This window comes from Podarcis liolepis, assembly GCF_965112155.1.
Source record: "Podarcis liolepis genome assembly, chromosome: 9".
NCBI classification, from domain to species: domain Eukaryota; kingdom Metazoa; phylum Chordata; class Lepidosauria; order Squamata; family Lacertidae; genus Podarcis; species Podarcis liolepis.
Window position 1 is genome coordinate 3887582 of NC_139564.1, and position 70557 is coordinate 3958138.

At 47.7% G+C, this 70557-nt stretch overlaps 2 protein-coding genes and 2 long non-coding RNA genes across 5 annotated transcripts in view; 1 reads left to right on the plus strand and 3 right to left on the minus strand.

Moving 5' to 3' along the window:
• Nucleotides 1-2125: 2125 nt before the first annotated feature.
• LOC310686006 lies at nt 2126-3803 on the minus strand. The gene is made up of 3 exons (XR_014515631.1): nt 3542-3803; nt 3340-3431; nt 2126-2237 (listed from the first exon to the last, which is right to left on the minus strand). It is a non-coding gene; the product is annotated as an uncharacterized lncRNA (long non-coding RNA).
• Nucleotides 3804-7471: 3668 nt separating this feature from the next.
• LOC310685975 (uncharacterized protein) lies at nt 7472-12379 on the minus strand. Its single transcript, XM_083459134.1, has 3 exons — nt 12258-12379; nt 9921-10140; nt 7472-7751 (listed from the first exon to the last, which is right to left on the minus strand). The coding sequence occupies exons 2-3, from the start codon at nt 10127-10129 to the stop codon at nt 7511-7513; spliced, it is 450 nt and encodes a 149-aa protein (XP_083315260.1). The 5' UTR covers nt 10130-10140; nt 12258-12379; the 3' UTR covers nt 7472-7510.
• Nucleotides 12380-16979: 4600 nt separating this feature from the next.
• LOC310686004 lies at nt 16980-23633 on the minus strand. The gene is made up of 2 exons (XR_014515629.1): nt 23271-23633; nt 16980-17232 (listed from the first exon to the last, which is right to left on the minus strand). It is a non-coding gene; the product is annotated as an uncharacterized lncRNA (long non-coding RNA).
• Nucleotides 23634-38925: 15292 nt separating this feature from the next.
• CPXM1 (carboxypeptidase X, M14 family member 1) overlaps nt 38926-70557 on the plus strand; it is a 33876-nt gene continuing 2244 nt past the window's right edge. For both annotated transcript variants that reach the window (XR_014515542.1, XM_083458705.1), the window contains exons 1-14: nt 38926-39383; nt 46154-46237; nt 51442-51551; nt 54328-54467; nt 54606-54690; nt 57160-57310; nt 58502-58590; nt 59704-59827; nt 61828-62024; nt 62932-63111; nt 65422-65719; nt 66734-66873; nt 67028-67130; nt 69966-70557. The exon at nt 69966-70557 is cut by the window's right edge. Coding sequence is in view for 1 of the 2 variants with exons in the window: in XM_083458705.1 (XP_083314831.1) it covers nt 39032-39383; nt 46154-46237; nt 51442-51551; nt 54328-54467; nt 54606-54690; nt 57160-57310; nt 58502-58590; nt 59704-59827; nt 61828-62024; nt 62932-63111; nt 65422-65719; nt 66734-66873; nt 67028-67130; nt 69966-70228 (2316 nt within the window). In the remaining variant the exon portion in view is untranslated. The remainder of the gene's footprint in view (nt 39384-46153; nt 46238-51441; nt 51552-54327; nt 54468-54605; nt 54691-57159; nt 57311-58501; nt 58591-59703; nt 59828-61827; nt 62025-62931; nt 63112-65421; nt 65720-66733; nt 66874-67027; nt 67131-69965) is intronic.

A 70557-nucleotide genomic window follows, 5' to 3' on the forward strand; every position in this document is an offset into this window, starting at 1 on the left:
GCCATCTAGTCCAACTCCTGCAACGCAGGAAAGTTTTAGACTACAACTTCCATGAGTCCTGGCTAGCACAGCCATGTTTTAGACTACAACTCCCACAAGCCCCCTGCCAGCATAGCTCTTCTCAGGCTGAAAGCCTCAGGCTGATTGATTTAGTCAATCAAAGTGTGCACCCATAGTTTGGTTTTTTTGGGGGGGGGGTTGCTTTTAATTTTTTATTGAATTTACTTGATAAGATAACATACAGTCATACCTCGGGTTGAAGTAGCTTTGGGAAGAATATTTTTGGGTTGCGCTCCGTGGCGACCCGGAAGTAACGGACATGTTACTTCTGGGTTTCGCCGCTCACGCATGCACAGACGCTCAAAATGACATCATGTGCATGTGCGGAAGCAGCTAAACATGACCCGCACACACGCAGACGTGCAGTCGCATTGTTACATTTGCATCAGGATGCGAACAGGGCTCCGGAATGGATCCCGTTCGCATCCAGAGGTACCACTATAATTATATATGGTCTTTTGGGGGGATTACAAAACAGTGTCAATTCAAAATACAATTCACCATACACTCCTACTGTTATGTACTGAGTTGAATAGGATCCAAACTGCAGCAGTCTGATTGGTCCTAGAACAATAGGATCCAAAATGCAGCAGTCTGATTGGTCCTAGAACAATAGGATTCAGAATGCAGCAGTCTGATTGGTCCTAGAACAATGCAGCAGTATGACTGATTGGCAGGAGCCACCCAATCATGCTCCAGATAGAAGTGAATCCACAACCTGATTGGCTTACAGTAGAATTCCGGAATTAGCCAATCATGTGCAGCCCATTGTGTAAATAATGTATATAAAGCAGATACTTTGAGGGGACTTTCATTCATTCCTCCTCACCACTATGAGCTGAATAAAGAGCATGAAATCACTTTGCGACTCTGAGTATATTTCACCTACATATATACACATGAGACTTCCCACCCCCAATGCTTTTACCTTTTCTACTTTCCTGTTGTACAAAACTTAACATTATACTAATTATACTATCTTAAAGTTCCTTACTAAATTTTAGAACCTTTTCATTCATGTAAACAGAAATCATTCATGTGCTGTCAAAGAAGCCACACGACTGTTACCGTATTTTCCGCTCTACGCACCGGACCATAGGAAGGGGAGAACAGGGAAAAAATTCTCCCCTCTCTGCTCAGCGCCCCTTCAGCGAAGCGGCAGGAGAAACGGAGCCCCTTCAATTTCTCCTCCCGCTTTGCTGAAGGGGCGCTGTGCACCTCTCCCTCTCTGCTGAAGCCGGGAGAGTCTTGCTCTCCCGGCTTCAGCAAAAGGAACCCGAAGCCTTCGGAGCGCAGTGCGAGTTCCCACTGCACTCCAAAGGCTTCAGGCGGCTATCCCTGAAGCCTGGAAAACCCCTCTCACACTCCAGGCTTCAGTGAAAGCAACGCAAAGCCTCCGGAGCACAGAGGGAGCGCTCCCTCTGCGCTTCGGAGGCTTCGTGTTGCTATCGCTGAAGCCAAGGAGCCTGCATTTGCTCCATAGGACGCACACACATTTCCCCTTAATTTTTGGAGGGGGGAAAGTGCGTCCTATGGAGTGAAAAATATGGTATATTTTTTTTAAAGTAGTTCTTGAACATGTCCCATTTTTGAATAAATTTTTGGTTAACATTACCTCTCAGCCTGTTTGTCATTTGAGCCAATTCAGCAAATTCTACCAATTTGTTCAGCCATTCTGTTTTTGAAGGAACCCCCTCACCCTTCCAGTTTTGTTGCACCCCTAGTTTGGACTTGGAGGTCCAACTTGCAATTGCACAAGATTTTCAAAAGAATGAATGGCAGGCATAGCATAGGGAGGCAAAGAGATGGTTTTCTATAGGACTACGTCTTGGGATGGGGTGGTTTTCATCAAAGTTGTAGTAGAAAGAAATGCATAAGATTCTCTCCTCTCTCACCCACCAGTCCTGATGAAAATCACCCCTCCCCACATTGGCATGTTAGTCGACATGATTGCAGGTGGAAATCCCATTTCATCTCCCATTCCTCCCAGAGCTCATTCGCAGCCAAGTCGCGTAAGTATTTCTTCCACAAGGGTGGGCTTTTCCTTCACACACACCCCCTCACTTAGCTGCTGCCAGGTAGGAGAAGAATAGCCAGGTGTGGTGTGTGACAGCTGAGCTGGTTGGAAGCTGGATACACAGAGACCTCCTTGCTCTGTGCTGGATCCACAGCTGTGACTAATGGAGAAGCAAGATCTGTGTTTAATAATAATAATAATAATAATTTATTTATACCCTGCCAATCTGGTTGGGTTTCCCCAGCCACTCTGGGCGGCTTCCAACTGAATATTAAAAAGCAATGCAGCACCAGACATTAAAAACTTCCCTAAACAGGGCTGCCTTCAGATGTCATCTAAAAGCCTGGTAGTTGTTGTTCTCTTTGACATCTGGTGAGAGGGCGGGTGCCACCACCGAGAAGGCTCTCCCACCAGATGTGCTCAGAAACGTACTGGGAGCCAATGTAGGTCTTTCAAGACCGGTGTTATGTGGTCTCGGCGGCCGCTCCTAGTCACGAGTCTAGCTGCCGCATTCTGGATTAGTTGTAGTTTCTGGGTCACCTTCAAAGGTAGCCCCACACAGAGCGCATTGCAGTAGTCCAAGCGGGAGATAACCAGAGCATGCACCACTCTGGCGAGGCAGTCCGCAGGCAGATAGGATATCAGCCTGCGTACCAGATGGAGCTGGTAAACAGCTGCCCTGGACACAGAATTGACCTGCGCCTCCATGGGCTGCTGTGAGTCCAAAATGGCTCCCAGGCTGCGCACCTGGTCCTTCAGGGGCACAGTTGCCCCATTCAGGACCAGAGAGTCCTCCACACCTGCCCACCTCCTGTTCCCCAAAAACAGTACTTCTGTCTTGTCAGGATTCAACCTCAATCTGTTAGCCACCATCCATCCTCCAACCGCCTCCAGACACTCACACAGGACCTTCACCAGCTTCACTGGTTCTGATTTGAAAGAGAGGTAGAGCTGGGTATCATCCGCATATTGATGGACACCCAGCCCAAAGCCCCTGATGATCTCTCCCAGCAGCTGCATGTAGATATTAAAAATCATGGGGGAGAGGACGGAACCCTGAGGCACCCCATAAGTGAGAGCCCAGGGGTCTGAACACTCATCCCCCACCACCACTTTCTGAACACGGTCCAGGAGGAAGGAGCAGAACCACTGTATGACAGTGCCTCCAGCTCCCAGCCCCTCAAGACGGTCCAGAAGGATGTTATGGTCAATGGTATCAAACACCGTTGAGAGATCCAGCAGAACTAGGAAACAGCTCTCACCTTTGTCCCTAGCCCGCCGGAGATCATCGACCAGCGCGACCAAGGCAGTTTCAGTCCCATGTTAGAGCCTCTCCATCTTACGCCCAGGTTGTCTGTACGTGAAAATAAAACCATGTATCCTAAATCTACCACTGTCTCCGCTGACCTTCATTCCAAGGAAACAGAACCCTGAGTAACTGCTGGAACCCCGGAAGTTGCTCACCTTTCAGAGATTAGGTAGGCATGCAACAATCCACATCCTTGGGCGGAAGCCGCAGTGTGCTACTTGGCAGCTCTGCTGACTTTCCCGGTGCCAGATTCCCACCCAGAAGGCTGTCCTCTGACCTCCAGGCTCCAAACCTCTTAGCCTGCAGTCTGCAGCTAACCTGTGGCCCCGAGAGAGCTCCAGGAGTCCAGCGGCTGCAGCATCTTGGTCAAGGCACCATTGCTTGGCGGGAGACCCTGGACCGCACCTGCCCCGGGAGCTCCCATTGTGAAGCAGAGGACAAAGCCGCCACCCACCTGTGAGGTCATCAAACAGGCAACCAATTGGAAGCTAAGAGTCACTCTAAGCAGAGAGCCTGGGTCCTGCAGGTGCCTCTGGGAAGCTCAGAACATGAGCGCAAATGCTTCTGTGCTGCTAGGAGCAGGTGCAATAGGAACAGACCTTAGTGGCACATACACAGCAGAAGGAGGACATTCGGTCTTGAGAACACGACAAGAGCCTGCAGGATCAGGCCAATGGCCCATCTAGTCCAGCATCCTGTTCTCACAATGGACAATTCTTTTTTTAAAAAAAAGCTTTTTATTTGTGTTTCATTTAATACAAACAAACAAAATACAGTAAAATTCAACAATTGTTTACCCACATTCTTTCCCCACACTCTGCTGAGCATTGACTTCCTTCCCTCCCTTCAACAGGTTTTCTTATGTCAGTTACTTTTCCACCGTTTCTTGTTGTATCCAGTCCTATCTACATCGTAAGATTTATTTCAGTCCTGCCAGAGTCTTCAAATTTCTACAGTTATTATTTATGTACTCCATAAATTTACTCCGGTCTTTTTGGAATTTTGCTTCCTCCTGATTTTGGATTCTACAGGTCAGTTTTGCTAGTTCCGCATAATCAACCATCTTCATCTGCCACTCCTCTATTGTTGGTAACTCTGGTACTTTCCATTTTTGAGCTAACAAAGTTCCTCACAGTGGACAATTCAATGCTTCTTCATGGAGGAGAGGGCTATTGATGGCTACCTACAAATGCAACCCAAAAGAACCCACAAGCAAACAAAGAGCAGGCAATATCCCCACCCCCAAAAAGGTGACTAGTGCTATAGTTCTAGAAAAAGAGGCGCCAGAACTCACCAGCAACACCTCTCTTGTTCTCTTATAATGGCAATGGCGCCCACCTGAGAGGCGCCAGAACTGAGTTCCGGCTGAGAAGAAGGCCTGCCCTCAGTCAATAAAACAAACCGAAGAACACCATTTTTAAAAATTAGAAGCAGGCCTTGCAGGTGCCTGAGGGCACTGTGTTGCTCATAGGCACCACATTAGGGGTCAGGTATGGGACGCGGGTGGAGCTGTGGGTTAAACCACAGAGCCTAGGACTTCCAATCAGAAGGTTGGTGGTTCAAATCCCTGCAACGGGGTGAGCTCCCGTTGCTCGGTCCCTGCTCCTGCCCACCTAGCAGTTCGAAAGCACAGCAAAGTGCAAGTACATAAATAGGTACCACTCCGGCGGGAAGATAAACGGCGTTTCTGTGCGCTGCTCTGGTTTGCCAGAAGCGGCTTAGTCATGCTGGCCACATGACCCGGAAGCTGTACGCCGGCTCCCTTGGCCAGTAAAGCGAGATAAGCACTGCAACCCCAGAGTCGGTCATGACTGGACCTAATGGTCAGGGGTCCCTTTACCTTTATCTTACTGGGCAAGATGAACAGAGGAATATAGAAACTGTCATGGACTGGCTGAATGCAGAGGAGCAGTGGGAGGCACCAGCTGAGGAACCCCCGAGGGAAGAAGGCTCAGAACCTGGAGGTTGGTGGTGGGACGATCAGAGGTCAGAGGGAGAAGATTGGGGTGAGGAGGCATCGGAAGCTGAGGAGGTAACAGGGCTTAGTGAGCTGGGAGAGTCTGTGGCAGAGAGCAGCCCAGACTCAGAGGCAGAAAATAAAGCAGGCCAGGAGAGGAGGGGGCCAAGAGGCAGAGATGGTGCAGAGTCACGGGTGTCACCCCCTCCTGCCGAGAAAAGCTCCCCTCTCCGCTTGTCCCCCAGGACCAGAAGAGGGCTGAAACAGGAAGAGCAGGGGTAGGGTGCACACAGGCGCAGTCTCTGAATGCTTGGGGAAAGCTCTGGAGAAGAGGAGACCTAGGCGGCTGTTGGCAGGCGAGGACTTTCAGGTTCGTGGGACAAGACCTGCTGGGGATGAACGGCTGCGCTCATTAGGCCTGACACTCAACCAAGTCTGCAGAGATCCTGTTTTTTGCTAATGGTACCTTGGGTTAAGAACTTAATTCATTCTGGAGGTCCGTTCTTAACCTGAAACTGTTCTTAAACTGAAGCACCACTTTAGCTAATGGGGCCTCCTGCTGCTGCCGCCACGTGATTTCTGTTCTCATCCTGAAGCAAAGTTCTTAACCCAAGGTATTATTTCTGGGTTAGCGGAGTCTGTAACCTGAAGCGTCTGTAACCTGAAGCATCTGTAACCCGAGGTACCCCTGTAAAGAGTTAACTTAGGGTTACCAGATGTCCCCAGATTTGCAAATCTGTCCCCAGGAAACATGGCAGTGGCAGCCTCAGCAGCCCGGAGCCAGCCTGGTAGCCCAATTGGCTCTGGCTGGCTTCAGGAGCTGCTCACTCCCGCCGCCACTGCCAAAGGGGAACCAGGGACATCCGGTGGTACAGATCTCCTGCCCCCTTCCCTTTTTGTTTTGACAGATTGGGGAAGGCTCGGGAGTCACTGGCAGGCAGGTGCTGCCCAGGGGGGGGTGCAAGGCACATGGTTTCTCTGCCAGGCAAGGTGCAAAGCCTTTCTTTCACACCCTGTGAAACATAAATGCGCAGAGTTTTTTAAAAACTGGGCAATAGCCACCCACCCATGACTCCTGAGCCTCCACTGATCAGTTAAAACAAAGGAGGAAGGGGGCAGGAGATTGGGGGAGGCTCAGGCGTCACAGACGGGCAGTGCCCAGTTTTTTATAAACTCTGCGCATTTCTGTTTCACAGGGTGTGAAAGAAGGGCTTTGCACCTTTATACAAAATGCATGTGTGCTTGGGCCCAGGGTCTTTTGCCTCACCATCCGCACTACAGTGGTACCTCAGGTTACAGGTGCTTCAGGTTACCGACTCCGCTAACCCAGAAATAATACCTCGGGTTAAGAACTTTAGGATGAGAACAGAAATTGTGCAGCAGCGGCACAGCAGCAGCAGGAGGCCCCATTAGCTAAAGCGGTGCTTTAGATTAAGAACAGTTTCAGGTTAAGAACGGACCTCCGGAACGAATTAAGTTCTTAACCCAAGGTACCACTATACTGACTCCCTGTTGCTACTCAGTTAAAAAAAAAAAAGGTGTCCCTAGATTCATTGGAAAAAATCTGGTAACTGTAAGTTAACGCCAACTTTGAACAGTGTGATTTACTGCCAGAGGGCTCTTAGACAGTTCCAGACAGGAAAATTCACTCAAGGGGGGCATGGTGAAGGACTGGCAAGAGGGTGTGACCTTTGGAGAGTCCCATGGGCCAGGTGCAAAGGTTTTGGGGGGGGGCTCATCTGTCCCATCCCCTCCATGGATCACTGCCTTGCTGTGGCGAAGGGGCTTGAATAACTCAGAGAAGCTATGAGCTATGCCATGCAGGGCCACCCAAGATGGACAGGTCATAGTGGAGAGTTTAGACCAAGCGTGATCCACCTGGAGCAGGAACCGGCAAGCCACTCCAGTATCCCTGCCAAGAAAACTCCATGGACAAAGACAACAGTTTGACCAAACTGCAGGAGGCAGTGGAAGACAGGAGTGCCTGGCGTGCTCTGGTCCAGGGGGTCATGAAGAGTCGGACACGACTAAAAGCCTAAACAACAGCATCTGGCCCATGGACCTGAGCCTCTAAATTCCCAGCACAACAGCCCGGCCCACCTGCCAAAGAGCGGCTCTACACAGGACCAATGTTTCCAAGCTCTCCCTTTATTCGTGGTTGCTCCTCTCAAGAGCAGCTCCTTTCACTGAGGAAGAAGATCAAGGGCAGGATGAAGACGAGGTTGCAGAAGATCAGCCCAACACGGACCAGGAAGTAAGCGACCGCCAAGGACATCACCAGATCCTCGATCCCCTGGACGTAAAGGTGGAAGGACGTCTGCTCGGCTCTCTCCCCTGCGGCCCCCTGGCACAAGGCATGCCCCGTCCTCAGGTTCTCGGAAGATGCAGCGCCCATTATGGTGTTTGCCCTGAGGACAGAAGGGAGAAGCAAGCGGGACTATTTGCAAAGTGGCTGGAAGCAAAAGAGACCCACTCTGAAATAAGGGAGTGGTTCAAGGTGTGGGCAGGGCGTGGGTGGCGCTGCGGGTTAAACCACAGAGCTTAGGGCTTGCCGATCAGAAGGTCGGCGTTTCGAATCCCCGTGACGGAGTGAGCTCCCGTTGCTCGGTCCCTGCTCCTGCCAACCTAGCAGTTCAAAAGCACATCAAAGTGCAAGTAGATAAGTAGGTACCGCTCCGGTGGGAAGGTAAATGGCGTTTCCGTGTGCTGCTCTGGTTCGCCAGAAGCGGCTTAGTCATGCTAGCCACATGACCCGGAAGCCCTACACTGGCTCCCTCGGACAGTAAAGCGAGATGAGCGCCGCAACCCCAGAGTCAGCCATAACTGGACCTACTGGTCAGGGGTCCCTTTACCTTTACCTTTAAGCATGTCTTTGTAACTGAATTACCATTTTAAGCCTGCCAGAACAAAGCTGCTGTATCTGTTATTCTGCAGCAGAAACTTTGAGTGAATGTTATTGTTTTACCTTTTACAAGACTGTTTGTGTGGTTGTTGTTTTAAGAGGAGGAAAAGGGAGGAAACACCAGGAGAATCCAATCTGCCTTAAAGAATCCTGGATTACTTAAACTAAAAGGCTAGGACTAGCCTATCTGAGCTTCCTTTTAAGCTGCAAAGGAATGGCACTCTGCTGAACTCACAAACGAGAAGAAGGAAGGATAAGAGCTAATAAATAAATCTTCTCCCAGCATCTGTTCACATCCCTACACAAGGCAGGTCTCTAAGGAATATCGAAGAGTGCAAGTTTGTAAATGAAAATTAAAATACAACAAAAATGGAATAAACTGGCAGGGGCATGCGAGCTTCCAGGTTGTGCCTAATGTGGATGTACCAGCTAACAGGGGAAGAGGGAGCAGAAAGGAAACTAGAGGTGGTCTAATGCAGTCCACTCATCAGTTAAGCTCTGGGGAATGGACTTTGCTCTAAGTCTGCTTTCTACTGGGTCAAGTTCTGGGCACCACAATTTAACAAGGATGTTGACAGGCTGGAAGGTGTGCAGAGGAGGGAGACCAAGATGATCAAAGGTCTAGAAACCAAGCCTTTGGAGGAAGGATCACAGGAGTTGGGTATGTTTAGCCTGGAGAAGAGGATGTGGGATGTGATACATAGATAGCAGTCAAGTACAACACTCCTTGTTTTCCTAGAGTGGACTTGCAGAGGGATGCTTGCTCCAGTCAGTAGAAAACTTCCTGTTTCCTCCTGACTGGGACATACTTCCTCTTGCATGTGACTAGAGGTGGGCGTGACCTTACCTGTCCAGGTAACGAAAAGGACAAGCAACAGCTCTTTTTAGCTAGAGATGCTCTGTTGGCTTTCAGCTTTCAGCCAACAAAGAAACTATCTCCATATGGGATTGACTCACATGTATGTCTATATCTGTAACTAAGTCTGCCTTCAGGGGTCCATCTGTGAACTAAATGTGTGAGTAAACTTATTTTATAATACTTTACACAATATTGTGTCGTGTCTATTCTTTAAAGGGAGAGAAAAGGGGATTACCAGGAGTGCTATATTGAGAAGCTTAAACAAGCTTGCAACAAGCGAACCGCTGTGTGTTTAAAAGGGGAATGCACTCTGCTAAGTAAAGGGACTTGCTAACGCAAGTTATGAAGGATATTATTAAACAATATATCCTCTCCTGCCTCCCTGAACATTCCCACAGAGAGTGAGAGAAGATCTGAGAGCAGTCTTCAAATATCAGAAGGGCTGCCACATGAAGGATGGAGCAAGCTAGTTTTCTGCTGCTCCAGAGGGGAGGCCCCAAAACACTTGATTCAAATTACAAGATTGCAGATTCCGACTGAACATTAGGAAGAACTTTCTGGTGGCAAGAGTTGTTGGGCAGTGGGACAGACGAGCACAGAAGATGGTGGACTCTCCTTCCTTGGAGGTTGAATGACCATCTGTCTGGGGCTCTCTAGCTAAGAATCCTGTATAGCTGGGGTTGGACTAGATGACCCTGGGCGTCCCTTCCAACTCGTCTGTCCCACTGCCCAACAACTCTTGCCACCAGAAAGTTCTTAAAAGAATCTCCTTGCATTTGGCAAGACGCTCCCCTCCCTCTTCCCCTTCCAACTTACCCAGAGATGACGTTGGAGACGACAAACCCCATGGGCAGGATCAGGAAGAGGCAGGAGAAATAAATGGCCGTCTGGATGAGGAAGTGGAGAGCCGCCAGGAGCAGGAGAACGTTCAGGAGCCGCTCAAGTTTGGGGAAGGAGCCTGCTTGGAGGACGGCATCGCCCGCTCCCTGGGCGTGGGGAGGGTTGGAAAGAGGCTGCAGAAGCATCGTGGTGTTACCTGCATGGAAGCAGAAGCAGGAACGAGAGAGGGAGCCAATGACGGGCCTTCAGGTCAGGACTTCTCATCGAACTGTAAAGTGGGAAGGGACCCAACTCCCTGCAAGGCAAAAATCCCACCAGTGGTGCTCTGAAGGTTAAGCGCAAGTGATGTGGCAGGGGGCACATTCAACTGTGTTTGCATTTAAAGGCTGATCAATCAAATTTGCACTTTCTGAAACAAGGTTGGGAAGCAGAACACAGCCATCCGCTCAAGTTCGCATTTATCTGAATTTTGCAAGGCAGTTATCCAACATTTGGAAAAAAACACACACCACGCATTGGGTAAAAGTGTGCATGAAAATGAATATATTCAGGAAAGTAAGTGGTACCTCGGGTTAAGTACTTAATTCGTTCCGGAGGTCCGTTCTTAACCTGAAACTGTTCTTAACCTGAAGCACCACTTCAGCTAATGGGGCCTCCTGCTGCTGCCGCGCCGCCGGAGCACGATTTCTGTTCTCATCCTGAAGCAAAGTTCTTAACCCGAGGTACTATTTCTGGGTTAGCGGAGTCTGTAAGCTGACGCGTATGTAACCTGAAGCATATGTAACCCGAGGTACCACAGTACTGTACAAAATTGCATTCCGCTGGGAGAAATTGCTTGGGGAAGTATGTACCGTAGCCAAAATTGCATACAAATATGTTTATCTGGAAAAACTGGCAATAGAATGCTGAAGAATTTTCAAGAGGATTAAAAAAAGATCTCAGGAAACATTTCCTGGAGTTTTATGAAGAAAAATCTTCAGGGGATGGGGGATGGACAAAACTTTGAAAATGGTATAGGTGCGATATATTCTGAACAAAAAGCTAAATTGATAGTAAACAATATGGTTACAGAAGAGTTTAAAATAGAGAAAGGGACACGACAAGGTTGCCCAATTTCCCCATTGCTTTTTATTTCAGTCCTGGAGGTTTTGCTAAATATGATTAGAAGGGACCATTTGATTCAAGGTATTCAGGTCAGAGTTAAACAATATAAACTTAAAGCTTTTGCAGATGATCTCGTTATGACATTACAGGAGCCGATATCCAGCACTAAGAGGGCCCTAGAAGTAATCCAGGATTTTGGTCAAGTGGCAGGCTTTAAATTGAACAAATTGAAAACTAAGGTTTTGGAGAAAAATTTGACTCCGATAGAGAAAGAGAGGTTTCAGAAAGAGACAGACTTAACATTAGTAAAGAAGGTAAAAAAAAAAAAAGAAGGTAAAATACCTGGGGGTGAATATGACATCCAAGAATGTGAACCTATTTAAAGACAACTATGAGAAATGCTGGTCAGAGGTGAAAAAAGATCTAGAAATTTGGATGAATCTGAAGCTTTCCTTGCTGGGTCGAATTGCTGTTATTAAGATGAATGTATTGCTGAGAATGTTATTCTTATTTCAATCATTGCAAATTATTGATAAGATGGACTGTTTCAAGAAGTGGCAAAGAGATATATCTAGATTTGTCTGGCAGGGCAAAAAGCACGAAATGCCATTTACCTTCCCGCTGGAGCGGTACCTATTTATCTACTTGCACTTTGACGTGCTTTCGAACTGCTAGGTAGGCAGGAGCAGGGACCGAGCAACGGGAGCTCACCCTGTCGTGGGGATTCGAACCGCCGACCTTCTGATCGGCAAGTTCTAGGCTCTGTGGTTTAACCCACAGCACCACCCACGTCCTTGGGAGATATGATAGCCATCTTCAAATATCTAAAGGGCCATCACATGGAAGATGGAGCAAGCTTGTTTTGCTCTGCTCCAGAGGGCAGGATCTGAACCAATTCAAGTTATAAGAAAGGCGATTCTAACTAAACACCAGGAATAACTTTCTGACGGTAAGAGCTGCTCAGCAGTGGAATAGACTCCCTTTGGGGGATTATGGACTCTCCTTCCTTGGAGGTTTCTAAGCAGAGGTTGAGTGGCCATCTGTCAGGGGTGCTTTAGCTGAGATTCCTGAGATTGCAGCGGGTTGGACTAGATGACCCTCAAGGTCCCTTCCAACTCTACAATGATTCTATGATCCTGCCCACCTGTAGGCTCCGTGTTTCAAAGAAGGACTTCAGAAGGATGGCTCCTCATCACCTCCAAGGCTCACCTCCCAGTCCGTGCAGATTTTGGCCATTCAGCTGGACACTCACATTATTTCCGGCACTAAAGATGGTCCTGTGCCCCTGCTCTCTTTCCCCCACCCCACCAACCCCCAACCACGCTCCCCTTCTGACCGCTGGGCTGCTGCCTGGCTGCTCCCCTCAGCAATCCATCCCACTGAGGTCACAAACAGAACCAGCTTGGCTCATCTGCATAAAAGGCAAGTGTGGTCACTTTTTGGTCTGACCGCAGCTCCTCTGGCTTTCAGTGCGGCTTGCAGAAAATCAAGCAAACATACTTATTTATTTGTCTGTTCTATACCATCTATGTGCTGCTGGATTGTAAAAACTAAAATGAAACCTTGCAGCAGTTTACCCCCCCCCCAAAAAAAAAGAGGAGAAAATAATGTACAATTATCCATAGTAAGAAAAATCAACAATGGAAAACTTTTTAAAAATTAAAACACTGATAGACTGAAAACTGATTGAAATCCACAGCAAAGCTTTCTCTATCACATTTGCGCAAAACCCAGGAAGCTTGCACAAGCTAACACTGATATTAGACTACGTTTCGTCTTTATTTAGCCTTCTTCCTGATGTGTTTATGGAGGTGTTATATAACAACAAACATTCCTCCTTGTTGGCTTGCGATCTGTGGACACATTTCACGGATAACCATTCCTTCATCCCACACTTTTCAATTGTCAAGGTGGGGGTTGGAATCAGGGGTTGATCTACACACGGGGGACCCCACTATAAATAAGTCAGAAATTAGATCGTTATAACAAAAGAGGGGGGAACCTATCAGGAATTGTGTATAAAAATTTCCTGCTCACTTGTGCCATCTGGTGTTGCATGTTTATAGCGCATTCAGATCGTCATTTCTTTACTAATGTAGCTGAGTCCCCGGTCAACAATAATTCACAAGGTGTCAGTGAAGATGATGACTTTATTCAAAGAAACAAAACAGCTCAAGATTAGTTAGCGCAGCAACACTTCCCATCAGATCTTACCCCAGTCCCTTCCCAAACAATCTGAGGCTCCTTTATCTTGTCCATCTTTGCTCCGCCCTCTTCATACCTCTTTGGGTTCTGGGAGACCAGTGGGGAGTGGAACTGGTCACCGCAGGAGGGGGAAGACCCCCTGGCTTCTTCAGCTCATAGGGCTGCCATATTTTGAAGAGCAAAAAAGAGGACACATTTGCCAACTTCTACTTTTAACTATGGATGACGACTCTCATTTTAAATACCCCTGCTATATGTAGGCTATAGAAGCTGTGATGTATTGCTGGTAGCAATGTTCTTAACTTTCAACAAAATAATAATAATAATAATAATAATAATAATAATAATAATAATAATAATAATAATACATATTGCTCCTTCACTTGCCACATGAAAGTACCTTGGTGAAAATAAGTGTGCACAGAACAATGTATTAAACTGTTTAACATGTACATATGGGCTCTCTTTAAGGGCAGGGGGGTGTTAACTCTTGCCCTCCCAGACACCTCCTCGAAGATCTTGTAACTGAGCCAGCATCCTTTGACTTCAGCCACAAGAGAAGGGATTTTTACAGGATGGAGATGCTTTAAGATGTTGCTCTGTTGTGATTCTCTGCTGCAGACTAGCTTAGCCGGGTGCCTTAGATCTGAGTCTAATGCACTAGACAATTTTTCTTGGGTTACTGTAAACAAAACAAAACAACCTGGACATTTTGCCAAATTTTATAAATCCACCCGGAGAGAAATTTTAATCCTCTAAAAGAGGACGAGTCCTGGGAAAAGAGGACTTATTGCAACCCTCAGCAGCCTGCCTCCACTTTGCGTGTTGGCCCCCCTCCTCTTTAGCCTCTGCTTCTGCCCCTGGTTCTGGACTGCTCTCTGCCACAGCCTCTTCCTGCTCACTAAACCTTGTTGCCTCTTCAGCTTCTGACACCTCCACTTCCCATTCTGCTCCCTCTTCTCCCTCTGACCATTGTCATCCCACCACCAATCCCCTGGCTCTGAGCCTTCTTCCCTTGGGGGTTCCCTAGCTGGTGTCTATGCCCACGCCCACCCCCTGTGTCTAACCAGTCCATGACATCAATACATTGATCTATCACTTTCCAAACTACAAGTCTGCTTTTTCGAAGCAGGTAAATAAAAAGTGGATTTGCTTGAATCCACTTTAATTGCACAGATCTGAAGTTCATATATACAGTTCAATTCCTTCTGCAAAACACCAGCAATGTGTCTAGTGCCACCTTCAGATGGTTAAAAGGATACGTTGAACTGGGCTGAAATGTGGAAGACGCATGCAGCTCTGTTGCCATCTTGTGTCCATAAGGGGGGAAAGCACAAATAGCAAAAATAACCCCAAACCCCACAAATCCTTAATTAGAGCTGTCAAGCTTCTGTAAAAGTGGATTCACTCTGTCTTGGGCACCAGGTACATTTTCTTCCCCCCATGATCAGACTTGGGAGAAACCAGTTTTGCAAGGTTCAAGCAAAGGCAGGCTATTTTCCAGGGGTGTTTCATCTGTATCACTAGGCGAAAGGTCCTGAAATCCCACATTTTCCAAATCCGTTTGGTGCATTGGAATGGGAAACTAGCAAATGCCCCTCTTACATATGGAAAGTGGGTTGTCTGCTGGTCTCCCACTCCTTTGCACAGGGACCACACATTCTGCCTCTTTGCATTTTGGATCAGCAGATGCATTGCTCATTTTAAAAAAACCTGCCCATGGATCCTTCGCAAGCAGCTCACAAAACCCACAGACACTTCTCCTGCTATTATATATATTATATATTTATTCATACCCCACCTTTTGGTGACACTGTGGTCTAAACCAGAGAGCCTACGGCTTGCCGATCAGAAGGTTGGCAGTTCGAATCCCTGCGACGGGGTGAGCTCCCATTTCTCGGTCCCTGCTCTTGCCAACCTAGCAGTTCAAAAGCACGTCAAAGTGCAAGTAGATAAATAGGTACCGCTCCGTCAGGAAGGTAAACGGCGTTTCCGTGCACTGCTCTGGTTCGCCAGAAGCGGCTTAGTCCTGCTGGCCACATAACCCGGAAGCTGTACACCGGCTCCCTCGGCCAGTAAAGCAAGATGAGCGCCGCAACCCCAGAGTCGGCCACGACTGGACCTAATGGTCAGGGGTCCCTTTACCTTTACCTAATATAGTAGACAGATAATATAAGGATTTATACAATTTTACAGTATGCAGAGAACAAAATGTGTTGAGAAATCAGAGAGAGGAGCTGAGAGAAGTCTTGTGAGGCGAGGGTTCGTTGGGGAGGTGGGAAATAATGAAGATGATATGTTTTGAAATTTTGTTATGTTGAAATTGTTAATAATTTTTTTTTGTAATAATAATAAGCACTAAGGGGCCGAAGAGCTTCGTTTCCTTCCCCTTCAGTAACACAGACACAGGAGCCAATGATGGCTACGAACATAGATGGCTTTAAAAGAATCTTGGACAAATTCATGGAGGAGAAGTCTATCAATGTCTGCTAGCCAAGAGGGCTATCTTCTGCCTCCACAGCAGCAAATGCTTCCAGATACCAATTGCTGGAAACCACAGGAGAGAAGAAGCCTCTTGTTTTTGGACCCTGCTTACCTGTTTCCCACAGGCACCTGGGCAGCTGTTGTAAGAGGGAGGATGCGGGACTTAGATGGGCCCTTGGCCTGTTCCAACAGCCAGACTCTTTTAATGGAACCTCCAGGTCCAAATCAGTCTATCTGGATTCCTAGGTTCTTCGGGGTATTTGGCCACTGTGAAAACAGGATGCTGGCCTAGAAGGGTCCTTCGCTTGGTCCAGCAGGTTCTGCTTATATATTCCTAAGGACCTGAAAAATGAAGAACTTCTCTCTCGCCTCTGAAGAGGGCTCCATTACCAAATCCTGGAAAACTTTCAATCTCAGTCATCTGGACTGCTTGTACTTCAGCGTTTGCCAGATTTCGCTCCTTGAAAAGGTCTCTCATAAACTAAAAGTATCTAAAGTGAAGAGTTCAAATGAGTGCTATTTGGCTGCGTGGCACAATTTCGTTTCTTATACAAATATTGAGGCACACAGTCGCTCAGTCTCAACGGTATAAGCAAACGCCTGGTTCATTTAAGATTTTATAGAATGTATACTTGTAATTAGGGATGCGGGTGGTGCTGTGGGTTAAACCACTGAGCCTAGGGCTTGCCGATCAAAAGGTCCCCACGATGGGGTGAGCTCCTGTTGCTCGGTCCCTTCTCCTGCCAACCTAGCAGTTTGAAAGTACCTCAAAGTGCAAGTAGATAAATAGGTACCACTCCAGCGGGAAGCTAAACGGCGTTTCCATGCTCTGCTCTGGTTCGCCAGAAGTGGCTTAGTCATGCTGGCCACATGATCCAGAAGCTGTACGCCGGCTCCCTTGGCCAATAAAGTGAAATGAGCGCCGCAACCCCAGAGTCGGCCACGACTGGACCTAATGCTCAGGGGTCCCTTTAATTTTAGCTTTTATACTTGTAATAATGATGGCGCTCACTGGTGGAGAAAACTTTTAGTTGTACATATATTTGCAATCAAGCATTTTTTTTAATGAAATGAATAATAAAGCAATAAGATAGATGGGACCAGGCTATTTCCCTGGCCCACCAAACTTAACCTGCCAGCCCCCAGACCCTTCCCCATTCACCCTCATGGAGCAGCCTCCGCTGGACGGCTTTAGACAGACAGCACTACAGACTCTGGCAACTCACATTTCGCAAAGCGCCGTGTATTCAAATTCACCCTTTATTGAGCTGGAGATTGCAGGAAGGAGGTTGCTGCTCTCAATGTCTCCTCTCCCTCAAAGATGAAGGCCAAAGGCGCGAGGAGGAAGAAGTAGAAGAGGAAGAGGGAGCTGTAGGAGAGGAAGTAGAGGAACCCCAAACACACCACGATGTCCAGGAACTCCTCAAAGCGGGCAAATAGGTCCATGGCAGGGAAGGCGGCAGGGGGCAGCTTCTCCCAAGGTGTCGTGGCGTCCCTGGAGGTGGAGAGATCAGAGAGGAGGCTGGAGTGAGAAGCCTGCGATAGCGCCTCAGGCTCTGGGCATAACACCGCAGGAGGAGCAGGAAGACCAGGAGTCTGGGAAGAAAGACCCCTGGATCACAGCAGTCAGGGCTGGCTCAAGAAATCTTGGTGCCTGAGGCGAAGGAGAAAATGGTATGTCCCAACACACACACACTCCTGCTATTCAGGGGTAGACTGCCCCTGAACGTGGAAGCTCTATTTCTTCCCTTTTGGCTCACCAACCTCGCAGAGTGAGGCTCACGCCCTATTCATATCTTAAATGTGTCCTTAAGACAGGATTTGTGAGGAAAGAGACAATGGGGAGGTTTCCCACTTTGACCTTGCAGAGAAAACATTTGCTCAGTTTGGGAATCAAAATGGTTTCAGGTCGGCCTTCCTGTGCTTGGTTGGTACACTTATGAACATTTAACATATGTCTAAGACCTCAAAATTCCTATCACAATCACACTGCCCACCAGTCTGCCTCGGAGAGCTTTGGACCCTCACCCAGCCCTTGCAGGATGCATGCACAAGTTGCAGTTTTCAGCCCGTATCGGGGCAGAATTCTCATCATTTCCTTCCTGGCGTGCACATAGCCAGTGGCGTAGCGTGGGTTGTCAGCACCCGGGGCAAGGCAAGTAATTTGCGCCCCCTAACCCGTGGATTTGCGCCCCCTAACCCTAACCCCCAGATGTTGCGCCCGGTGCGGCCGGCCCCCCTGCACCCCCCACACTACACCGCAGCACATAGCATCCTGCCACCCGCTTACAAATCCCCACACTTCAAGCTGAATACAGCGGTACCTCGGGTTAAGAACTTAATTCATTCTGGAGGTCTGTTCTTAACCTGAAGCTGTTCTTAACCTGAGGTACCACTTTAGCTAATGGGGCTTCCTGCTGCTGCCACCGCGTGATTTCTGTTCTCATCCTGAAGCAAAGTTCTTTACCCGAGGTACTATTTCTGGGTTAGTGGAGTCTGTAACCTGAAGCGTCTGTAACCTGAAGCGTCTGTGATGCTGTATTGTTTTTAATATTCAGTTGGAAGCTGCCCAGAGTAGCCGGGGAAACCCAGCCAGAAGGGCGGGGTATAAATAAATTATTATTATTATTATTATTATTATTATTATTATTATTATTATTAACCCAAGGTGCCACTGTACAACCCAAAGCCTGACTTCAGGGATCATACTGTGAACTAAATATAAGGAAACTTCTTGTTACTTTCAAAGAAAGACTGCTGTGTCTTTATTCTTTTGAGAGGGATCATAGACTCACAGAATCATAGAATCATAGAGTTGGAAGAGACCACAAGGGCCATCGTGTCCAACCCCCTGCCAAGCAGGAAACACCATCAGAGCACTCCTGACATATGGTTGTCAAGCCTCTGCTTAAAGACCTCCAAAAAAGGAGACTCCACCACACTCCTTGGCAGCAAATTCCACTGTCAAACAGCTCTTACTGTCAGGAAGTTCTTCCTAATGTTTAGGTGGAATCTTCTTTCTTGTAGTTTGGATCCATTGCTCCGTGTCCGCTTCTCTGGAGCAGCAGAAAACAACCTTTCTCCCTCCTCTGTGTGACATCCTTTTATATATTTGAACATGGCTATCATATCACCCCTTAACCTCCTCTTCTCCAGGCTAAACATGCCCAGCTCCCTTAGCCATTTCTCATAAGGCATCGTTTCCAGGCCTTTGACCATTTTGGTTGCCCTCCTCTGGACACGTTCCAGTTTGTCAGTGTCCTTCTTGAACTGTGGTGCCCAGAACTGGACACAGTACTCCAGGTGAGGTCTGACCAGAGCAGAATACAGTGGCACTATTACTTCCCTTGATCTAGATGCTATACTCCTATTGATGCAGCCCAGAATTGCATTGGCTTTTTTAGCTGCCGCGTCACACTGTTGGCTCATGTCAAGTTTGTGGTCAACCAAGACTCCTAGATCCTTTTCACATGTACTGCTCTCAAGCCAGGTGTCCCCCATCTTGTATTTGTGCCTCTCATTTTTTTTGCCCAAGTGCAATACTTTACATTTCTCCCTGTTAAAGTTCATCTTGTTTGTTTTGGCCCAGTTCTCTAATCTGTCAAGGTCGTTTTGAAGTGTGATCCTGTCCTCTGGGATGTTAGCCACCCCTCCCAGTTTGGTGTCATCTGCAAATTTGATCAGGATGCCCTTGAGTCCATCATCCAAGTCGTTGATAAAGATGTTGAATAAGACCGGGCCCAAGACAGAACCCTGTGGCACCCCACTAGTCACTCTTCTCCAGGATGAAGAGGAACCATTGATGAGCACCCTTTGGGTTCGGTCAGTCAGCCAGTTACAAATTCACTGAGTGGTAGCATAGTCAAGACCGCATTTTACCAGCTTCTTTACAAGAATATAAGAGTCAAAAGGGGACTTACCAGGAATAATCCAACCTGGGCAAGCCAGACTGGATTGCTTAACTAAAGAGATTCAAACGAACCTGCAAGCTAGCTTCCTGCTATATTGAGGGGAATCTGCTCTGCTACATGACTCACTAGCGTGAGTGAGGAAAGATAACATTTAATCAATGTATCCTCTCCTACTTTACACAACATTCCCACAGGAACTCCCTGCCTATCGAAATCAGGCAGGTGCCTTGGCTGTACTCATTTCAGCACCTGCAAAAAGCCCTTTTGTTTAAGCCAGCCTACCCAGAAGTTAAGAGAGTTGGTGCTGTGAGTTGTGATCTATTTCTTGTCTGCTGATATTTCACCTTTTCGACTGTTTTAGATTATTGCTGTCGATTTTTCTTATTGATAGTTTTATTCATAGGGTTGTAGAGTTGGATGGGACCCCAAGAGTAATCTAGTCCAGCCCCCTGAAATGCAGAGCTGTCCCAAGTTGGGCTCTGAGAGGAATAATTCAAGTTGCTTTTTGATTGCCTTTTCAGAATAAATGTTGCTCTTATTTATTGCGCTTGGAGACAGGGAATAAATATTCATGTTTTGATTAAATTGGGTGTGCCTGCTTTTTCGGGCCACCCAATTGGAAGTGTATATTCTCAGTAACATATTGCTGTTTCACCAATTTTACCCAGAATTTATTTTAAAAGGTCCTGGGATTTTAAATCTTAGGAACCAGTGTTTTACTTCTCGTAGGCTTAAACCACCAACCTTCTGGTTAACAGCACTAACCCATCGGAACCAAACCTGTCTTATTCTTTTACCTTTTCTTTTTTTTGTAAACCGCTTTAAGGTTTTTATTTTATTTTTATTTACAACTAAGCGGCATATAAATTTTGCGAAATAAATTAGTAGGGGGGCATCTAAAGCTATGGTTTCCCCAGTAGTGGTATATGGAAGTGAGAGCTGGACCATAAAGAAGGCTGATCGCCGAAGAATTGATGCTTTTGAATTATGGTGCTGGAGGAGACTCTTGAGAGTCCCGTGGACTGCAAGAAGATCAAACCTCTCCATTCTTAAGGAAATCAGCCCTGAGTGCTCACTGGAAGGACAGATCCTGAAGCTGAGGCTCCAATACTTTGGCCACCTCATGAGAAGAGAAGACTCCCTGGAAACGACCCAGAGGGCTCCCCGTGCTTCGGGCGACAGGCTGCCGCCCCAAGCCTCCCGCACCCGGTGGGACCTCCTGCCGGGCGCGCGAGGCTTGCAGGCATTCGCCCCATAAGACGCACCCCGATTTCCCCTTCATTTTTGGAGGGGAAAAAGTGCGTCTTATGGGGCGAAAAATACGGTAAATATAAGGAAACTTCTTGTTACTTTCAAAGAAAGACTGCTGTGTCTTTATTCTTTTGAGGGGGATCATAGAATCATAGAATCCTAGAGTTGGAAGAGACCACAAGGGCCATCGAGTCCAACCCCCTGCCAAGCAGGAAACACCATCAGAGCACTCCTGACATATGGTTGTCAAGCCTCTGCTTAAAGACCTCCAAAGTAGGAGACTCCACCACACTCCTTGGCAGCAAATTCCACTGTCAAACAGCTCTTACTGTCAGGAAGTTCTTCCTAATGTTTAGGTGGAATCTTCTTTCTTGTAGTTTGAATCCATTGCTCCGTGCCCGCTTCTCTGGAGCAGCAGAAAACAACCTTTCTCCCTCCTCTATGTGACATCCTTTTATATATTTGAACATGGCTATCATATCACCCCTTAACCTCCTCTTCTCCAGGCTAAACATGCCCAGCTCCCTTAGCCGTTCCTCATAAGGCATCGTTTCCAGGCCTTTGACCATTTTGGTTGCCCTCCTCTGGACACGTTCCAGTTTGTCAGTGTCCTTCTTGAACTGTGGTGCCCAGAACTGGACACAGTACTCCAGGTGAGATCTGACCAGAGCAGAATACAGTGGCACTATTACTTCCCTTGATCTAGATGCTATACTCCTATTGATGCAGCCCAGAATTGCATTGGCTTTTTTAGCATCACACTGTTGGCTCATGTCAAGTTTGTGGTCAACCAAGACTCCTAGATCCTTTTCACATGTACTACTCTCAAGCCAGGTGCCCCCATCTTGTATTTTTGCCTCTCATTTTTTTTGCCCGAGTGCAATACTTTACATTTCTCCCTGTTAAAATTCATCTTGTTTGTTTTGGCCCAGTTCTCTAATCTGTCAAAGTCGTTTTGAAGTGTGATCCTGTCCTCTGGGGTGTTAGCCACCCCTCCCAGTTTGGTGTCATCTGCAAATTTGATCAGGATGCCCTTGAGTCCATCATCCAAGTCGTTGATAAAGATGTTGAATAAGACCGGGCCCAAGACAGAACCCTGTGGCATCCCACTAGTCACTCTTCTGCAGGATGAAGAGGAACCATTGATGAGCACCCTTTGGGTTCGGTCAGTCATCCAGTTACAAATCCACTGAGTGGTAGCATAGTCAAGACCGCATTTTACCAGCTTCTTTACAAGAATATAAGAGTCAAAAGGGGATTTACCAGGAATAATCCAACCTGGGCAAGCCAGACTGGATTGCTTAACTAAAGAGATTCAAACGAACCTGCAAGCTAGCTTCCTGCTATATTGAGGGGAATCTGCTCTGCTACATGACTCACTAGCGTGAGTGAGGAAAGATAACATTTAATCAATGTATCCTCTCCTACTTTACACAACATTCCCACAGGAACTCCCTGCCTATCGAAATCAGGCAGGTGCCTTGGCTGTACTCATTTCAGCACCTGCAAAAAGCCCTTTTGTTTAAGCCAGCCTACCCAGAAGTTAAGAAAGTTGGTGCTGTGAGTTGTGATCTATTTCTAGTCTGCTGATATTTCACCTTTGCGACTGTTTTAGATTATTGCTGTCGATTTTTCTTATTGATAGTTTTATTCATAGGGTTGTAGAGTTGGATGGGACCCCAAGAGTAATCTAGTCCAGCCCCTGAAATGCAGAGCTGTCCCAGGTTGGGCTCTGAGAGGAATAATTCAAATTGCTTTTTGATTGCCTTTTCAGAATAAATGTTGCTCTTATTTATTGCGCTTGGAGACAGGGAATAAATATTCATGTTTTGATTAAATTGGGTGTGCCTGCTTTTTCGGGTCACCCACTTGGAAGTGTATATTCTCAATAACATATTGCTGTTTCACCATTTTTACCCAGAATTTATTTTAAAAGGTCCTGGGAATTTAAATCTTAGGAACCAGTGCTTTACTTCTCATAGGCTTAGGACAGATCCTGAAGCTGAGGCTCCAATACTTTGGCTACCTCATGAGAAAAGAAGACTCCCTGGAAACGACCCTGATGCTGGGAAACACAGAGGGCACAAGGAGAAGGGGACGACAGAGGACTAGATGGTGGGACAGTGTTCTGGAAGCTACCAGCATGAGTTTGACCAAACTGCGGGTGGCAGTGGAAGACAGGAGTGCCTGGCGTGCTCTGGTCCATGGGGCCACGAAGAGTCGGACACGACTAAACAACTAAACAACAACAAATACAAAGAGGGCATCTAAACGCGTGCAGAGTGCTTTTGACTCTCCGCCTGCTAGCTGCAGCTTGCTCTAAAATATTTGCAGTTAGGATCTGTGGGCCTGCCTAGCACCCAGGGCTTACCTCCTTCAGAAACTGGGCATCTTCTCTGTGCCTTCCTTAACTCCTGCACCGCCAAGTTGGCCTCATGCCCACTCCTTCATCACCCCCTCCTTTCCTTAGGTTTTGTTGCCTTTATTTTAAGGGTGCCAGAGCAGGTTCTGGGTGGCTCCCACAGAGATGATGCACTGAGTTGCTTTGAGCAGAGGATAGTTCAGCATTTGCACCCCTCTCCACCTTCCGGGCTTCATAGAGCAGAAAAGACCCCGCAGTAAGACCAGATTTGGCATAAACAAGCCAAGCTGAGCATCAGCCGCACCCAGGATTCCCTGGCAGGGGCTGCCTGTTCTGTGAACCTTCCCCTTGAAACATGACTGCATTGGGTGGGGAGTCTGCCTCTGATGTCATAAACTGGAGGAATTGCATCATGGGCAACGCATCTCCACTTCTGTCCTTAAAAAGACAGGTTTGGTTTGGACTCAGGAAGAACGTCCCTGGCTCGGCCTGTGATGCAGGACAATCCCCCAAATCTTTTTTCTTTCTCTGAAAGTGTTCGTGTCAGGGGGTGTTTTGCTAGGAGAAGCAAAACTCTGATCCTAAACCTCCTTTGCTTTGCACAGGGCGGAAACGAAGCTTTATTTTACTCTGGTCAAAGACCCAGTTTGGCACACCCAGGCTGGGAGCCTCAATGGTGGCCCTCTGGAGGCTTCGCTCAGGGCAATTGTGGGAATGTTCAGGGATGCAGGAGAAGGATATATTGTCTGATTATAGCCTTTCCAACTCGTGTTAACATGGTCACAATTTATTTATTTTTTAAAAGTGATATTTATTGAAATTTTACAAACAATAAAAAGTTTCAAAGTTTAAACATAAAAAATAAGAACAAAGAAGAACCCTAATAAAAGAAAAAAGAGCTACAAAAATACAAACACAAAACACGTGAAAAATGCAAAATAGAAAACAGTTAAAAAGAAGGGGGGGAAAGAAAGAAATCAATATTTTCATATCTTATACTTCATTTACTAGTTTCCTGACCTCCTCACACCTCCCTTTTTGTATTCCAGTTCAGATATTTAATTCAGCAAGTCCTTACCCTCTATCATTTGTCCTTGCTCAGCATCTTAACCTATTATAAATATATATTTTCCACCATTATCAATCCATATTTACATATTCTTGTTAATCTTTTTACCAATACCACTTGTTTTCAATCCAACATCCCTTTAACATTCATTAATTTTACAGTATTTCTGCAAGTAGTCTTTAAATTTTTTCCATTCTTCTTCCACCGCCTCTTCTCCCTGATCTCGGATTCTGCCAGTCATTTCTGCCAATTCCATGTAGTCCATCAAACATGGTCACAATTTAGCAGAGTAACATTCCCCTTTTTCAAACTCACAGCGGATGCATTTGCTCAGGCTCGCTAAAGCCTTATAATAACTGTTCTGGTATTTTCCCCTTATTCCCTCATAAAAGATAAGACACAACACAGTCTTCTATAAAAGTATAAAATGAGTTTACTCACATTCTGTTCACAATCGGATCCCAGAAGGCAGACTTAGCTTAGAAAAGTAACATACACCTGGAAACTATCTCATAAGGAGACAGTCCCTTTGTCCCCTCTTGGCTGGAGGCCAAGAGAGCATCTTTGGCTAAGCAGATGTTGCTTCTTCAATGCATGTAGTCAAAAAGAGAGAGGTGACTGTCCTGCCCTGTGCTTTTGTTGTTACCTGCACAGGTGAGGCCATGCCCACCTCTAGTCCCATGCAGAGAAAGTCTGTCCCAGCCCAGAAGGAAACGAACATTCCTTCCATGGCTGGACAAACATTCCTCCCCATGTGTAAACATGTTCACTCTAGGAATGTTGTACTTGACTACTCTTGTGTTTCACATCCCACAGCAATCACCCAGGATATCTTCAGGAGAAGAAGAGTCTCAGGAGTAGTCACCACACAAATCCAGAGTCCCTGACTGGCGCCTTGTACGCCTCCTTCTGGCAACTCCTGCAGCCAAGCTGGTGCCCATCGTATTGTTCTGCTTTCCTTTGGACCCTGCCTTCTCCAGGATGTCCCCATTTTCATTGGAGGAATGTTGGTGGGTATGGGCTTCTGTTTGAAGACAGTTGTTTGGAGAGATTCGGAGAGGAACATGAGAGGCAGAGGAGACTGCAGAGAGAGGGAGATGGAGTAAAAACGATGCTCAAAATCTTATCAAAAACCACACAGTTCTAAGCTTAAAAAATGTTTAAGTATAACTTTATGAAAAATACAGAAGTTTTTCTACTAGGGATAACAGACATAGGTATAGCAAGAGAAGATAAGAAAATATTCCTCTATGCCACAGGAGCGGCAAGGATCCTAATTGCTAAAAACTGGGGGGGGAGGTGGAACTCTGCCAACAAAAAAGGAATGGCAAGACAAACTGTTAGAGTATATTGAACTGGCTAGATTAACAGAGGCAATTAGAGATCACACTAGACAAGAGTTTCAAAAAGCATGGGGGAAATGCAGAGAATACTTCACAAAACAGTACCCTAAAATACATACCTGGACTTGTTTCGACTAATGTCTGCAGGAGACATTGTGGATATTTAAGTTATAATTAGAAAAATCTTCATAATTATTCATAAAGGAAACAGCTTATAAGAAGTAAATAAGGAGGCCAGGTACAGGATAAAGGAAGTTTTTTATTTGGTTGTTTGTATTGTTGTATGTTATGTTTACTGTATTTCTGTACTGGGGGGTGGGGTTTTATGTTATGTTGTAAATAAAATTTCCAATTAAAATTAAAATTAAAAACCACACAGTTCTGTTGAATATGTTTCTGCATGGTGCAAAAGAACTTGGTGAGATCCGAAAGCTTGCCAGGGCATCCTTCGGCCATCAGAATCACACCCACTGCAAGATCCCCCCTTTTATCTCTTCCTCTCCAAACTTGCTATGGCAACAGCCGGTGGTCCCCTGGGTGCCTCTGAATGGAAGAGTCCATGCTGGCAAGTCTTCCCTGGGCAAGACGCCCTGCGGTCACCGAGCCTCCTGCCAACGTGTTTGTTTTGGAGAGGGCCCCGTGGCCTCGGATGCCACTCAACACACTTGTGGTGCTGTGATGGTTGCCAGGCTGGACGTCCTCCAAGGGGCACTCAGAAGATCTCTAATCGCTGGAACTGGCCAGAGGCCAAGGCGGTAAAAGAAGCCAACAGCCAACATCAATGGAGTGGTCAGAAAGTTAATGAGGAGCAAAGGGTCAAGAGTCAACTTGGAATCTGGGCTCTCTGGCTGCTGTTTTCCCCTAACCCTGGGACTAGGGAAGGGGGTGTCTCTGCCGATTCCATTTCCTCTTGGTTTCTCGCTTTTTCCAGGCTTGAGTTCAGTTCTCCCCATTTCTGCAAATTTTTTTTACATACAAAGAAATCCTCGTGACGATTTGCCAGATGTACACATTTTTGCAAGAGTTTCCCCAATATAATGCATTTTATACGTTGGTGTCGCTAATATGTGCATTTTTATGCACGCTTTCTCCTAATACAGAGAGATTTTTGTGTGTGCTTTATTTGGTGTGGGAGAACAGCTTCAACAAATTCAGAAACGGGTAGGTTTAACGGACAGCTGTGTTTCAGTTCACGCGTGGTTTGGAAACTGAATTGGGTAGCTTTGTGTAAAAATCAAATCAAACCAAATTTCTCCCTTGTTCCTCCTTATCGCAGGGTCTTAGAATCTGCACTTTGCACTTCCCCAGAAGCACCGCTTTATTGTTATTCCATGTCCTTCAGAATGATGCCTTAGTACCCCAAAGTAGATTCTAGGTCTATTATTACCACTCTCTGGCTAGTGGTTTCCCCCAGCCCTGAGAGAGACAGGCTTGTTGCTTAGCAGGCAAGGATTTGCACTCTGCACATGCTCAAAAGCACTGCTGTTCTATTATTATTCTGTGTGTTTCAGAGGTACATTCTCATACCCAGAAATAGATTCCAGGTCTTCACGTGTCTAAAATGGCCAGGACAGAACACGCAACTGTCAGGTGGCGCACGTTGGCTGTGGACAAGGGATCGTGACAGGTTGCCGGGTATTGAAGATGAAGGGGGGCACTCCCTGCACCCCAGTAAGACCCCTGTGCCATCTAAAGCAGCAGCAAAGCCCATCTATTATGCTTCAGAGTTTTATAATAAGAGAAGTCCAAACATCGAATGCCTATTGACTTGCGCCTATCCCCAAAGTTGAATTTCCTCCTGTCCTGCAGCTATCTAGGACAAACCACGAAACCCTTAGGAAATTTCCCAAGATCCAGAAAGTTAGTTTCAGGAGGGAAGTCCATCTGAAGCACTAAGAGGCTGTAGATGACTTTGCTAAAGGCTGGGAATCCTGGACAGGATCCAAGAGCAAGGAATTGACCTATTGTGCTTGAGGCTGAATAATCCCTGTGGGAAATCGCATCTGGTTCCTATTACGGAGGGTGAATAACTCAGATCAACTTTTGAGCAGCAGCTGCATTGAACATGGCTTCCTCTCCAGACCCAATTTTAAAGGGTTTAACCTCTAAAAGGAAGCTAGGGAGCCTGCTGGCCACCAGATATGGCTGACCTCAAGATCCCATGGTCCTTGACTATTTAGCAGAGCTGGCTAGGACTGATGGGAGTTGTAGTTCCACAACATCTGGACGGCACCAGGTTGGCAATGCCTGCCCCATGTGACAGGGTGCTTTATAATTGTGCAAACCTAAATTCCCAGTATGTCCTGAGTCATCTTAATTCTGCACAAGTTACTGAATATTATGTTTTGCAGCTGAGAACAAGCTTCCCAGATGTTGTGGCTTAATATTTGGGGCAAGAGGGGGAGCTGCAACAGAGGACGGAGGCCGACAAGGCTGTATATTGTCTTCCTGCTTATTTAACTTATATGCAGAATTCATCATGCAAAAGGCTGGGCTGGATGAATCCCAAGCCATAATTAAGATTGCTGGAAGAAATATCAACAACCTCAGATATGCAGATGACACAACCTTGATGGCAAAAATGTGGAGGAATTAAAGAACCTTTTAATGAGGGTGAAAGAGGAGAGCGCAAAATATGGTTTGAAGCTCAACATCAAAAAAACGAAGATCATGGCCACTGGGCCCATCACCTCCTGGCAAATAGAAGGGGAAGAAATGGAGGCAGTGAGAGATTTTACTGTCTTGGGCTCCATGATCATTGCAGATGGTGACAGCAGTCACAAAATTAAAAGACGCCTGCTTCTTGGGAGAAAAGCAATGACAAACATAGACAGCATCTTAAGAAGCAGAGACATCACCTAGCCAACAAAGGCCAGTATAGTTAAAGCTATGGTTTTCCCATTAGTGATGTATGGAAGTGAGAGCTGGACCATAAAGAAGGCTGATCGCCGAAGAATGGATGCTTTTGAATTCTGGTGCTGGAGGAGACTCTTGAGAGTCCCACGGACTGCAAGAAGATCAAACCTCTCCATTCTGAAGGAAATCAGCCCTGAGTGCTCACTGGAAGGACAGATCCTGAAGCTGAGGCTGCAAAACTTTGGCCACCTCATGAGAAGAGAAGACTCCCTGGAAAAGACCCTGATGTTGGGAAAGATGGAGGGCACAGGGAGAAGGGGATGACAAAGGACGAGATGGTGGGACAGTGTTCTCGAAGCTACCAGCATGATTTTGACCAAACTGCGGGAGGCAGTGGAAGACAGGAGGGCCTGGAGTGCTCTGGTCCAGGGGGTCACAAAGAGTCAGACACAACTAAATGACTAAACAACAAAGAAGTGACAAGTGGTGTACCGCAGGGTTCTGTCCAGGGACAGTGGTTGTTCAACGTCTTTATAAATAAACCTGGATGAAGGACAAATGGAGGGGGTGCTCATCAAATTTGCAGATGACACCAAACTGGGAGGGGTAGCTTATCCCGCAGAAGACAGAATCAGGATTCAAAATGACCTTAACAGATTGGAGAATGGGGGGGAAGCTAACAAAATGAATTTCAATAGGGACAAATGTCAGGTTCTGCACTTAGGCAGGGAGAACCAGATGCAGAAATACAAGGTGGCGGACACCTGGCTTCCTAGCAGTAACAGTGAAAAGGATCTAGGGGTCTTAGAATCATAGAATCATAGAATCATAGAATTGGAAGAGACCACAAGGGCCATCAAGTCCAACCCCCTGCCAAGCAGAAAACACCATCAGAGCACTCCTGACATATGGTTGTCAAGCCTCTGCTTAAAGACCTCCAAAGTAGGAGACTCCACCACACTCCTTGGCAGCAAATTCCACTTGTGGTGGACCACAAGTTTAACATGAGTCCATAGTGTGATGCAGTAACAAAAAAAGCTAATGCTATTCTAAGCTGCATCAACAGAAGTCTAGTGTCCAGATCAAGGGAAGGAATAGTCCCACTCTATTCTGTCTTGGTCAGACCACAACTGGAATGTTGTTGTTGTTTGTTGTTTAGTCGTTTAGTCATGTCCGACTCTTCGTGACCCCCTGGACCAGAGCACGCCAGGCACTCCTGTCTTCCACTGCCACCTGCAGTTTGGTCAAACTCATCTTGGTAGCTTTGAGAACACTGTCCCACCATCTCGTCCTCTGTCGTCCCCTTCTCCTTGTGCCCTCCATCTTTCCCAACATCAGGGTCTTTTCCAGGGAGTCTTCTCTTCTCATGAGGTGGCCAAAGTCTTGGAGCCTCAGCTTCAGGATCTGTCCTTCCAGTGAGCACTCAGGGCTGATTTCCTTCAGAATGGAGAGGTTTGATCTTCTTGCAGTCCATGGGACTCTCAAGAGTCTCCTCCAGCACCAGAATTCAAAAGCATCAATTCTTCGGTGATCAGCCTTCTTGATGGTCCAGCTCTCACATACTGTGTCCAATTTAAGAAGGATCTTGATAAGCTGGAACGTGTGCAGAGGAGGGCGACCAAGATGATCAAAGGTCTGGAAACCAAGCCTTATGAGGAGTGGCTGAAGGAGCTGGGTATGTTTAGCCTGGAGAGGAGATATGATAGCCATCTTCAAATATCTCAAGGGCTGACACGTGGAAGGTGGAACAAGCTTGTTTTCTCCTGCTCTGGAGGGTAGGACTCGAACTCATGGCTTCAAGTTACAAGAAATGGGATTCCAGCTGAACATGAGGAAGAACCTTCTGATGGTAATAGGTTTTTGACAGGGGAACGGATGCCCTCAGGAGGTTGTAGACTCTCCTTCTTTGGAAGTTTTAAAGCAGAGACCATCTGTCATAGATGCTTCTATTATTCTAAGACAAAGGGATTTTGAGATGTGCAAATAAAAATAAAAAGACAGTGGTCCAGGTCTAATCTCCTTTGGTTGTGGACTAGGAAGGAAGCAAAAGTGCATACGATTTACTGGGTGGGCTGATAGAATCTTGAGTAGGAACGCCGTGCCTCTCAAGCTAAAGCAGAATGACTAAACACTTTGGCAAATTCAGCAGTGAAATCGGCCACAAGGAGGAAGAGATGACCCATAAATTCTCAGAAGATCAAATCAGAGCTTCATAAAAACTGTCAGCTTCAAACTGGCTGAACTTTGCGGAGTTTTTGTTCTGCGTGTTGTTGTGGTTGTTTCTTCTGGCTTCAGTCTGGCGTTCTCAAGATGACTCAGTTTGGCACTTCAGCCAAGAGCTGAGCTTGTCAAATCTAAACAAAGCACTTTCCAAGAAACAGTTTGCAGCTCTCCTGCAAACTAATGGTCTTTGAGGCAGCTGTTCATTTGCCACTTAGGCAAACCCTCATAGAATGATAGAGTTGGAAGGGACTCCGAGGGTCATCTAGTTCATCTAGTTCAACTTGGCAGGGGGTTGGACTCGATGGCCCTTGTGGTCTATTCCAACTCTATGATTCTATGATTCTATGAACTCCCTGCAAAGGCAACACAACCAAAGCATCCATGACAGATGGCCATCCAACCTCTGCTTACAAACCTCCAAGGAGGAGAGCCCACCACCTCTTGTGGGAGTCTGCTCCACTGGCAAACAGCTCTTACTGTCCTAAAGCTCTTCCTGATGTTTAGTTTGAATCTCCTCTCTTGTAACTTGAAGCCATGGGTTCAAGTCCTACTCTCCAGAGCAGGAAAAAACAAGCTTGCTGCATCCTGCATGTGACAGCCCTTTAGATATTTGAAGATCTCCTCTCAGTCTCCTCCAGGCTTTTGTTGTTGTTGTTTAGTCGTTTAGTCGTGTCTGACTCTTCGTGACCCCATGGACCAGAGCACGCCAGGCACTCCTGTCTTCCACTGCTTCCCGCAGTTTGGTCAAACTCATGCTGGTAGCTTCAAGAACACTGTCCAACCTTCTCGCTCTCTGTCGTCCCCTTCTCCTTTTGCTTGTATTGGAGCCTCAGCTTCAGGATCTGTCCTTCCAGTGAGCACTCGGGGCTGATTTCCTTCAGAATGGATAGGTTTGATCTTCTTGCAGTCCATGGGACTCTCAAGAGTCTCCTCCAGCACCAGAATTCAAAAGCATCCATTCTTCAGCGATCAGCCTTCTTTATGGTCCAGCTCTCACTTCCATACATCACCACAGTGGCACCTCGGGTTACAGACACTTCAGATTACAGACTCCGCTAACCCAGAAATAGTACCTCGGGTTAAGAACTTTGATTTAGGATGAGAACAGAAATCAAGCTCTGGTGGCACGGCAGCAACGGGAGGCCCCATTAGCTAAAGTGGTGCTTCAGGTTAAGAACAGTTTCAGGTTAAGAACGGACCTCCAGAATTAAGTTCTTAACCCGAGGTACCACTGTACTGGGAAAACCATAGCTTCTCCAGGCTAAACATACCCAACTTCTTGAACCATTTCTCAGAAGGCTTGGTTCCCAGACCTTTGATCATCTTGGCCGCCTTCCTTTGTACCCCTTCCACCTTGTCAAACTCTGCTAAACCTGAGCAGCTAGATTTGATCATGGGTCAAATAAAGAGGATGGGGAGGTCAGGGTGGCAGTGTCAAAAATAGACGAGGAGGAGGAGGACCTTGCTGGAGCAACCAGGATGCTGGGTCTAAGCTTATGGGGAACGATCTGTAGCCCTGAAACCAGGAAGAATCAGATGCACAAAAATAACATGGGGACACCTGGCTTGCCAGTAGTACATGTAAAAAGGATCTAGGGGTCTTAGTCAGACCACAGGCTTAACATAAGTCCACAGTGTGTTGTTGTTGTTTAGTCGTTTAGTTGTGTCCGACTATTCGTGACCCCCTGGACCAGAGCACGCCAGGCACTTCTGTCTTCCTCTGCCTCCCGCAGTTTGGTCAAACTCATGTTGGTAGCTTCAAGAACACTGTCCAACCATCTCGTCCTCCATCGTCCCCTTCTCCTTGTGCCCTCCATCTTTCCCAACATCAGGGTCTTTTCCAGGGAGTCTTCTCTTCTCATGAGGTGGCCAAAGTCTTGGAGCCTCAGCTTCCCGATCTCTCCTTCCAGTGAGCACTCAGGGCTGATTTCCTTCAGAATGGATAGGTTTGATCTTCTTGCAGTCCATGGGACTCTCAAGAGTCTCCTCCAGCACCACAATTCAAAAGCATCAATTCTTCGGCGATCAGCCTTCTTTCTGGCCCAGCTCTCACTTCCATACATCACTACTGGGAAAACCATAGCTTTTACTATACGAACCTTTGTCGGCAAGGTGATGTAAAAAAGCTAATGTTATTCTAGGTTGCATCAACAGAAGTGTAGTGTCCAGATCAAGGGAAGGAATAGTCCCACTTTATTCTGCCTTGGTCAAACCATACCTGGAGTCCTGTGTCCAGTTCTGGGCGCCACAATTTAAGAAGGATATTGACAAGCTGGAAGGTGTGTAAAGGAGGGCAACCAAGATGATCAAGGAAACCAAGCCTTATGAGGAACAGGTGATGGAGCTGGGAATGTTTAGTCTGGAAAAGAGACTGAGTGGAGATACGAGAGGCGTCTTCAAATATCTGAAGGGCTGTCATATGGAAGATGGAGCAAGCTTGTTTTCTCCTGCTCTAGAGGGTAGGACTCGAACCCATGGCTTCAAGTTACAAGAGAGGAGATTCTAACTAAACATCAGGAAGAACCTTTTTACGGTAAGAGCTGTTCAGCAGGGGAATGGTCTCTCTTGGAAGGTTGTGGGCTCTCCTTCCTTGGAGGTTTTTAAGCAGAGGTTGGATGGCCATCTGTCAGGGATGCTTTAGTTGAGATTTCTGCATTGCAGGGGGTTGGAATGGATGACCCTCAGGGTCCCTTTCAACTCTACAATTCTATGATTCTGTGATTCCCTACCAGAAATTGCCAGGTTCAATGCCCAATGGATCTCCAGGTAGGACTTGGTGGGACTCATGCCTGGAACGTTGGAGAAGGGCTGCCAGTCAGTTTAGACAACATGGAGCTAAATGAACTGATTCTCTGCTTGTTTATAAGGGAGCTTCCTGAGTTCCTAACTTGTGAAGGATTCGCTGGGTGGTGAATGAATCTACATTGCTAAGCACCAAGGAGGACTCAGATTCTAGCTATCACAGAGTTGGGATATGGTTTCAGGGCAGATATGCAGCAAGGAGAGGGTTATTTCCGCTCTCCTCCAAGCAGATAACAAAAGAGGCATCTGGAAGTCATTTGGTGTTGAGCCTTCCTGTTTCCTTGCCCTCCCTTCGCCATGCAAAACAATATCCTTTTCTCTCCCCTTATGCAACGCAGAATATTTTAGCATTTCCCTCTCACCACACCGTCTTCCTTCCTGAATCTCAAAAAGTTCCAGAATTCCCCTACAATTTTCTTTTCTAGCAACTTGAGACAATCTTCCAGTTCTTAAGAACTGGCTCGATCCCTTTAACAGCTAAAACCGCAGAGCTAAAAGAAAACTCTTAATAAGAGCACAAAGAACCCAATAACCCAGATCTGTTCCTGGAGCCGAGACAGACCTAAGATGACCTCATTTTCCAAACGCCCCATAAGTCGCCAGAGGCATGGTCCTTATTTTACAGCTTGCTTTTTAAAGAGGCTTTCCATGTTCACATTGTCAGATAGGAAAGTCCTTCCCCAAAGAAGTGAGAATTCCTTGGAAGAACAAGAAGTGAGAATTCCTTGGAAGAAGAAGATGCTTCCTCTTTGTCACCATCTGCTGGTTTGAACAGGAAGTGAGATGGACAGGCTTGGAAGCTGTAGCTGTGTACTGTATATGCCTTACATTGCAAGCACATGACTTGCCCCCAATGAATCCTGGGAGTTGGTTGCAGTTTGTTGAGGGTGCTGGGAATTGTAGTACAGTGAGATGTAAACTACACAATCATAGGCAGTATTGTCTGCAGTGGACGCTCTGGTTGCGAACGTGATCTGTTGCGGGATGCACGCTTACAACCCGCAGCATTCGCAACCCGCGTCTCCCGCATGCGCGGGTTGTGATTCGGCACTTCTGCGCATGTGCAAAGTGCGATTTAGCGCTTCTGAGCATGCGCGACTGCCAAAACCCGGAAGTAACCCATTCCGGTACCTCTGGGTTTCGGCAGTCCGCAACCCAAAAAAACGCAACCTGAAGCGGACACAACATGAGGTATGACTGTGTTTGTTTGTTTGTTTGTTTGTTTGTTTTAATTGGTGTGCTGCCCTTCATCCAAAGTTCACAGGATAGCCTACGACGAGGGGAAAATGCAAAATTAGAACATAAAATGCATCATAAAACAAAAACAAACCGATAGTTCCCCTCTCCCACAAGCATATTTAAAAGGGCGTTGGATATCAACCAAACCTTTGGAACATTTTTGCCTGGTGCATTTTTGAAGGCCCCAGCTCAACCTCCCTGGAAAGAGCATCCACAGTGAGGAGCCACTGCAAAGAAGGCACCGTCTGAAGGAAAGCAAAACAATACAGTGGTGCCTCGCAAGACGAAATTAATTCGTTCCGCAAGTTTTTTCTTCTTGCGAGTTTTTCGTCTTGCGAAGCACGGTTTCCCATAGGAATGCATTGAAAATCAATTAAGGCGTTCCTAGGGAAACCGCTTGCCAGGCTGGCGGTGCGGAGAAGGGCTTTTCTCCGCACCGCAAGCCTTCAGTACAGGTACAGGAACAGAGGGGAAGGGGCGCAGCGCTTTCCCTCTGTTCCTGGGGCTTGCGTGGGAGGAGGGTTTTTCCTCCCCACCGCCAACATTCAGAACAGCATTCTGAATGTTGGCGGTGGGAAGGAAAACCCTCCTCCTAACCCAAGTCTTCAGGACAGCCATCCGATGCCTGGCGGCGGGAGGAGGCGTTCCCCCCCCCCCGCCCGGCATTGGAGCTTCGTTCCGATGCCCGGCGGCGGGAGGAGACGTCCCCCCCCGCCGGGCATCGGAGCTTCGTTCCAATGTCCGGCGGCGGGAGGAGACGTTCCCCCCCCACCGCCGGGCATCGGAGCTTCGTTCCGATGTCCGGCGGCGGGAGGAGACATCCCCCCCCCGCCGGGCATCGGAGCTTCTTTCTGATGCCCGGCGGCGGGAGGAGGTCCGAGGACAGTGGGGAAGACGCGCTGCGCTTCCCCGCTGTCCCGGATATTTCCCTATGGGCTGTCGTCTTGCGAAGCAAGCCCATAGGGAAATTCGTTTTGCGAAGCGCCTCCAAAACGGAAAACCCTTTCGTCTAGCGGGTTTTCCGTCTTGCGAGGCGTTCGTCTTGCGGGGCACCACTGTATGTTGGTCACCAGCTTGGCTGCAGGGGTAGCCAGAAGGAAGCATATGGCCTTGTGCCTAGAGGGAGGTCAACACAAGGTAAAGACTGTTGCCTGGGCGAGATTTCTTCTATGCTGGTTAAACATCTGCCTTACATCAGATAAAGATCCTCTCCTCAGCAAAGTCTTGCCAGACCCCTTTCTTTCCCCAGGGCTACAACAGTTTAACAAGGAGGTACAGCAACTCGGGCTGTCAGTGGAACTTTTGCGATCGATGTCCCTACCATCTGCCAAGGCTATGATAAAAACTAGGTTGTGGGACATTGAACACCAAGAACTAACAGTAGCAGCAGAGAAAACATGTTCCCCACTTTATTTTCAACTTTCTTGAGCACATGAAACTAACCACAATTACCTTGAACCTCTGCTTAACCCTCAAGAAAGAAGGGCATTTTCGCTGGCCAGGTTTAATTCAAATCCATCAAACCTCCTTTGGGAAAGCTTCTCAGGCAGGGTGGAAGGAGAAAGAACTTGCCCATGTGAAGACCACCTGGTGGAAACCCTTACAAATATGCTTCTCAATTGTAAACTATATGCTGATTTCTAGATCAAGTCTGTATCCCCAAATGGAAACCAGAGTCACAGGTCATACATTTTCTATTACTGGGGAATGATCAGGAGCTCACCAAGTTAGTGGCGACATATCTCTATTTGTTTTTTTGTGGTCGAAATACGCTGCAGACATCTGATCTCCCTGGAGACCAAGAGATGTGACAATAGACTGCTCTGCCTCCTTTCTTTTAGCAGATGTTTTGAGCCACTGGGGAAGTGGTAATTCTGTATTGATTTGTTTTGGATGTTGTATGTGATGCCAATAAAAGGTTTTACGATACAATACAAGGAGGCATACAAGGCACCATCCGAGCGTCTTAGGGACTCCGGATTTGTGTAGGGTTTAGCCTTTCCTTCTGCCGAAGATATGCCACAAGGCACTGGGTACAGATTGTTCCTTTGGGGTTTCCTCCCATGAAAGTTCAGCCACAAGGCAGTAGAGGTTTAGGGTCAGAGTTTTCCTTCTCCTAGATGGGCTCCCTTCCCAGATTGATGAGCTCCAACTGCCCCCTGACAGGTATCCCCGCAGAAACATGCTTGGAGGCGCATTGCTGCGCCCCCTCAGAATTTTGCGCCCGGGGCCATGTCCCCCCTGTCCCTCCCACTACGCCACTGTAACCAGATGCCTCTTCTGAGAAACCTGCAGGCACAAAAGCATCTCTCCCCTCCCGCTGTTTCCAGCAACTGCCACTCAGAAGCACTGCTGCCTCCAACATGGTAGAAGGATGGTATCCGCAATATACAAAATACTATTCCAAAATCCCACAAACTCCCTAGACGCAATCAAAAAAGAATGGGAGGATGACATAGGCTATGAGATTAACCCCACTCAATGGACCAGAATATGGTCTAAACCCCCCTTTAAATCCATATCAATGAAAAGAAAATAACTCACTCTGAAACTCACCTACAGGTGGTACCTAACACCAATAAAACTAGCACTAATACGCCCAGGAATCGCACCAAAATGCTGGAGAGGGTCACCTCTACAGGCACATACCTCCACATGTGGTGGGAGTGCCCCAAAATCCAACTATTCTGGACAACAACCATACGAGAAATAAGTAAAATAACCAAGCAAGTATTAGAAATCATCCCAGAATTGGCCTTATTAAACATCTTCCAAGACAATAACCCCCCTACTCTCAGCAGCCAGAAGCATCATAGCCAAACACTGGGGAGACCTGTCAGGAGGAAGCATGGACCAATGGTACCAAATAGTATGGGAAACAGCCCTACTAGAAAAATTAACCAATAAACTGAAACTGACACGGGGACAAACAGAAGAAGACGCCTTCACCCCGGTATGGCTCCCCTTTATCACATACACAGCCCAACAGGACAGTGACAATAATCCACCAACAGCATACAAATCATTATGGCTAACCTGATCCAAAACACACACCCATCCCACTCACACATGAAAACAAAGACCATCACAGCCAACCACAAATGAATAACCACACCCTAGGCCAGCCCCAACTTCTCTCACCACCAAAGGAACACAAGTGAATAGCAAAGAACCTGCACAAGCAACACTGACACCAAACCCCACATATAGTAAGTAAAATAGAAACATTGCCACCCGACCCATCTCCCCCCCCCCCCACTCCACCTCTTTCTAAAGCTATGGTTTTCCCAGTAGTGATATATGGAAGTGAGAGCTGGACCATAAAGAAGGCTGATCGCCGAAGAATGGATGCTTTTGAATTCTGGTGCTGGAGGAGACTCTGGAGAGTCCCATGGACTGCAAGAAGATCCAACCTCTCCATTCTGAAGGAAATCAGCCCTGAGTGCTCCCTGGAAGGACAGATCCTGAAGCTGAGGCTCCAAGACTTTGGCCACCTCATGAGAAGAGAAGACTACCTGGAAAAGACCCTGATGTTGGGAAAGATGGAGGGCACAAGGAGAAGGGGACGACAGAGGACGAGATGGTGGGACAGTGTTCTCGAAGCTACCAAGATGAGTTTGACCAAACTGCAGGAGGCAGTGGAAGACAGGAGTGCCTGGCGTGCTCTGGTCCATGGGGTCACGAAGAGTCGGACACAACTAAATGACTAAACCACCTCTTTCCCCCTTTTCTTACTAATGTCTCAACAAATGAAACTGACTTGTAAAAATGTTACATGGGGGGGAAATACGAGAGAGAGACTTTGCAGACACTTTTGTAAATCAAGATAATTTTTAATAATAACTGTGCAGGGCAGAGGAGAGTCATCCTGGATTGTCAGTCTTTTCCTCCATGAATCTGTCTAATCCTCTTTCCAAGTTGGTGGCCATCAGTTGGTGGCCTCTTGTGGGAGCCAGTTCCATAGTCTTAACTACACCGTTGCATGAAGGAGGAAATCCAGAGAGGAATTGGAAAATTTGGAGGCGCCGAGGGGGAGGAGGGGGCGTGGAGTGCCGAGGGTTTTTTTGCGGGTCCCGGCTATTCCTGACAATGCGGTACATGTATGGAAATAAAAAGGAATGTGCAGAGGGGGAGGGAATCTGACAAAAGGGAAAGAGGGGAGCAGCATCAAAAGAGAGAAGGAGAGACAGAGCTTGGAGATTATAAGTCTGGGAAGTGTTTAGTTTGCAGAGGGGAAAATGCTCCGTCTCTCTCTGCCTCTCCTCGCCATCTGTCTGGCAGCCTGGGCCCCCAGCGTGGTGGATGGGGCCCCCCGCAAGGTCGCCCCCACCCTCCTGCAACGGAAGCCCAGCAAGAGCCCCACCGCAGCAAGCCAGGTGACAGCAGCGCTCTCCAGGGCACCTTCCACCTCACCTGTGCCCTCCAGGAGCAAGCAGGTGAGGGGGACAGCCCGCCCGGAGCTCACCTCGCCCGCTAACCTCAGGACCACAGTCACACCTGGCAGACAGGGCAAGGAAGCGCCCTTTGCTACCACCAGCCAAGCCAAGAAGACCACGGTGGCCACGGAGAAGCCGGTTCTTGGGAAGAAAGGTACGGGTATTCATTGCCTCTTTACGCACAGGAAGGGGGTCTTTCTGAAAGGGAGATTGTGGATGCGCAGAGAAGTTTATTGGGTGCAAGGTTTGGAAGAGGGAAAAGTCAGGCGATGGAGCGTTCCACTGCAAGGATTTTGCAAAGACACCGGTGTTTTCTCAAAGTCCAGGGGACGGTTTGGGGGTGCAGAGCTTCCTCTTGGGAGATTTATGTAACTGGTCCGGTCTTTGTTCGTGAGCCGCCCCCACCAAGGAAAATGAAAAGCTGGTTAGAATCCAGCTTTCTGGAATTATCATCACTCTGCCGCAACATCCGGGAGGAGCCCAGAGAACGTGTGAATGGCTGTTTGGGTGTCAGAAAGGGTCCCCCTGGCCGTGTCAGATGATCTCTTTGCAAATGCAAGGGTAGGGTCGTTCGCAGGTTAGGATTTACCTGTGTTGAGCTCCGTGTTGGGAAACAACATCCTAGAACTGTAGAGCTGGGGGGGACGGGACCCCCAAAGGTTCTCTAGTCCAACCCCCCACGAGAATTAATTTCTACGCAAGGTTCAGAGCAGAGATACTAGCTGTACAGCTTGTCACCCAAGTGCCACAGGAGAACACTGGGTTAAAATTAAGAGGCACAGAACCATAGAATTGTAGAGTTGGAAGGAACACAGTGCAGGAATCAAAGAATCCCTGGCAGATGGCCATCTCATCTCTTGTTCAAAACCCTCCAGCGAAGGAGAGTTTGCCACCTTCAGAGGTAGTCTGTCCCACTGTCAAAAGTGTGAAGCAAATGACTGTGTGTGTGTGTGTGTGTGTGCGCGCGCGCGCGCACAGCTGAGATGGCTCAGTAGGTAGAGCAGGAGACTTTGAATCTCAGGGTTGTGGGTTCGAATCCCACGTTGGGCAAAAGATTCCTGCATTGCAGAGGGTTGGACTAGATGTCCCTTCCAACTGTATGATTATCACTCTGTGTGTGTGTGGATTGTCACCTTTCTCCTGTCTCCTGGTGTGCCTTTCTTGTGGTGTGCATTGTGCTTGGGAGAAAGGGGAATGCAGTGACCTCTGGATGTTTTGCCATCCTTAGGGAGCCTCATGCACAAGCTCTGCAGGGCTGAACATCAATCCTGCGAGGGTGAGATGTAGGGAGGCTTACATTGTGCAGCACTAGGCAATCCCATTTACTTATTTATTTTGAGGACGGAACACACTGCCATTTGATGCAAATATTTCCAGTTCGGGTAATGACACACATGACGTAGCAGGCTGTATGTAACAGTATAACTTCTATTTCAAAAAACAATTCAACATATCATGTCACAATATGTAATTCCATAGACCACATTATCATATGAGTGGAACATATTCTGAGTACAGTGGTACCTCGGGTTAAGTACTTAATTCCGTTCTTAACCTGAAACTGTTCTTAACCTGAAGCACCACTTTAGCTAATGGGGCCTCCCGCTGCCACTGCACCGCCACAGCACAATTTCTGTTCTCATCCTGAAGCAAAGTTCTTAACCTGAGGTACTATTTCTGGGTTAGCAGAATCTGTAACCTGAAGCATCTGTAACCTGAAGCGTATGTAACCCAAGGTAGCACTGTAATTAAAGTCCAGCGGACTGATCAGGAGTCTATTCAGTTCTTATATTAGCAATAACCACGATTTGGAATGCTTATATCAGTCTTGTGGTATTCCACCTGTCGATGCTTTTGAGAATTCTAGCGTTCCTTGTAAGTAGGTATCAGATGAAAAACTTGAAAATATGGCACATGCAGAAAATAAGACAAGGATTCCAGGATAATTCCTTGTTTCGCCCAACCGGGCTTCGTCAGCTATGCATACTCTGGATTATACAAACGAACATAATGTAATGTCATTTTATGCAAAACTAAGTAACATAACATAAACATTAAACAATAAATTTACATACCATATTCTTGTGTACTGGAAACATGGAACATAATGGATTCAGTCATCACAATAACTGACCAGAAGTTTCTTTATATAAAGAGTTCCTTACGTGATGAGAGCTTTGCATTGTTACGTTGAGGAATAAGGTCTGTGTCTTGTGATGAAGGGAGCGTGTGTCTTGTTGTGGTGGTCAAAGTGTTGTCTGGATGGTACTTTGCTACCGGGAGGGAACTGCGGTGTGCAAAATGAGTGTCGAGTTTTGCAGACCTTAGTTGGGCATTTTGCAATTCTGGGTCATGTCACGTGCCGTGTGGTTTGCTTTGCAGTGTAACCACACTGGCCTGTGTTGTTTTGCAGCGTCATTCACATACATTTGCGTTCAACCGCTAACCGTTTCAGCGTGTCCTGCTCTTTATGGACCTCTGTGACACTGTTTGCACTTCATTCATCTATATTTACAAGAATATTTACAGACCGCTCTTCCGTGGAAAAAAAGACATGAAGCCATTCCATATATTGAAGAGTTATAAACAAACATTAAATTCACCATTGGGGAAGGATGTCTTCTGAATTGCCTGGAGGAACAGAAGCATTTTCAACAGTGTTTAAAATTGGGCGCAGAAGTTGCCCGCTGAATCTCCAGTGGCAGAGAGTTCCACAGGACTGGGTCAATTGCACCAAAGCCCTTGTTTTTCAGTGTTGTCAAACGAGCCTCACCAATGATGTTCATGTATTGGCATGACCAGCATGCCTTTATGGTGTTACGCAAGGGGTCTCCGTGTTATGTGGGGCACCTTTGCACAAACCGCAGGCGGCTTTGCAGTGTTTTGAGCTGACCTACCTACTGCCCGCTTTGCAATTCCTGGTGCTGCTGGGGGGGGTGTGGCAGGCTGCCAGGCTGCACAGACTGCCAAGAGCTGCAGGCATCCTGGTGCCAGGGGATGCCACCCTTCTGCTGACACTGCATTTGCAAACTTGGCATGAGAACAGAAGGCGAAGCTGCCGCAAGGAGGCTTCTAATGTAGCAGCTGCTACCCTCCACACCTGGAAGCTGCCTTACACTGATCCATTGGCCTATCTAGCCCAATAATGTCTACACTGACTGGCAGTGGTTTTTCAGATAGGAAGATACTGGGCATTGAACCTGGCACCTTCTGCATGCAGAGCAAATGATCTACCACTAACGTACCCTCCAAGTGCCCCCATTTTCCAGGAATTACAGAAGCCATTCCGGTTTCTGACTTGATCCCATGTATATGACCCTAAATATTTTTTTTTCATATGCAAAACAGACATGGGCGTAGCCAGGAGCGGGGGGGGGGGGGCAGCTGCCTTCCACACCTGACCATAAGACGCACCTAGTTTTTAGAGGAGGAAAACAAGAACAAAAATATTCTGAACGAACCAGTGGCTGTATGATTTTTGTGGTTCATGCTGTGGCCACAGACATGATATGTGATTTGACGGTGCGTTTGGGGTAGCCGAATGCAAATGTCCCGAGGATCCATGTGGATCTGTGCTTTGTAACCATGTTTTTGCACCATTGCGGCCCCACGAAACAGTGAATGCGTGATTTTTTGGTGCAGGCAAACCTAGAGAGCATCTTAAAAAGCAGAGACATCACCTTGTCAACAAAGGTCCATATAGTAAAAGCTATTCCCAGTAGTGATGTATGGAAGTGAGAGCTGGACCATCAAGAAGGCTGATCGCCAAAGAATTGATGCTTTTGAATTATGGTGCTGGAGGAGACTCTTGAGAGTCCCATGGACTGCAAGAAGATCCAACCTATCCATTCTGAAGGAAATCAGCCCTGAGCGCTCACTGGAAGGACAGATCCTGAAGCTGAGGCTCCAAGACTTTGGCCACCTCATAAGAAGAGAAGACTCCCTGGAAAAGACCCTGATGTTGGGAAAGATGGAGGGAACAAGGAGAAGGGGACGACAAAGGACGAGATGGTGGGACAGTGATCTCGAAGCTACCAGCGTGAGTCTGACCAAACTGCTGGAGGCAGTGGAAGACAGGAGTGCCTGGCGTGCTCTGGTCCAGGGGGTCACAAAGAGGCGGACACGACTGAACGACTAAACAACAACAAACAACATAGCCATGGACATGCTATGTGATCTGATGGCGAATCTGGGGTGACCCAATGCAAAAATCCTGAGAATCCATGTGGATCCGTGCTTTGTAACCACGTTTTTGCGCCATTGTGGCCCCACGGAACAGTGGGTGCGTGGTTTTTGGGGTAACTAACTGACCAACTGTGTCACAGAAGGGAGCCTGCATTCCTCGAAAGGCTTTCTTCCCTGCCTGAGAGCTGGCTGGCTGGCTGGCTCTCTCCGCTCCAGGCTCCCACGCCACGCCTGGTGCTGCGGATGCAAGCTGGCTTCCTCGCTTCGCTTCGCCTCTCCGAAGGGGGTTGGTTGAAGGAACGCGGCTGGATCTGATGGAGCTGAGCCAGAGAGCTGAGCTTGCACAGAGCAGGCACTGTTTGTGGGGGCCTCCTGCATCCTGTTCCACAGCGTGGGGCTGCAAGGCTGCTGGGGGTGTGGGAGGGAAGGTTTTGCCAAAGTAAGAAAGGAAAGCCTTTTCATTCGCATGCATGCAAGGGGGAAAACTTCCTGCACAGGATTTCAAGGTTCCACACTTACGCAGGAAGAATCAGCTGCAAAAATATATAGTCTATTTATTTTGGGGGGGACGGACACTCCTGGCTTGATGGCAGGACATGGGACAAGGATTGAGGGGTTTTAGTAGACCACAAGCTAAACATGAGTCAGCTGTGTGATGCAGCAGCAAAAAAAGCTAATGGTATTCTAGACAGCATCAACAGAAGTTTAGGGTCCAGATCAAGGGAAGTAATGTTGTTGTTTGTTGTCAAGTCGTTTGGTTGTGTCCGACTCTTTGTGACCCCCTGGACCAGAGCATGCCAGGCACTCCTGTCTTCCACTGCCTCCCGCAGTTTGGTCAAACTCATGTTAGTAGCTTCAAGAACACTGTCCAACCATCTCGTTCTCTGTCGTCCCCATGGGACTCTCAAGAGTCTCCTCCAGTACCATAATTCAAAAGCATCAATTCTTCAGCGCTCAGCCTTCTTTATGGTCCAGCAATAGTCCCACTCTATCCTGCCTTGGTCAGACCCCACCTGGAATACTGTGTCCAGGAGAGCCGCTGCCAGTCAGTGTAGGAAATGCTGAATTACAGGAGTCCTGACTGAAGCCCTGGAAATATGCGAGAGCACCTCCCCTTGCATGCACAAGTTCCCGGGTTCAAGATATGATCACACATTTCTGCTTTCACTGACCTGGTGCCCTCCAGCTGTGTCGAACTACAAAGCTGTTCCAGAGAACCAGACTCATTGCTCAGTTTCTCAGGGTCTTAGTCGGACCACAGGCTTAACATGAGTCCACAGTGTGATGCAGCAACAAAAAAAGCTAATGTTATTCTAGGTTGCATCAACAGAAGTGTAATGTCCAGATCAAGGGAAGGAATAGTCCCGCTCTATTCTGCCTTGCTCAGACCACACCTGGAGTCCTGTGTCCAGTTCTGGGCGCCACAATTTAAGAAGGATATTGACAAGCTGGAAGGTGTGTAAAGGAGGGTGTCAGGGAACTGACATCAGAGGCACGGGAGAAGGAGAGGGTCTCTGATTCTGCAGGCGAAGGTCCCAGCACCAGGGGGAGACTCAGCTGGGAAGAAGGGGAAGGGAATAAGTGTAACACCAGGGATCCAGGAGAGCAACGGGACAGGGAGGTGCAGGGGCTCCAGGACTCTTCGTTGGAAGTTAGTGAGGAGAGCCCAGGCACCCCGCTGCTCACACCCACCCTGCGCAGGAGACTCCCGCGCAGTGAGAGACGGAGACGCTTGGGCGTCAAACAGCTCTTATGTTGGCAGCGCTTTAAGAAATGCCCACAGACAGATTCTACGAGTGACTAAGGGCAGCCACGCTGAGATGGGCTGTGCAGTCCAGAGGGTTTAACCAGGCAAACTAATGCTCAAACGGAGCAGGATTACGCACAAGTAACTCCCAACCACTACAGAGGGCAACCAAGATGATCAAGGGTCTGGAAACCAAGCCTTAGGAGGAATAATTGAGGGAGTTGGGGATGTTTAGCCTGGAATAGACGAGACTGGGAGGCGTTAGGAGAAGCATCTTCAAATATCTGAAGAGCTGTCACATGGAAGAGGGAACAAGCTTATTTCCTCCTTCTCCAGAGGGTGGGATTCAAACAAATGGCTACCACTGTATATGAAGCCCTTAACAACCTAGGGCCAGTTTACCTGTGTGATTGCTGTGCCCAGCATGTGCCCAAAGTGCCATTCCAATCTCCAAAAGGTGGCACTTCCTACCATTCCACATTGGCAAGAATTCGATACTTTAAAGTGTGGCAGCACCTACACCTGGGAACTCCCTGCCACTTGATATCAGGCAGGTACCTTCACTGTATTCTTTTTGGTGCCTGCTAAAGACATCCTTGCTTTGGCAAACCAGTCCAGATGTTTAAAAAGTCGGTGTGAGTTTTAAACTCTTTTTAGCCCGTTGTTATTTCAACTTAAATTGCTGCTCTTATTTTTCTTCTTATTGATAATGTCGTTTTATCTTTCTTTCTTTTTGTAAACTGTTCTAACAGATGGTTTCTGTCTTTTTTCTTCTTTTTCTACAATGAAGCGGTGCATAAATATTTTGAAATAATAATAATAATAATAATAAATAAATAAATAAATAAATAAATAAATAAATATTATCTATACCACGCCCTTCCTGGTTTAAAAACTGGGCTCAGGGCAGCTAACAGCAAATATAAAACATTGATTAAAATGCGACTTAAAAACAGCATAAAACAGCAACTAAACAAACAGTCTTTTTCCAGTTGTGAAGAAGGTTGTGAAGAAGAAGGTCGTGAAGAAGAAAGTCAAACTTTCCCCCCAGGAAAGAGCTGCCAAAGAAGCCTCAGGTAAGCCATCTGCCATGGATGCTTGAGTTGGGATTCCTGTATTGCAGGGGGTTAGACTAGATTGTTAGCGGAGAAAACTGAGGGCTCCATTGGACAAAAAACAAGGACACCAGCCAGGAATACCAGAGCAAAACAGCAGCCAGTAGGCTTGGCCTTTATTGAAGACTGTCGCGACAGGACTCCCACCTGCCACCAGGTGGAACAAGATGGAAGCCCCCAACAAAAGAGCCCTCAAACTTTTATTAGCTGCTAATCCCCATGTTACACCCCCCCCCCAAACTACATCATGGTTACATCATGAAAGGGGAGGTCTGGTGGCAGGAATCTGAGCAACCTGGACCCTGCCCCATGGTTCCCCTTGCCCGCCACCAAACACCCATCAAGTGTAACAAAAGAGATATTTACATTTCCCTGTTTCCCAGCCAAGTTAATCACATCCTTTTGTCTTCATCTGGGTTTGTTATTTCTGGAATGGCTACCTGTCTGGCACTCAGGTATCAGGATGCCAGGGATTATCACTCAGGCAGAGGGGCTGCTGAGGAGCTGAGCTCACATGTCTATATGAATTTCTGAAGTTTTCCCTGTGAGCCAGTACATAGATACATCTATCGGTGAATTGTTACATTTGGTATCATGCAGCAAAGGCCCTTTGAATAGATAGGAAGAAACTGTGATAAAGTGTTTTGTGAGGACAAATCACAAAAGTCACAAAAGTGATTGTGCATGATATATGGGCTGCATGTGCATGATATCTGCTGGAGGGGCAAACACCCACCCCCCCAACCTGTACATAAATTCCTGCAACATAGTTTCTAGCCCTTTTTCCAGAGCAGCCACAAGGCCAACGGCTGCGGCTTGTTGGTGGAGCCCAGAACCTCACACAACACAAATCTTGCGCATATAGGTCAGGCAAACAGACTCCCACCTGAACACACGCAACACACATCCATAGAAAACAGCAGCCGTCCCTTTAAGGCACTCTGGCAAGTGCATTCGCCCTGACTTTAAAACTTCTTACATAAAGATGGCTTTGGATTTCCTAAGTTTTAGAGGCCGGCCGGCTCAGCCTCCCTCCAGTTATCCTTGGAAAGCCACCTCTGTTATTCTTTGCCTCGGGGAGGTTTGGAGGCTTCGTTTGGCATTGAGAGCTCATGTGTGTTTGGCCGTGCCAGATGAAACACTGACAGGGAATGCACCCTCCCTGCTCCCTGGCATCGCCTCTGTAGATGTGCACATGCCAAGTTGGCCAGGAAAGGGGAAGGGTTCTTGTTGAGCTTGGAGCAAAGAGAAAAGGGACCATTCACACAATCACAAGACACCCATGTCAGGGTAGAAATTTGTTGTTGTTCTTTAGTCGTTTAGTCGTGTCCGACTCTTCGTGACCCCATGGACCAGAGCACGCCAGGCACTCCTGTCTTCCACTGCCTCCCGCAGTTTGGTCATGCTGGTAGCTTCGAGAACACTGTCCCACCATCTCGTCCTCTGTCGTCCCCTTCTCCTTGTGCCCTCCATCTTTCCCAACATCAGGGTCTCTTCCAGGGAGTCTTCTCTTCTCATGAGGTGGGTAAAGTCTTGGAGCCTCACCTTCAGGATCTGTCCTTCCAGTGAGCACTCAGGGCTGATTTCCTTCAGAATGGATCGGTTTGATCTTCTTGCAGTCCATGGGACTCTCAAGAGCCTCCTCCAGCACCAGAATTCAAAAGCATCAATTCTTTGGCGATCAGCCTTCTTGATGGTCCAGCTCTCACTTCCATACATCACTACTGGGAAAACCATAGCTTTAACTATACAGTGGTACCTCAGGTTAATTACTTAATTCGTTCCGGAGGTCTGTACTTAACCTGAAACTGTTGTTAACCTGAAGCACCACTTTAGCTAATGGGGCCTCCTGCTGCTGCCACGCCGGAGCCCGATTTCTGTTCTCATCCTGCCATCCTGAAGCAAAGTTCTTAACCTGAAGCACTATTTCTGGGTTAGTGGAGTCTGTAACCTGAAGCGTATGTAACCTGAGGTACCACTGTACGGACCTTTGTTGGCAAGGTGATGTCTCTCCTTTTTAAGACATCACCTTGCCAACAAAGGTGTTAACAAATAGTTAAAGCTATGGTTTTCCCAGTAGTGATGTATGGAAGTGAGAGCTGGACAATAATTAGGCCCCCGAAACAGACTTTGGATATGCCTGCTGCAGAGGAATATTTGAAGTCACTGGAAGAGTCAAAATAGCTTCAGGATTGCTCTCCTTTACTATTTCAGACACGTGGTTTATATACCTAGGTATGTGTTTGCCTTGTAACTTTATGAACATATGATTTATATATATGAGACCTTAGAATTCCTATAGCAGATGCGGGGACAGATGGACGACAAGGCTCCTGCGCCTTTAAGAGTTGCGCAACACCCAGAGCTGTGCATGGCTTTGCCCAAGGAACATCTGCTCATGTGACTGGGCTGCTCAGGGTGCAGGATTCCTTGCCAGCTGGAAAGGTCAGCTGACTGCACAATTGGCTCCGAGCGCAGACTGTGCGGCAGAATTTGGATTTCATTTTATCGGTGTCAGAGGCAGACTGGGAATGGGGGAGGAGAGAGGGGTACGTGAACCTATTTCCCCTCCGGTTTTGGCATTTGGAAGAGTTTCAGAAAAGGGGGAAAGTTTCAGCGTTTTGAGGCTTTTCAGTTTGGAGAAAACACAAGTGAGAGGTGAAATAGAATAATAATAAAAGTTAGTATAGCTTTTAAAAGTGCCATGTGAGCGAGATGAATAAACACCCAGCAATAAAAGATAATGGGAGAGGATTTACCCCAGCAAATTATTTGTCAAAATTACAAATACCTAAATACAGATGGTCATTTGCCCTCGCTAGATTCAACGTGCTGCTATCTGCCTTATTGCAGGGCAGATTTGAGGCTAAACCATATGCGGAATGAGTCTGCCCCCGAGGCTTGATGGAGGTAGAAACTGTCTCTCATGCCTTGTTACGCTGCCGTTTCTATGGGGATATACGCTTGGTATTTATTATCCCTGATATGCAAAAATCTCCAAATGAATCCGAATTTCAGTGTCTGAAATCCCTGGTAGAGAACAAGGATCCTGAGATCACAGGTCAACGACTAAACAACTACAACAATCCCTCAACAACTTCAGTCCTTAAAAAAGCTCAACAACTTTGGTGTAAAATCATTTTAAAAAGTTCAACGACTGCAATCCTAAAAACAGGTTAATAACTTTCATCAGCCTTTTGGTCTGCCCTCACGGCCCTTCACTTCATCACATCTGGCCCTCTTTAAAAAAAGTTTGGACACCACTGCAAATGGGGAGGCAAATGGGGAAAGCCTTCCCATTGTCTTTTTGCTCACAAATCCTGCCTCAAGGGTGTATTTGTGTGAGTATTTAGCATCTTGGCCACACTGCCCAGGTACTGCAATCAGTGGCCATTATCAGGTATCCTGGCAGGCAGGATTTCTGTTCTAGACCTCCTCCTTCTGTGATGTATGTATGATGTTTTGAGGGGGTGGTCTTGGGCTACAGGGTGGGCAGTTTCAAAAGTCTATATAAGGGCTTGCACACCATTGTTTGGGGTTCCTCTCCTCCCTCCCTGAGTGGGGTGAGCTGGGGACCCTGTTGCAACAGTCTAATAAAGATCAGGCTTCCTAGCTGCTTTGCTTCTCAATATTCTCTGGTTGGCCTCTGTTATTTTCTCCTACCGATAGGGAACCCACTTAAGGACTCTATACAGGCTCTTGGATAACCCATAAGGGAAAAGGAGAGGTTTTTTTCTATAACACATCCATGCACACTCACACCCCAAATCCTGGCCCCCACATGCCTCTTGATTGCTTCAGTCTGCTTGTTCTGCACAATAATCTCCTGGCTGCTGTGGAGAAGCACAAGGAGGGGGGAGAGACCCATTTTCAAAGCGTGCGGTCAGACTTCTCACCAGCTTAAGCCTAGGCTGTGCTCTGGTGCTTTTGACTCATCCAAGAGACTCGTAGAAGAAACAGCAGTGCGGTTTCGGCGGCCCCTTACAATTGCAGGCTCCCACAGAGACAGGCAGGAGCAAACCCCTCTGCTCAATTTCTTTCGCATGGGCTTGGATTTCAACTTATTTCTCTTCCCCGTGGTGAGACATCCTCTGTACCAATTGCAGACACTGGCTTGTGAGCACTCCAATTGGAGAACGGCCTTTACCAAAGGTGTCATGGGTTTTGAAGACACTCGAACTCAGGACGAAAGGGAGAAACGTGCCAAGAGGAAGGCACGCTTGACAAATCCTCACTGTGATCAACTCCCTCTTGGAAACCAATGTCCCCAGTGTGGAAGGACGTGTGTATCCAGAATTGACCTCCACAGTCACCTACGGACTCACTGTTAAGACCATGTTTATGGAAGACAATCTAGATAGATAGATAGATAGATAGATAGATAGATAGATAGATAGATAGATAGATCGATAGATAGACAGACACACATATATAATTTTATTAGTTTTTTAACATATCATTTTCAACAGTAATTAAACATACTTTTACATCTTATTCAATTTTTTTGACTTCCATCAGTCCTGTCTGAAAATTTTCCACTCTAATCTCTTAGTATGCATTTCTTGTTTTCCCTATTACATTTCAAACTCATAACCAATATCTCTGCTTTGTAACACTTTGTATATTTCTCCTTACAAAACTTCTTGTAGTCCAACTAGCGTAATTTGTTGATTACAGTTGCTCTTCAAATAATTCATTTACTTCTTCCAATCTTCTGTAAATCTCTGGTCCCGCAGGTTTCAAATCTTTCCTGTCATTTTGTCCAATTCTGCGTAGCCCAATAATTTTGTCTGCCATTCTTCTTTTGTTGGAATTTCTTCTTGCTTCCATTTCTGGTCTAACAATACTCTATGGAAGACAGTCTTACTCGGCTATGAGTGATCGCCAAAGAAGAAGAAGACGACACACCAAACATTTATAGCACATCAATGCCCTCCCGCAAAGAATCCTGGGAACTGTGGAGAACCCTTCACAGAGTTACCATTCCTAGTACCACCAACAGACCACTGTTCCCAAGATATGTTTGGCATCTAGCAGGCACCAGCAAAGGGGCACCAGTCATTGGGGGAAAATCCTCATATCTCGAGAATTTTGTTGATTCCACCCCCCTCTCTTTGTCTCCCATCTCACTCTCCTCCTCCTCTTTCTTTCCCATTTCTAACCAGAATGCCCCCCACTGGGCCTCGAGTCTCTGAGGGTGAAAGACTTCCAGCTCCGGGCTTCTAGCTACAAGCGAATGGGCCTCGGACCCCATCGTGGGAGACTCAACATACAGGTGAACACACACAGCTTGCAGTGCCCTCACCCACCAACAGGAGGAGCAGTTGGGGAAGATCAAGGTGGGCTGGGTGCAGGACTCTGGCTTGTGACATCACTGATCGCAGGAGGGCAGAGTTGCTCTTGTGTTTGGGACAGGGGTGTAGCATGGGCCCGGGCGCACAATTTTTGAGCGGGCACAAACCAGGTGCCCACACACACCTGGTGCTCCTTCCCACCCACCAAGGGCCGTGTCGGCCAGCCGGGCTTCCTCTTGTGCAGGCAGGCAGGAAAAATAGAATAGAATAGAACAGAATTTATTATTTATACCCCACCCATCTGGCTGGGTTTCCCCAGCCACTCTGGGCAGCTTCCAACAAAGTATTAAAATACAGTAGTCTGTTAAACATTAAAAGCTTCCCTAAACAGGGCTGCCTTCAGATGTCTTCTAAAAATCTGGTAGTTGTTCTTCTCTTTGACATCTGGTGGGAGGGCATTCCACAGGGTGGGTGCCACTACCAAGAAGGCCCTCTGCCTGGTTCCCTGTAACTTGGCTTCTCGCAGCGAGGGAACCGCCAGAAGGCCCTCGGCGCTGGACCTCAGTGTCTGGGCAGAATGATGGGGGTGGAGACGCTCCTTCAGGTCTACTGAGCCGAGGCCGTTTAGGGCTTTCAAGGTCAGCACCAACATTTTGAATTGTGCTCAGAACTGTACTGGGAGCCAATGTAGGTCTTTCAAGACTTGGTGTTATGTGGTCTCGGCGGCCGCTCCCAGTCACCAGTCTAGCTGCTGCATTCTGGATTAGTTGTAGTTTCCGGGTCACCTTCAAAGGTAGCCTCATGTAGAGTGCATTGCAGTAGTCCAAGTGGGAGACAACCAGAGCATGCACCACTCTGGCGAGACAGTCTGTGGCCAGGTAGGGTTTCAGCCTGTGTACCAAATGGAGCTGGTAAACAGCTGCCCTGGACACAGAATTAACCTGCGCCTCCATGGACAGCTGTGAGTCCAGAATGACACAGGGGCACATTCAGGACCAGGGAGTCCTCCACACCCGCCTGCCTCCTGTCCCCCAAAAGAGGACTTCTGTCTTGTCAACCTCAATCTGTTAGCCGCCATCCATCCTCCAACCGCCTCCAGACACTCACACAGGACCTTCACTGCCTTCACTGGTTCTGATTTGAAAGAGAGGTAGAGCAGGGTATCATCTGCATATTGATGAACACCCAAGCCAACCCCCCTGATGATCTCTCCCAGCATGGCTCTGCTTTGCTCCCATGGGGGTGGGGCCACATTGGCAGAGAGGGATGGACTGATGCCTCTCCCGGGTGCCAGCAAACAATGCTATGCCACTGTTTTGGGTCCTGCTTCCGAGCTTCCCACGGATCCCTGGTGTTATTTTCCTTAGTGGGTTGTGTGTACTGCAGTTTTGAATAATGCTTTTTATAGGGTCGGGAGCACTGGGGATGAGTTTGTGGAACCAAGGGGGCGGTGGCCCGAGAAAGTTTGGGGACCACTGCCATAGATGATGCCAAACAATTAAACCCCTGTGTTGCAAACAATTATCAGTAACATCCAAGGCAATACGATGACCCAAGTGGTTACATAATTTTATGACCACTGCTCCATAGCATAGACGGATTTATGAAGCATTTCTGAATCCTTCTGCTGTGCTGAAGAAGAATTCTACGAAACAGTTGGTATATCCGGAATCACTGTTCACTACGTCTCTTTGCGGACCACTTCGGCAGTGTTGGACGTCATAAAACAAAGCTTTACAGCTTGTTTTCATCAGATAAGAATCTGACCCATTGCTTCTTTCAGAGACTTGCATAGTCTACAAAGACTTTCAAAAACTTATAAGACTTATATTTATTTGGTTCTATGTTTTCAAGAGGATCCATCAAGAGTGCACATTTTGTGACTTTCAGAGATTTATAAGATTTCTGTTTATTTGGTTTTTCATATTGCTCAATGTTCCGTATAGATTATATAAAGAGTTTATATTGATATTGCATTGTTGTACTTGGTCATGGTGTTGCCTTGGATATTACTGATAATTGTTTGCAACACAGGGGTTTAATTCTTTGGTTACTTATAGATGATGCCAAGCCAGATGGGACGCAGGTGGCGCTGTGGGTTAAACCACAGAGCCTAGGACTTGCTGATCAGAAGATCGGCGGTTCAAATCCCCGCGACGGGGTGAGCTCCTATTGCTTGGACCCTGCTCCTGCCAACCTAGCAGTTCGAAAGCACGTCAAAGTGCAAGTAGATAAATAGGTACCGCTCTGGCAGGAAGGTAAACAGTGTTTCTGTGCGCTGCTCTGGTTCGCCAGAAGCGGATTAGTCATGCTGGCCACCTGACCCGGAAGCTGTACGCCGGCTTCCTCGGCCAATAAAGCGAGATGAGTGCTGCAACCCCAGAGTCGGCCATGACTGGACCTAATGGTCAGGGGTCCCTTTACCTTTACAAGCCAGATGAACCCATGGTATGACTCAGGGTAAGCTAGCGCAACCCAGGAATATTGCACCACTCTAGAGCATCCTGGCTCGCAACACAGACTGTGTGCATTTGCAACATTGCTTGCAAGATTGCAGAGGAACCTGGAGTGCACCTCTCCGTTCCAGTGGTGTGTTGTTGCAATTGTATGGCTGGCCCCTGTCACGCATACACCCTCCCTGCCAATTCAGCTACCAGAACCCAATCTCTGCTCTCAGCAAAAAACTCCTTTGATTGCGTCCTGCGTCCTGCGTCCTCAGCCAAAACCCCAACTCTTCTCTGCTTTCCTCTGCTCTAGTCCGGCATCAACGATGGCGATTTCTACGACGGCGGCTGGTGCGCTGGGCATGAAAACAAGAACCAATGGCTGGAGGTGGATGCCCGGCAGCCGACCCGTTTCACCGGGGTCATCACACAAGGCCTGAACTCCATTTGGACGTAAGCCCCGGGATGTTTCCCCATGAGCGAATGTGGACCATGGGCTGAAAAGGATTCCTAGGGGTTCATTAGATTTCCCAGCCCCTAATTGATTTACCTTTGTGCATTCGCCTGTTCAGTCTGCTTTTCTTCCACCAGATATGACTGGGTGACGTCATATAAGATCCAGTTCAGCAACGACACTCACAGCTGGCAGCCGTGCATGAATGGGAGTGAGGAGATGGTGAGTCCACTCGGGTCCTCAGGGGTCCTGGATGAGATGCCAGGCTCTCCGATTGCCTGGGCCTAGAATCCCTGGTTCTCTCTGATTGGCTGGACTTGGTGATGCCAGGCTCTCTAATTGGCTGGACTTGGGGTGCCGGGGTCTCTGATTGGCTGGACTTGGGGTGCCAGACTGTCCAGTTGGCTGGACTTTGGGTGCCGGGCTCTTCGATTGGCTGGACTTACAATGCCAGTTTCTCTGGTATCAGTTGAGTATCCAAGAGTTGGGGTGCCACCACAAAGAGGACCAGACTTTCAGCCACTGTTACCCACTTTAACTGCAGAGAGCAGTGAGCAGCCAAAGAATGGGCTTTATAGATTTCAACCCTCATAAATGGGCAGACTGGCCTAGGAGCAGGCAGCCTTGAGAAAACCTAAATCCCAAACCAGAAAAGCTGTGAGTCTGAATCAGTAGATTAATCAATTCAAAAGCTTTGTTTGATTAAATTGGTGGGGCTCTGAGTTAAGGATCTGCTTGCTTGCTATCTTAGTTCTTGTGTGCTGTTTTAATAGTACAGCATGAGACTCTTAAAGTCGTGGGTTCAAGTCCCAAGTTGGACAAGAGTCTCGCATTGCAGTGGGTTGGACTAGATGACCCTCATGGTTGCTTCCAGTTCTATGCCTTTTCTTTCTAACCAAGATGCCCTCAGGGCACTGCCTGAACTTTGTCAAGTTTTCCTTGGAGGTCATACGGGATAGAAACTCCTTTTCTTCTTCTTATAATTGCAGTGGGAGCTGTGATTCTCAGAATCCCTTACCCTGTCCAAACTCTGGCACTTCTTCCGCAAGGCTGGCAATGCACACATCGCCATGTACACATAACCTGAAGTGTTCCATGTGGCCTTTTCAGCATTAAGAGCAACCCTCCGTCCTCAAGAAGCAAATGAACAATAGTTTGACTGAGCTGGGTCTTGGCACCAGGGCAGCCGCAGAGATCCAAACCTGGGTCTTGTGCCAGGAGGATGTGCCAAGCCAACCAAAGGGAAATCAAGGGCCTCTGTGCCCTTTTGCCAAAGGAAACCAGGGGCCTCACTGCCTCCCTTTAGGGAGGGAGCAGTAGCTCAGCGGCAGAACATCTGCTTGGCATGCGGAACATCTCAAGTTCATTCCTCACTGGCATCTTGGCAGGAGAGAGTCCTGCCTGAAATCTTGGAGAGCTGCTGCCAGTCAGTGTAGGAAATGCTGAATTACAGGAAATGAAGCCCTGGAAATGTGCAGGAGCACCTCCCCTTGCATGCACAAGGTCCCGGGTTCAAGATACGATCACACATTGCTGCTTTCCCTGACCTGGTGCCTCCAGCTGTGTTGAACTACAAAGCTTTTTCCAGAGAACCAGACTCGTTGCTTAATTTCTAGGGGTCTTAGTCGGACCACAGGCTTAACATGAGTTCACAGTGTGATGCAGCAACAAAAAAAGCTAATGCTATTCTAGGTTGCATCAACAGAAGTCTGGAAAAAAGGTCTGGAAACCAAGCCTTATGAGGAACGGTTGAAGGACCTGGGTATGTTTAACCTGGAAAATAATAATAATAATAAATTTTATTTATACCCCGCCCTCCCCGGCCAGAGCCGGGCTCAGGGCAGCTAACACCAATAAAATCACAGTAAAAACATAATGGGGGGGGGGAGAGAGGAGGGGAACCAATTTAAAATACAGGTTAAAATGCAATTTAAAATGAAGCCTCATTTTAAAGTAGCTGATAAATCAAGACCATAAGGGGAGGGAAACATAAGGGTCAGACTGAGTCCGACCCAAAGGCCAGGTGGAACAGCTCTGTCTTGCAGGCCCTGCAGAAAGATGTCAAGTCCCGCAGGGCCCTAGTCTCTTGTGACAGAGCGTTCCACCACGTCAGGGCCAGTGCTGAAAAGGCCCTGGTCCTAGCTGAAACCAATCTAACCTCCTTGAGGCTCGGGACCTCCAAAGTGTTGTTATTTGTGGACCTTAAGGTCCTCTGTGGGGCATACAAGGAGAGGCGGTCCCGTAGGTACAGGGTCCTAGGCCGCATAGGGCTTTAAAGGTCAAAACCAGGACCTTAAACCTGACCCTTTACTCCACCGGGAGCCAGTGAAAAGAGGAGATATGAGAGGCATCATCAAATATCTGAAGGGCTGTCATATGGAAGATGGAGCAAGTTTGTTTTCTCCTGCCCTGGAGGGCAGGACTCGAACCCATGGCTTCAAGTTACAAGGAAGGAGATTCCAACTAAAGATCAGGAAGAACTTTCTGACCGTAAGAGTTGTCCAGACTCTCCTTCCTTGGAGGCTTTTAAGCAAAGGTTGAGTGGCCATCTGTCAGGGATGCTTGAGTTTCCCGCATTGCAGGGGGTTGGACTAGATGACCCTCAGGATCCCTTCCAACTCTACAATGCTATGATTCTATTTTGCTGGATGGGTAGCCTCAAAATGACTCCCTCTCTCTCACCCGCTCCAGGTCTTCGCCGGAAACAAGGACCCCGAGACACCAGTCCTTGGCCTCTTCCCCACTTCAGTGGTGGCCCGATACATCCGCATCAACCCCCAAACGTGGTTTGAGAATGGGACCATCTGCCTGAGGCTGGAGGTCCTGGGTTGCGTAGTGCCAGGTGAGGGTCCTGTGTTCGAATCTCGTGGGCATTCCTGGCTCCAGGCTTGGAGCCGGACCTCAGTTTTCGGACTGAATGATGGGGGTGGAGACAGTGGCGTAGCGTGGGGGGTGCAGGGGGGCCGGTGGCACTGGGCGCAACATCGGGGGGGGCGCGCTCGCACTTGCAGCTCTCTGCCCCTACCTGGCTCACGGGTTAGGGGGCGCAAATTACTTGCCTTGCCCCGGGTGCTGACAACCCACGCTACGCCACTGGTTGGAGACGCCCCTTCAGGTATACTAGCCCGATGCCATTTAGGGCTTTAAAAGTCAGCACTTTGAATTGTGCTCGGAAACGTACTGGGAGCCAATGTAGGTCTTTCAGGACCGGTGTTATATGATCTTGGCGGCCGCTCCCAGTCACCAGTGTAGCTGCCGTTTTCTGAATTAGATAGCTTTAAAAGAGAAGTAGAGAAATTCACAGAAGAGAGGGCTATCAAAGGCTGCTAGCCACAGTAGTACCTCGGGTTACATACGCTTCAGGTTACAGATGCTTCAGGTTACAGACTCCGCTAACCCAGACGTAGTACCTCAGGTTAAGAACTTTGCTTCAGTATGAGAACAGAAATCGTGCTCTGGTGGCGCGGCAGCAGCGGGAGGCCCCATTAGCTAAAGTGGTGCTTCAGGTTAAGAACAGTTTCAGGTTAAGAACGGACCTCCAGAACAAATTAAGTTCTTAAGTACCACTGTACGCTCTGCCCTCCACAGCTGGAGGCAGCAGCATTTGAATCATTCTTATGGGTTTCCCCAGGCATCCAGCTGGCCACTGTGAGAACAGGACTGGATGGGACATTGGCCTGATCCTGCAGCCTCTTCTTACATCCTTATGGTGCCCAGAGCAAGAGGAGGAGTGAACAGAGGTTGCAGAGCTAAAGATAGCTCATTGATTGCTTTGCATATTTGTTTAGGAAAAGCAAGTGAGGATTGCCTCGAAAAGCAAAGGCAACCAATTTCACCCCTATGTCCTGGGACCTGGCTACGTCTGTATTGGTTGGTTGGGGCCGAGTTGCTCACTTTACCAAAAAGTGCTTCCTTCCTTTCTCTCATCCAACCAACCGCTCTAGTTGCCCCTTCCCTGTTGCCAAAACAGCTGGGCAGCCAGTGAAATGTGTTACCCAAAGCTTTGTCATCCTCCTCCCTCTTGTCTTTCCAGACCCCAACAACATCTACTTGTGGGACGCAGCGCCTGTGACCACAGACAAATTGGACTTCAGGCACCACAACTACAAGGACATGAGGAAGGTGGGTTGCAAGATGCAGAGAAAGAAACATCTCTAGGGCTGTGAAAAGCTTGCAGTGCACTCTGTGTGGGGCTTCCCATGTACTAATAATAATAATAATAATAATAATAATAATAATAATAATAATTTATTATGTATACCCCAGCCACTCTGGGTGGCTTCCAAAAAATATTAAAATACTGCAATACATTAAACATTAAAAGCTTCCCTAAACAGGGCTGCCTTCAGATGTCTTCTAAAAGTTTGGTAGTTGTTGTTCTCTTTGACATCTGGTGGGAGGGCGTTCCACAGGGCAGGTGCCACTAACGAGAAGGCCCTCTGCCTGGTTCCCTGTAACTTGACCTGGAAGCTACAACCCAATCACTTGTCTGACCAGGGGCCTAACTTTGAGTAGGTACCTGTATAAAGGTAGGTATTATTATCATTATAATTATGTTTTTTTATTATTATATAAATTTTTATTAGTTTTTTTACATATTGTTTTCAACCGTAATTAAACATACTTTTACATCTTACTCAGTTTTTTTGACTTCCATCAGTCTGGTCTGAAAATTTTCCAGTCTAATCTCTAAGTATGCATTTCTTATTTTCCCTATTACATTTCAAACTCATAACCAATATCTCTATCTTTTTCTACTTTGTAACACTTTGTATATTTCTCCTTACAAAACTTCTTGTAGTCCTACCAGCGTAATTTGTTGATTGCAGTTGCTCTTCAAATAATTCATATACTTCTTCCAATCTTCTGTAAATCTCTGGTCCCGCAAGCTTCGAATCCTTCCTGTCATTTTGTCCAATTCTGCATAGTCCATTAATTTCGTCTGCCATTCTTCTTTCATCGGGATTTCTTCTTGTTTCCATTTCTGGGCTAACGATACTTTTGCCGTATTATCATTATAATTATGCACCCTGTTGGATTGGTGCCCTGTTCGGGGTAATTGCCTGCCCCATCCTAAATCCGGCGCCATCGCAATCCATTACAGTATGTGGAATGGGTGTGGGCCATTGTGGGTGCCATTTTGCCCTTTGCCTCAGGCAGCAAAATGTCTTGGGCCAGCCTTGATGGCGGAGACCAGAACTGGGAGAATGACATGTGACATTTCCCCCCGCGCAGCTGATGAAGAAGGTGAACGACGCCTGTCCCAACATTACCCGGGTATACAGCATTGGGAAGAGCTACCTGGGACTGAAAATGTACGTCATGGAGATTTCCGACAACCCTGGACAGCATGAAGTTGGTGAGTGAAGGAGCTGAGCCTCATCCAAGCCAATTTCATAGCAGCTTGGAATGACTCTGGGTTCAGACAAGCCTTTGCAAGCATCCTGATCTGCCACTCTTACCTGACTTGTCTGCTACTTCAAGGCAGTGGTTTAGCTTGGGGTGCTGCTGGAGCGATGGCCCAGGGCGCATTTATCGGGGGGCACCAGCTGGGTAGCATGAGGAGGACATAACAGGCATACACCCTTCAAATTTATCATTTACACCCCACCCCACCCATCTGGCTGTTTTTCCCCGGCCACTCTGGGTGGCTTCCAGCAGAATATTAAAATACATTAGTCAATTAAACATTAAGAATTAAGAATTGATGCTTTTGAATTATGGTGTTGGAGGAGACTCTTGAGAGTCCCATGGACTGCAAGAAGATCAAACCTCTCCATTCTGAAGGAAACCAGCCCTGAGTGCTCACTGGAAGGACAGATCCTGAAGCTGAGGCTCCAAGACTTTGGGCACCTCATGAGAAGAAAAGACTCCCTGGAAAAGACCCTGATGTTGGGAAAGATGGAGGGCACAAAGAGAAGGGGATGACAGAGGATGAGGTGGTTGGACAGTGTTCTCGAAACTACTAGCATGAGTTTGACCAAACTGTGGGAGGCAGTGGAAGACAGAAGTGCCTGGCGTGCTCTGGTCCATGGAGTCACGAAGAGTCGGACACGACTAAACAACAAGAACATTAAACATTAAAAGCTTCCCTAAACAGGGCTGCCTTCAGATGTCTTCTAAAAGTCTGGTAGTTGTTGTTCTCTTTGACATCTGGTGGGAGGGCGTTCCACTAGGGCTGGTGCCACCACTGAGAAGGCCCTCTGCCTGGTTCCCTGTAACTTGGCTTCTCGCAGTGAGGGAACCGCCAGAAGGCCCTCGGAGCTGGACCTCAGATAGCAAACCTGTGTGGCTTGCAGATCACTAGCTCCGTGCAGATTATTCATTAATCACCTTCTCCCAATGCCTCACTTTCTCAAAACAATGTCCAACATCAAAGAAGGTACTCATCACTATCCCTTCCAACAGATTAGGACGTTAGAGGCTGTTCTGATGCCGTCAAAGAGCTTAATAAAAGATAGGGGAAAGGAAGGAGAACCATGTCAGATCACTAACACCACAAAATACAAATATCTTCCAGAAAGATTGCCCATACAGTGGTGCCTCGCAAGACGAAAATAATCTGTTCCGCGAGTCTCTTCGTCTAGCGGTTTTTTCGTCTTGCGAAGCAACCCTATTAGCGGCTTAGCGGATTAGCGCTGTTAGCGGTTTAACGGATTAGCGGCTATTAAAGGCTTAGCGGCTTAGCGGCTAAAAGGCTATTAGCGGCTTAGCAGCTTAGAAAAAGGGGGGAAGCGGGGAAAAATCGGAACACTCGCAAGACGTTTTCGTCTTGCGAAGCAAGCCCATAGGGAAATTCGTCTTGCGAAGCAGCTCAAAAACGGAAAACCCTTTCGTCTAGCGGGTTTTCCGTCTTGCGAGGCATTCGTCTTGCGGGGCACCACTGTATACAGTCATACCTTGGGTTACAGATGCTTCAGGTTGTGTTTTTTTGGGTTACGGACCCGCCGAAACCCAGAAGTACCGGAACAGGTTACTTCCAGGTTTCGGCGGTGCGCATGCACAGAAGCGCCAAATCGCAACCCACGCGTGCGCATACGCGCCGCTGCAGGTTGTGAACACTGCAGGTTGAGAACATGCATCACAAATGGATCATGTTCGCAACCTGAGCGTCCACTGTACCTCCTCAGGGCGCACTTCCAGCCCGTTGTGGCAGGGCGGACACAACAGCCATGCACCCTTCGATCCCAACCTTTTGAACACCCTTTTTCAAACTTTAATAAAATCTAGGGGGGCGGGGAAAAGCTCTTCTCGATTCAGCATACCCTTCCTGAAAAGCCATCACGACCCGCTCTCTTCTGATTTCAATATCCCCTTCTGGAAAGCCTTCTTGACATGCTCTCTTGCGCTCTTCTCCAGGGGAGCCCGAGTTCCGCTACGTCGCTGGCATGCATGGCAACGAGGCTCTGGGCCGGGAGCTGCTGCTCAACCTGATGGAATACCTCTGCCACGAGTACAAGCAGGGCAACCCTCGCATCGTACGCCTGGTCACTGAGACCCGAATCCACCTGCTGCCCTCCATGAACCCGGACGGCTACGAGACAGCCTACAAACTGGTGGGTGGAGCAGAGGCACTGGCGCAGGGATGTTAGCAGGAGAGCGCAAGAAAACGCTATGGTCAACCTATGGGCGCGGCATTATGTGCCTCTCTCAGTCAGCTTGACCTCCGGGTCTCTGCACTGGTGCTCCAAGGGCATCTGGGATGTCACGTGCGGGGCAGTTTAAAACCTGGCTAAGACGGAAGGTGGGACACAGGTGGAGCTGTGGGTTAAACCACAGAGCCTAAGACTTGCCGATCAGAAGGTCGGTGGTTCGAATCCCCACAACAGGGTGAGCTCCCGTTGCTCTGTCCCTGCTCCTGCCAACCTAGCAGTTCAAAAGCACGTCAAAGTGCAAGTAGATAAATAGGTGCAAGTAGTTAAGTAGCTACCGCTCTGCTGGGAAGGTTACCTTCCTGCCGCAGCGGTACCTATTTATCTACTTGCACTGGCGTGCTTTCGAACGGCTAGGTTGGCAGGAGCAGGGACCGAACAATGGGAGCTCACCCCGTCACAGGGATTCGAACCGCCGACCTTCTGATCGGCAAGCCCAGGAGGCTCGGTGTGCCAGTGTGGTGTAGTGGTTAAGAGCGGTAGGCTCGTAATCTGGGAAACCGGGTTCGCGTCTCCGCTCCTCCACATGCAGCTGCTGGGTGACCTTGGGCCAGTCACACTTCTCTGAAGTCTCTCAGCCCCACTCACCTCACAGAGTGTTTGTTGTGGGGGAGGAAGGGAAAGGAGAATGTTAGCCGCTTTGAGACTCCTTCGGGTAGTGATAAAGCGGGATATCAAATCCAATCTCTTCTTCTTCTTCGGTGGTTTAGACCACAGCGCCACCCGTATCCCCAGAAGCTGAGTAGAGAAGGCAGAAAGGGGTTATCACGCAAAGCCATGCCCTGACGTTCTTCCCTTCCTTCCCGCGTAGGGCTCTGAGCTGTCCGGCTGGGCGATGGGCCGGTGGACATACGAAGGCTTCGACCTCAACCACAACTTTGCTGACCTCAACACGGCCCTGTGGGATGCAGAGGACAACGAGATGGTGCCACACAAGTTCCCCAACCACTACATCCCCATCCCAGAGTATTACACTTTCCCCAATGCCACGGTGAGCCTCATCACGGATCTGCCCCCATCCCTCTGACCCCCGGGTATGGGCAGATGAGTCCTGGTTGGCGTCATATTTAAGGCCAGCACAGCTCACATCTGCCCCACATCAGCCTGAATGCCTTCTCCAAGCCTTCAGCAGCAGCAGTGATGTCCTCTCAGGGCCAAGAGATTTCATTGCCAGAGGTGAAGGGCAAGATGGCGTCTTCTCGCATACAGAAATTGAAATATTGAAATACTTTATTGTCACTTGTACAACTTGTATACAGTGAGATTACACGAGCACCCCCCCCCCCACTCAGCTGTCTTAGTCTTAATTCCCCTCGTTTACTGACGCACACCCACCAAACCCAAAAGTCCGTTGCCCTGTTGTTATCTTTTCATTCAGCAGCCTAACAGCCCACGGATAGAAGCTGTTCTTTACCCTGTTGGTGCAACTAATTATGCTTCTATATCTTCTGCCCAAGGGCAGGAGAGCAAGAAAGTGCCGGCCAGGGTGTGAATCATGCCTGAGAATTTTCCTCACTCTCCTGAGGCAACGTTCTTCCGCTATTTCATCCAGTGGATTCACGGGACAGCCCATAATATCTTGTGCTGTATTCACCACCCTCTGTAGGAACTTCCTATCCGCTCAAAGTGACGTCACACGCATGAGCGGAAGCGGCAAAACGCAACCCGCACACGCACAGATGCGTATTACGTTCTACTCAGGATGCGAATGGGGCTCCGGAACGGATCCCATTCGCATCCAGAGGTACCACTGTACGTTTGACAACCAAGGTTCCACTGTACGAACCACTGGAAGACTTGCCAGAGAGAATAAAAAAATTCCTTCCAGTAGCACCTTAAAGACCAACTAAGTTAGTTCTTGGTATGAGCTTTCATGTGCATGCACACTTCTTCAGATACCTTGGTATGAGCTTTCGTGTGCATGCACACTTCTTCAGATACCTTGGTATGAGCTTTCGTGTGCATGCACACTTCTTCAGATACCTTGGTATGAGCTTTCGTGTGCATGCACACTTCTTCAGATACCTTGGTATGAGCTTTCGTGTGCATGCACACTTCTTCAGATACCTTGGTATGAGCTTTCGTGTGCATGCACACTTCTTCAGATACCTTGGTATGAGCTTTCGTGTGCATGCACACTTCTTCAGATACCTTGGTATGAGCTTTCGTGTGCATGCACACTTCTTCAGATACCTTGGTATGAGCTTTCGTGTGCATGCACACTTCTTCAGATACACTTCTTCAGAAGTGTGCATGCACACGAAAGCTCATACCAAGAACTAACTTAGTTGGTCTTTAAGGTGCTACTGGAAGGAATTTTTTTATTTTGACTATGGCAGACCAACACGGCTACCTATCTGTAACTTACCAGAGAGAATTATTCTGAATCCTTTGGAGTCTGTGGATAACATAACCCTCCATGGTCTTCTGAAAGAGTTCATTAATTTCATTGTATTCTTCAGCAGAAAAGCAAAGGGAGTATAGGGCACTCCTGTCTCCATCTCCTCCCTGCACTTCAGCATCTGCCGCCCGAGGGAGCTGCTTCACTCTGCCTCATAATAGGGCCATCCTTGCACTGCTCCTCAGGCATCCCACACGCACCCCGGCATGAAACCCCATCGTGCACAAGCAGCATCGGTGCGATTGCAAACGCCATGCCTGAATCCCCGTGACCGGGCTGCCTGTAACCAGGGACGTACAGCGGATGCTCGGGTTGCGAACGTGATCCGTGTGGGATGCATGGTCACAACCCGCAGCATTCGCAACCCGCGCCTTGCGATTCGGTGCTTCTGCGCATGCGCAAAGCATGATTTAGCGTTTCTGCGCATGCGCGATTGCCAACACCCGGAAGTAACCCGTTCTGGTACTTCCGGGTTTCGGCAGTCCGCAACCCCCAAAAATGCAACCTGAAGCGGACGCAACATGAAGTAAAAGGTAAAGGGACCCCTGACCATTAGGTCCAGTCATGGCCGGCTATGGGGTTGCGGCACTCATCTCGCTTTATTGGCCGAGGGGGCTGGCCTACAGCTTCTGGGTCATGTGGCCAGCAGGACTAAGCCGCTTCTGGAGAACCAGAGCAGTGCACGGAAACACCGTTTACCTTCCCGCTGGAGTGGTACCTATTTATCTACTTGCACTTTGACGTGCTTTTGAACTGCTAGGTTGGCAGGAGCAGGGACTGAGCAACGGGAGCTCACCCTGCCGCGGGGATTCGAACCGCCGACCTTCTGATCGGCAAGTCTTCGGCTCTGTGGTTTAACCCACAGCGCCAAGCATACTAACCCTGTTTCTGCTGTAACAGGTGGCCCCAGAGACTCGGGCAGTCATCAACTGGATGCAGCGCTACCCTTTCATGCTGAGCGCCAACCTGCACGGAGGGGAGCTGGTGGTCACCTACCCCTTCGACATGACGCGCACCTACTGGAAGGCCCAGGAGCTGACTCCCACAGCCGACGACGCCGTCTTCCGGTGGCTGGCAACAGTCTACGCCACCTCCAACTTGGCCATGGTGGACGACGACCGGCGCCTCTGCCACTACGATGACTTCATGAGGGAAGGCAACATCATCAACGGGGCGAACTGGCACACGGTGCCTGGAAGTGAGTGGATTGGGGGCAGGGATCCCATATGTTATCTCAGAACCCCACTGTCCCCAGTGGGATGGGATTGTTTGTGGACACCAGTGTGCCATATTTCAGTTAATGCTTCCTTATACTTCCATATTGCCAAACTAACAGGGAGCATAAGAGGAGATGTGGTACAAAAAGTGAATAAGGAGTGGGCTATCTTTATGGGATACATCAAAATTTATGTGGGAAAAGTAGAATTTCTTACAGATATTGAGTGAATCCAGAAAATGATTAAAGTGAAATAATAATAATAATAATAATAATAATAATAATAATAATAATAATTTATTATTTATACCCCGCCCATCTGGCTGGGCTTCCCCAGCCACTCTGGGCAGCTTCCAAAAAATATTAAAATACTGTAATACATCAAACATTAAAAGCTTCCCTAAACAGGGCTGCCTTCAGATGTCTTCTAAAAGTCTGGTAGTTGTTGTTCTCTTTGACATCTGGTGGGAGGGCATTCCACAGGGCAGGTGCCACTACCAAGAAGGCCCTCTGCCTGGTTCCCTGTAACCTCACTTCTCTCAATGAGGGAACCGCCAGAAGGCCCTCGGCGCTGGATCTCAGTTTCTGGGCGGAATGATGGGGGTGGAGACACTCCTTCAGGTATACTGGACCGAGGCCGTTTAGGGCTTTAAATGTCAGCACCAACACTTTGAAAGGAGAGTAAAGTCAAGATAGAAGAAGAGATTAAAGAAATAATGAAATTTGTTTAAGCTAGTTGGAAAAATAAAGTAGCGTAACAAGAACGGCTGGAAGCCAAGTCACTTGGTGGGTTTCCGTGAAGGGTAGGTGTGTAGGTATGTTGAGATGTACAGTTATAGGTAGGTATTATATAGAGTAATGTAGGTATATTTTATGTTATGAAAATAAGGTAGTGTGTTGTGTATGTGTGTTGTTTAAATGTATATGTATGTGTTTTATATGTTAGTAAAATAAAAATTAAAAAAGCCCTCTGGCCTTGCATCTTTCCACCTGCAGGTATGAACGACTTCAGTTACCTTCACACCAACTGTTTTGAGATCACCATCGAATTGTCCTGTGACAAGTTCCCACACGAGTCGGAGCTGCCCCGGGAATGGGAGAACAACAAGGAGTCCTTGCTGGTCTACATGGAGCAGGTAAGAAGAAGGTGTCTGCCATGGGGGAAGGTAGGACCAGGTGGTGCCCCATTGATTTATTTCTTTGCGCTTTGCCGCCGGGCACATGGGTTGCTCAGTCTCAAAGGCCAGGTCCTTTCAGTAGATGTGGTGCTAACCAGGCTTCTCGTTACAGACCCGAAGGGGCATCAAAGGCATCGTCCGAGACAAAGACACGGAGCAGGGCATCGCGGACGCCATCATTTCGGTGGATGGCATCAACCATGATATTCGGACAGGTACAGTTCACATCTGAAGGCAGATCCACCCAAATCTCACTCTATGAAACATCACGAGGAAAAACAATCTCTCAAAGGACCTGTTGATGGCATTTTACCATTGTACTGTGGAGAGTGTATTAACTTATGGTCTGTGTGTGTGGTTTGGGAGCTGCACGGCCAGGGGAAAAACAATGCTGTCCAGGATTGTAGAGAATAATTGGGTGCACTCTTCCCACCTTGGATCAAATCTATGCTTCCAGGTGCCATAAGAAAGCTACAGAGTGCACCCAATAGTGCGCACCCCGGAAATGATCTCTTTCAGCTTCTGCCTTCTGGAAGAAGGTCCAGGGTTATAAAGACCAGGACTAGCCGTCTGAGAAACAGTTTCTATCCAAATGCAATTCTGGTTTTAAACGCAGTATAAGGAGTCTCTGTGGGAGTATATTGTATTTTAAAATGGGGTTTCAGAGTTTTTAGGGGGTTTTGAATGTCTTATGTAGGTTTTTCAATTTCATTGTTCTGTATGGGACAATGACAATAAAGATATCATATCGTATAGTAAAACATCCTTTGAAACCCACACTTAGCCAAAATGTGCCATGCAACCTCTCCAACCAATGGATGCTTACATAAATGCAAGTGGCAGGAGAAAGTGTGCAAAAAAATGAGTACATTAGTGAAATGAGCATACAAAAATGTACAACATTACGAGAAACTGCTTTCAAAAAGGTGCACGTTAGTCAAAACTGCGTAGAAGAAGAAGAAGAGTTTGGATTTGATACCCCGCCTTTCACTCCCTTTAAGGAGTCTCAAAGCGGCTCACATTCTCCTTTCCCTTCCTCCCCCACAACAAACCCTCTGTGAGGTGAGTGGGGCTGAGAGACTTCAAAGAAGTGTGACTCGCCCAAGGTCACCCAGCAGCTGCATGTGGAGGAGCGGGGAATCGAACCCGGTTCCCCAGATTACGAGACTACCGCTCTTAACCACTGAAACACACTGGCTCTCAAATGCTCTTATTGGGAGAAATTTGCATTGAAATGCGCAAAAATTTCCACAATTTAAAAAATTTGCAAATCGCTGCAGAAATGTGGAGAACAGAATCTAAAATGGGGGGCAGGGGGAGGGATGAGAAAATGAGAGGACCAAATCTGATGGATCCCTTGGTGAAGGGCTGTAGCTGTGGTAGAGCACCTACTTGGCATTCTGAAGGTTCAGTCCTCAACAGCATCTCCAACTAGGGCAGGAAATGTCCTTGGCCTGAAACCTTGGAGAGCTGCTGCCAGTCAGTGCAGACTGTACTGAGCTGAATGGAGCAAAGGTCTGGTTCAGGGGGTTCAGCTTCCAGCTCTAAAATTCAATGATGAGTTGGCTTCCTATGTTCCTTCCAGCTCTAGTTGCATATCAAGGTTTGAGAGGTGGACTCCCTTAGGGTGTTCCAAGCAGTCAAATGAAATAGTATTAAATGGCTTTTGCAGAAATGTGCAATTAATTGTTACTCTTTTGAATTTTATTGTGCTATTATCTTCTTTAGTGGGTCGTGCAAACTGCTATTCTGGATAATGCTTCTCATGCAGTGGTGTCCAAACTTTTTTCAAAGAGGGCCAGATTTGATGAAGTGAAGGGCCAACCAAAGCTTTTTTTGTTGAGCTTTTTTTTAGGATTGAAGCTGTTGAGGGCTTTTTTAGGATTTTACTACAGGAAATAAATTGCCACAGGGGCAAGATAAAACCGACCAGATTAGGCCCCTGAAATGGACTCTGGTCATGCCTGGGCCAGTGAGGAAATGTTGAGGATAGTAGGAGAAGATATATTGATTAAATACCATCCTTCCTCACTCACAGTAGAGAGCTTGTAGCAGGGCAGATGCCTTTGCACATTGCTGGAAGCTAGTTGAAGGATTCATGAGAATCATTTGAGTTAAGCAATCCAGTTTGGTTTGTCCAGATTGGCTTGTTTCTGGTCAATCCCCTTTAAAGGTAAATGGACCACTGACCATTAGGTCCAGTCGTGGCCGACTCTGGGGTTGTGGCACTCATCTCGCTTTACTGGCCGAGGGAGCTGGTGTACAGCTTCTGGGTCATGTGGCCAGCATGACTTAGCCACTTCTGGCGAACCAGAGCAGTGCACGGAAACGCCGTTTACCTTCCCGCCAGAGCGGTACCTATTTATCTACCTGCACTGGCGTGCTTTCGAACTGCTAGGTTGGCAGGAGCAGGGACCGAGCAACGGGAGCTCACCCCATTGCGGGGATTCGAACCGCTGACCTTCTGATCGGCAAGTCCTAGGCTCTGTGGTTTAACCCACAGCGCCACCCGCGTCCCCTTTAGTTCAATCTTAAAAACAATAATGACACAACAGTCTTCTTTTAAGAGTAATGATAAGGTTTATTTACATTCAGTTCACAGTATGGTCCTGAAGGCAGGCTTTACCTTGTAGCTACAGTTACAGAGAAAAGCGTGGGTTCATCCTCTGTGTGCTCTTGGCTGAGAGCCAGCAGACAGCAAAAGGCATCAAGAAGAGATGGGATCAAGAGAGTCAAGAGGAAGATGGCTGCATGACTGGCCCTTTTATAGGGCCTTCCAGGGTCACGCCAATCTATGCGGTCACACACAGAGGGAGGATGCTCCAGACCAGGTGTGGCAGGAAGTCCTTCTGGCTGGAGCAACATTCCCCTGTGTGTCCACTCTGGGCAAGCAGGGAATGTTATATTTGACTGCTTCAGTGATGCTACACCCCACAGGGGATGAGTTTATGGAAGGGGATGGGGGTTGTCCAAAAAAATTGGGAACCACCGCCTTATCCACCTGAAGCTCAATGCTTCCCTTAACTCCCCTTTTCTTCTCGCCCCATTAGCTTTTGACGGGGACTACTGGCGCCTGCTAAACCCTGGTGAGTACGAGGTCACTGCTGCTGCCGAGGGCTACCATTCCGTCACCCGGAGTTGCCGCGTCTCTTACGAGGACAACCCCACCCTGTGTGAATTCCGCCTGACAAAGACACCCAAGCAACGGCTGAGAGAGATCCTGGCTAAAGGGGGCAAGGTCCCCAAGGATCTCGCCTTGCGCCTTCGCCAGCTGCGGCTGCACAAACTGCGGTCCCAGAAACGGGCTCAGTGAAGGGGACCCTTTGACTGTCTCCAACCTCTTCCTGGACGGAAAGCTGCTTCTCAGACTCCCATTGCCTTCTTCATCTGATCTTAGTGGATTCTTTCTTAAGCCCGAAGGTTTTGAGTTTCTAGACACAGACCTCCGTGCCGTTGGCCTTCAAACTATCTTGTGATTTCTGGCCTTTGGGGAAATTAGATATAAATCAGCTCCAGAATTTGTTCCCAGCCCCTCAAGCAATTGTGACAATATTATCGTCGTCATCATTGTTTCGGCACAATGTTTGCCATCTTGGCACTCATCAAGATCTGTATATTTTTAAGTTCTACTTATTATGAACA

What these genes read in the sequence shown, in the direction of transcription:
- LOC310685975 (XM_083459134.1), bottom strand. Translation starts at nt 10,129, where the DNA reads ATGCTTCTGCAGCCTCTTTCCAACCCTCCCCACGCCCAGGGAGCGGGC. An exon ending in GTCTCCAACGTCATCTCTGG is followed by an intron (nt 7,752 to 9,920) that starts GTAAGTTGGAAG and finishes TTCTGTCCTCAG; the next exon opens with GGCAAACACCATAATGGGCG.